The 56,856-nt window shown below is 38.7% G+C and overlaps 1 protein-coding gene and 1 pseudogene across 1 annotated transcript; both read right to left on the bottom strand.

The window, feature by feature from the left end:
- Positions 1-11,232: 11,232 nt before the first annotated feature.
- LOC140604161 (UDP-glucuronosyltransferase 2B31-like) lies at positions 11,233-25,243 on the bottom strand. Its single transcript, XM_072775254.1, has 6 exons — positions 24,376-25,243; positions 19,424-19,572; positions 17,524-17,655; positions 15,525-15,612; positions 14,456-14,675; positions 11,233-11,906 (listed from the first exon to the last, which is right to left on the bottom strand). The coding sequence occupies exons 1-6, from the start codon at positions 25,145-25,147 to the stop codon at positions 11,627-11,629; spliced, it is 1,641 nt and encodes a 546-aa protein (XP_072631355.1). The 5' UTR covers positions 25,148-25,243; the 3' UTR covers positions 11,233-11,626.
- Positions 25,244-31,227: 5,984 nt separating this feature from the next.
- Positions 31,228-43,826, bottom strand: LOC140604166 (UDP-glucuronosyltransferase 2B31-like; annotated as a pseudogene).
- Positions 43,827-56,856: the final 13,030 nt, after the last annotated feature.

The raw sequence follows: 56,856 nt of genomic DNA, 5'->3' as shown, positions 1-56,856 counted from the left end.
CATTCTTTTGCATGTGGCTGTCCAATATTCTCAAAACCACTTGTTGAAGAGACTGTTACCATTGGATATCCTTTCCTGCTCTGTCAAAGATTAGTTAACCATAGAGTCAAGGGTCCATTTCTGGGTTCTCTATTCTGTTCTTTTGATCTCTGTGTCTGATCACCATATTGTCTTGATGATTACAGCTCTGTAACAGAGCTTAAAGTCTGAAATTGTGATGGCCCCAGCTTTGGTTTTCCTTTTCAAGAGTCGTTTGGCTATTTGGGGTCTTTGCTGGTTCCGTCCAAATTTTAGGATTATTGGTCCCAGCTCTGTGAAAAAAGTGGATGGTATTTTGATAGGGACTGCATGGAATGTATAGATTACTCTAGGTAGCATAGACATTTTAACAATATTTGTTCTTCCAGCCTATGAGCGTGGAACCTTTTTCCATTTCTCTGTCTTCCTCAGTTTCTTTCATGGGAGTTCTCTAGTCCTCTGAGTACAGGTCTTTTGCCTCTTTGGCTAGGTTTATTCCGAGGCATCTCATGATTTCGAGCGCAATTACAAATGGGATTGACTCCTTAAATCCTCTTTTCCTCTTTTTTGCTGTCTCATTGTTAGTGTCTAAAAATGCAACTGATTTCTGTGCATTGGTATTATATCCTGCCACTTTGCCCAATTCCTGTATGAGTTCTAGCAATGTTGGGGTGGGGTCTTTTGGGCTTTCCACATAGAGTATCATGTTGTCTGCAAAGACTGAAACTTTGACATTTTCCTTGCTGATTTAGATGCCTTATATTTCTTTTTGTTGTCTGATTGCTGAGGCTAGGACTTCTAGTAGTATGTTGAACAGCAGTGGTGATAGCGGGCATCCCTGCCGTGTTCCTGACCTTAGGGAAAAAGCTCTCGGTTCTTCCCCATGGAGAATGATGGTTGCCTTTGGGTTTTATGCATGGCTTTTATAATACTGAGGTCTGTTCCCTCTATCCCTACACTGTGAACAGTGTAATCAGAAGGAAGACTGTACTTTGTCAAATGCTTTTTCTGCATCTATTGAGAGGATCATATGATTCTTGTTCTTTCTTTTATTAATGTGGTGTATCACTTTGATTGATTTGCAGATGTTGAGCCATCCCTGTAGGCGAGGAATAAATCGCACTTGGTCGTGGGGAATAATCCTTTTAATGTACTATTGGATCCTAGTATCTTGGTGAGAATTTTGGCATCCATGTTCCATCAGGATATTGTTCTAGAATTCTCCTTTTTAGTGTGGTCTTTGTCTGGTTTTGGGATCCCTCATAGAAAGAGTTTAGAAGTTTTCCTTCCATTTCTATTTTTGGAAATAGCTTCAGAAGAATAGATATTAATTTTTCTTTAAATGTTTGGTAGAATTCCTCTGGGAAGCCATCTGGCCCTGGACTCTTGATTGTTGGGGGGTTTTTTATTTCCTTTGTGGTTATGGCTCTTCAGTTTTTCTATTTCTTCCTTTTTCAGTTTTGGTCGTTTATACTTCTCGAGGGATGCATCCATTTCTTTCAGATTGCCCAATTTGTTGGCATATAGTTCCTCATAATATGCTGTTATAATTGTGTGTGTTTCTTTGGTGTTGGTTGTGATCCCTCCGCTTTCATTCTTGATTTTTTTTTTTTTTCATATGGGTCCATTCTCTTTTCTTTTGGATAAGTCTGGCCAGGGGTTTATTGATCTGATTAGTTCATTCGAAGTACCAGCTTGGTTTTGTTGATCTGTTCTACTGTTCTTAGGTTTCTAGTACATTGATTTCTGCTCTAATCTTTGTTATTCTTCTTCTGCTGGGTTTAGGTTTGATTTGTGTTATTTCCCTTTTCAGGGTAAGATTCGGTTGTGTATTTGAAACTTCTAGTTTCTTGAGAAAGGCTTGTATTGCTCTATACTTCCCTCTAAGAGCCGCCCTTTGCCACATCTCACAGGCTTTGAACAGTTGTGTTTTCTTTTGCGTTTATTTCCATGGAGTTTTTTTTAATCTCTAATTTCCTGATTGGCCCAATCGTTATTTTAGTAGGATGCTCTTTAGCCTTCACGTATTTGAGTTCAAGTTTCCTCTTGTGACTGAGGTCCAGTTTCAAAGCATTGTTTTGTGAAAATATCCAGGGAATGATCCCAATCTTTTGGTACTGGTTGAGACCTCATTTGTGACCCTTTATGTGATCTATTTTGGAGAATGTTTCATGTGCACTTGAGAAGAATGTATTCTGTTCCTTTAGGATGAAATGTTCTAAATAGATCTGTTAAGTCCATCTGGTCCAACGTGTCATTTAAAGCCCTTGTTTCCTTGTTGGTCTTCTGCTTAGATGATCCATCTGTCTGTTGCAGTGAGGGGGGTGTTAAAGTCCTCTACTATTATTGTGATTATAGGTGTTGTGTTTCCTTAACTTTGCTATTAATTGGCTTGTGCAACTGGCTGCTGCCGTGTTAGGGATATCAATATTACAGTTGTTAGATCTTATTGCATAGACTTTTTAATCATGATGTGGTATAAAAAATTAGGATATTACTGTCCTTTCTCATCTCCTATTAACATCTTTGGTTTAAAATCTAATTTGTCAGCTATAAAGATTGCTACCTCGTTTTTCTTTTGATGTCCATTAGCATGATAAATAGTTCTCCACCCCCTCATTTTCAATCCGGAGGTATTTTTAGGTCTAAAATGAGGCTCTTGTTGACAGCATATCAATGAGGCTTGCTCTTTTGTCCAGTCTGATACCTGTTTCTTTTGATTGGGGCATTTAGTCCCTTCACATTCAGGGCAACTGTTGAAAGATATGAAATTAGTGCCATAGTGTTACTTGTAACGTTACTGTTTCTGTATATGGTTTCTGTTCCCTTTTGGCCTACGTGACTTTGGGGCTTGTTCTTTGCTTAAAGGATCTTTTAAAATACTTCTTGTAGGGCAAGTTTGGTGATCACAAAAGCTTTTAGTTTCTGGAAACTTTTTCTCTCTCCTTTTATTTTGATCGAGATCTTAGCTGCTGCATATTTTTCTCATCTCACACCTTGAATATATCATGCCAGTTCTTTCTGGCCTCACAGGTCTCTGTGCATAGGTCTGTTGCCAGTCTAATGTTTCTACCCTTGCAGGTTACAGACCTCTTGTCCTGAGCTGCTTTCAGGGTTTTCTCTTGGTCTCTGAGATTTGTAAGTTTCTCTATTATAGGTCAGGCTGTTGACCTATTTTTATTGATTTTGAGGGGATTCTCTATGACTCTTGAACTTAGATACCTCATTCTTTCTCCACATTAGGGAGGTTCTCTGCTATAATTTTCTCCAATATACCTTTTGCCCCTCTCTCTTTCCGGCTCTTCTGGGATTCCAGTGTTTCTAATACTGTTTTGCTTTGTGGCATCACTTATCTCTCGAACTCTCCCCTGCTGATCCAGTACTTGTTTATCTCTCTTTTCCTCAGGGACTCTATTCTCCATCATTTTATCTCCTAGATCAGTATTTCTCTCTTCTGCCTCATTTATCCTAGCAGTTGAAGACTCCATTTTTTATTGCATCTCATTAATAGCCTTTTTAATTTCGACTTGATTGGATCTCAGTTCTTTTATTTCTCCAGAAAGGGGTTCTGTAGTGTCTTGCATGCTTTTGCAAGCCCCACTAGTATCTTTATAAACATCATTCTGAACTTTAGGTCCAATATCTTACTTATGTTCATATTGATTAGGGCCTGACAGTCAGTGCTGCTTCTTATTCTCTTTTTTCTTCCTCTTCCTTTTTTTTTTTTAAGAGATTTTATGTATTTACTTGAGAGAGAGAGAGAGAAAGAGAGAGAGACAGAGATAGTGACAGAGAGCATGAGCAGTGGGGAGAAGTTGAAGCAGGCTCTCTACTGAGCAGGGAGCCTGACACAGGTCTCGATCCTTGGACTCTGGGATCATGACCTGGGCCAAAAGCAGATGCTAAACCAACTGAGCCACCCAGGTGCCCCTCTTGTTCTCTTTTTTGAGGTGAGTTTTTCCATGTTGTTGTTCTACCCAGAGAAGAATAGATACATGAGGGTTAAAATACTAAAATGGCAAGAACAACCTCAGAGAAATAGACACAAAACAAATCAGAAGAGACCCTGAACCGAGAGAGAGAGAGAGAGAGAGAGAGAGAGAAAATAATCACAGAGGTGAACAGAATAGAAAAAAGCACTAGATCCTCTGTGTATATTGGTCCATTTGTTAGAAAACTAGATCCCAGACTTCTAAGGAAAGGAAAACATATCACGAAAAGAATTAAATACAATGAAAGGATAGAATGTAACTATAAAAATTAAAAGACAAAGAAAGGGAAGGAATAAACAGAAAGGTGAACAGAAAGGAGCAATGCAGGGTATCCTGACTATATTTTGGTTGGGTTTTGTATCTCAAAATTGCAAGGGAATGAAAAATAAAGTTAATCCCTTGAACATGTAAGTGTAAAAATGAAACTTAAGGAAGACTTTAACAAAACAGGAAAAATAAAATAAAAGAATAACGAAACAAAACAAAAAGAGTGAATATGATCAGACAGGTGAAGAGAATACAGCCATACACTAGAGTCTGGGTGTATTTCTGTCTATTAGAAGAAAGTGCATCCCAAAATTTCAAAGAAAGGAAAAAAAATCCTGTATATATATATATATATATATATATATATATACACACACACAAACACACAAAGGATATATATGTATACGTATATATGTGTGTGTGTATATATATATATATATATATATATATATATATATACAGGATAAAATTAAATACAATGAAAGGGTAGAATGGAACTAACCGTAAAAATGAAAATTAAAAAAAGATTTTTAAAAAGTTGATAAAATAACAAATTGGTTGAGAAAAATAGAGGAAAAATAAAATTGAAAGACTAAATAATAGTAGGGGGGAGATAAAAATACAACCGTGCATTCTATATGCTGTATTCCCCTAGTGCCTGCGTTTTGCAGGTCTCAATGTTTGGTAGACTTGATCTCGGCTGGATGTTCCTGCTGAACTTCTGGGGGGAGGGGCTCGTTGCACTGATTCTCAGGTGTCTTTGGCCCAGAACCCTTGCCAGGGGGCCAGGCTAAGTCATGTGCTCAGGATTGCTCTAGGTGGCTTTTGTTCCCTGAAGGCTCTCTGCACAGCTTCAGGGGATGGACGTGCAAATGGTGGCCTCCCAGTCTCCAGCCCTGGAGCCAAGAGCTCATGAGCCCACTGTTCAGTGCGCCCTCAGGGAAAAGCATACACTCACTCCTGTCTCCCTGGTCCCCATCCACACTCCGTGTTCACCCAGACTGTGACTGTTTCTATCTCAGGCACATGACCCCTGTTTTGAGTCTCCAAACCACGCAGACTCCCATGGCGCTCCCATACATGCTACTCCTCCTGGGGGAGGGAAGGGCATCTCACTGCTTCTGCTGCTTGTTGGGCCCCTGCTTGGAGATTGGGCATGCATTCTGTGCAGGGTTCGTGGTTTATGGCCACCCTGAGCTGCCGGCCCACTCCTGGACTTGCTGATTGTGCCCAGTTTCCCCCACACCTATGCCCCGGAACTCCTTCACACTAGGGCACCCCCAGTCTTCCTGTGACCCCCAAGGAGCCTATGACCCCACCTAGGATTCCGCCCCTGCTTCACCACCTGAGCAGCTCTCAGGCCAGGAGATCCCTCCCCAGAGCAGACTTCAAAAAGTTCTGATTTTGTGCTCTGCTACCCTACCACTTTTCAGCAGCTGGCTGCCAGAAGCTGCCTACCCCTGGGGTTTATCTTCTCATGTATCACCTCAGATTCACCTCTCTGCACCTTCGGCGTTGCAGAAAGTTGTCACTTTTGTAGAGTTGCAGCTATTTTCTTAGATCACCAGATGAGTTATCAGGTGTTCAGAATGATTTGATAGCTATCTAGCTGAATTCCTACGATCAGATGAAACAGGTCTTCTACTTACCTATGCAGATTTTCTTTTTCATCTTGAGTCTACTCAATAGTTCATATTTTCTGCACCTACTAGCATTGGAGTTTCTGTTGCAATGAGTTGAGTGGGTGACAAAAAAGTGGCTCATATTTCAAATGTTATAGGTTCTTGTTGATCTTTTTTCCTATCTAAGTTTTTATTGAAATTCCAGTTAGGTAACATACAGTGTAATATTAGTTTCAGGTATAGAATTTAGTGATTCCACAGTTCCATAGAACATCTGGTGCTCATCACATCAGGAGGCCATTTAACAGCTCCCATTTAACCTATTCCTCAGCCACTTCCCCTCTGGTAACCATCAGTTGGTTCTCTATGGTTATGAGTGTGTTTCTTGGCGGGGGGTGGGCGGGTGGGGGATACCTGCGTAGCTCAGATATTTAAGCATCCACCTTCTGATTTCAGCTCAGGTCATGATCTCAGACTCTTGAGATCAAGCCCTGTGTCGGGCTTGAAGCTAGCATGGAGCCTGCTCAAGGTTCTCTCTCTCTTTTCCTTTCTCTGCCCCTCCCCCCTCCCCCACCCCTTTCTCTCTTTTTTTTTTTTTAAGTGTCTGTTTCTTGGTTTTCAGCTCTTTGAATCCCATTCTCACTGTTTTATTACCATGTATTAGCAAATAGTATAAATATTTCTTTATTTGCTGTAGGTTCTTACAAGAATTCCTAGAGACTTTACTTTTTATGGTAAAATTCATTTAAAAATGTTAAATTCCGGTATAATTAATGTATATGAGCTTCAGGTGTGCTATATAGGGATTCAATAATTCTTTTTCTTTTCTTTTCTAGTTTTATTTAAATCCTAGTTAACATACATTGTGATATTATTTTTAGGTGTACGATTTAGTGATTCAGTTCTTAAACACAACACCCAGAGACCGTCACAGCAAGTGCTCTCTTCATACCCATCACTTATTTACCCATTCCTCTCCCACCCAGTATGTGATCTATTCTGGAGAAGGTCCCATGTGCACTTGCAAAGAATGTGTACTCTGCTGCTTTAGGGTGAAACGATCTGAGGATATTTGTGAAGTCCATCTCGGCCAGTGTGTCATTCGAGGCCATTATTTCCTTGTTGATGTTCTGTGTTAGGTGATCTGTCCATTGCTCGGAATGTGATGTTAAAGTCCCCTATTGTTATTGCTTTGTTATCACTGAGTTCCTTTATGGTTGTTATTAATTGTTTTATATATTTGGGTGCTCCCAAGTTGGGGGCATAAATATATACAATTGTTAGATCTTCATGTTGGGTAGTCTCCTTTATTATGATATACTGCCCTTCTTTATCTCTTTTTACAGTCTTTAAGATCTCGTTTGTCTGATGGAAGTATTGCTACTCTGGCTTTTATTTTTTGAAATATTCATTTGCATGTTAAATGTTCCTCCAACCCCTCACTTTCAATCTTCAGGTGATGTTAAGCCTAAAATGAGTCTCTTGTAGTCAGTCTACAGTTGGGTCTTTTTTTTTTTTTTTTACAATTTAGTTCATTTACATTCAGAGTAATTATTCATAGATATGTACTTAGTGCTATTTTTTTTGCTTGTTTTTTTTTTCACTGATTCCTGAGATTCTATCTGTTTGTTGCTAGTCTTTGACAGTTTTAGAATTTTTTTCCCACTGAAAAGAGTCCCATTTAATATTTATTGTGGGACTGGTTTAGTGGTCATGAACTCCTCTAGGTTTTTTGTTTGTTTGTTTTGTTTTTTTGTCCTGGAAACTTTTCATTTCTTCTTCTATTCTGAATGGAGGCTTTGCTGGATAGAGTATTCTTGGCTACATATTTTTCTCATTCAGCACGTTGAATATACCATGCCACTCTCCTCTGACCTGCGAAATTTCTGTAGAGAAATCGGTTGCTAACCAGTTTCCTCTTCTGTTAGAGGTTAGGGATTTCTTTTCCCTTGGTGCTTTCAAGATTCTTTCTTTATTTTTGTGTTTTGCAAATTGTATTACAATATGCCTTAGTGTTTCCCTGCTTTTGCTGATTTAGATGGGAGTTCTCTGTGTCTCCTGGATTTGGGTGTCTGCATCTTTTCCCATATTAGGGGAGTTTTCAGCTATAATTTGCTCAGATAAACCTCTGCCTCTTTTTCTATCTCTTTTTTCTGGGACTCCTACATTATGCACATTATTACACTTTATGGAGTCACTGAGTTCCCTAAGTCTACCTTCCTGACCCAATATTTTTCTTCCCCTCTTCTTTTCAGCTTCATTATTTTCCATTATTTTATCTTCTGTATCACTTATTCATTTTTTCTGCTTCTTCCATCCTTGTGGTCAAGCCCATGCAGTGGGTTTTGCATCTCGTTTATAGCATTTTTCACTTCAGCTTGACTAGTTTTTAGGTCTTTTATCTCTGTGGTAAGGGACTTTCTGGTATCTTCTAAGTTTTTCCCAAGGCCAGCTCATCTCTTTGTGATTGTTGGTTTAAAATCTTGCCCAGGCATATTACTTATATCTCTGTTTGTTAGATCCCTGGCTGTGATGTCGTCTTGTTTTTTCTTTTGGGATGAATCTCTCCATCTTGGCATTTTGTCTAGGTCTCCATCTTTGTGTTAGGAAAGCCCATTTTGTTTCCTACTCCTGAGAATAATGACTGTATTAAGAAGAGGTCACATACTGTCCAGGGCCCGGTGCTTTGGGGAACGTTTCAGGTGTATGCTGTGTGCATTCCTAAGTTCCAGTTATTTTCAAAATGTAACATTTGTAAGTTCCCAGTTTTTAGTCTATTTCTTAATTGTAATTTTGTTACTAATGTATAATTTTTAGAAAGTGTAGAAATGTCATTTCAGAGTTCTTTCACTGCATAACAAACTGCCTTCACGTATAGAGGCCTACAACATCAATAATCTTTTAATTATTATCTCTCATAATTCTGGGTGTCAGCTGGCCTCAGCCAGTAGGTGGTTCTTCGGGTTGGTTCTTGGGTTTCTCAGATGGTTACAGGCATAGGGTAGATGAGGTGTAATCACTGGAGGATGTTCATTCACACCTCTAGTGATACTTTGGGAATAGTCAAATTGCTGTGGAGCTGGAGCAACAGAGTTTCTAAGGCACAACTTTGTAATGTCTCCACCACTTAGCCTTCATCATGGGTTCTTGGGGTTTGGCACAGGGTTCTAAAGTGAGTGGACTGAGAGAGAGAGGAGGGGGGATGGAGGGAAAAAGCGTGAATGAGAAAGTGAGAGGTAAAGAATGTATTGCCTTTTTTATGAGAGCCTGGGAAGTTAAGCTGTATCACTACACTGCATTCTTTTTGTTGAGACTACTGCGAGGCCTGCCGAAGGTCAAGGGGAGGAGACACGATGGGAGCATTGTCATGGTATTGGTAGTCATATTTCAAAATCACCATGAATATAATCTTTTGAAGCCAGCCAACAGAGGTTACTAAGCTACTATAAAATTCATGAAATACTGACGTGAAAAACACGGTAAAACAGTTAAGAATTGTTGAACTTAGATCTTCACATGTATTGAAACTTTTAATAAATACTCTCATATATTTATCACTAGTTATTTTAGAGGAAAGATTTCTTAAACAGGAAAGAAGGAAGAAGGGCCCGAATTTGTAATAGAAGATGGTCCATCAGATTTTGGTCAATTAAATATTCTGAATGACACTACTGAGCCGATAGCACAATATCAAAGTGCTGGAACTTGACATCTTGCATCAATATGTTTATTTTGTTAACAAATTTATTATTCCATATAATAGGCATATGAAAATCATGTTGTGAAATGTCAAGAAATGAAGACATACGTAAATATTTAAATTATCATAATATGAAATCCTGTCTGTTTTGTGTATATAGAAACTTACATACATTTTATTTTATTTCCAAAAGAGAGTATCGTGCTTGTATAGTTTTCCTGGAACTTGTTCATGTAGCAATGTGACATGGAGATCATGCAAAAATGCTGCCTGTCACCATATCTTCGCCGTAATTACTGTATACATTACATCTCTCATCGAATGTGTTTTTGGTAAATATTTAGGTACTTAAGGGAATATGCTGTACATCAATGTGTATGTGTGCATTTCTAGATGGCTGATTCCTAGATGTGGAATTGCAGGGTTAAATAGCGTGTTTAAATCTTATCGGAAAGCATCATACTACATTGTACTTCATAAAAATAGTGTTCTCAGATTCTTTCTCCCCCTCTTTTAGCAGAAGGAAATTTCTTAATTTGCTAAAGCGTATTTATCTATCGTGAGGCAATAACAGGCAATATTGGTGAAATAGTCAAAGTTTTTCACCTGAGATTGGGAAGGAGACAAGAGTGGTGACAATTGCACTTCAGCTCAAAATTGCATGTGGGGTTCTGAGCATACAGGGAAGCCAAAATAAAGGCCACAGATTGTGTTAGGAGAACAGGTCCCTGGGAGGCAGAAGGTCGGGACTTGGACTGGAAACTTGCAAAGCAAGCCAAACCTAGTGGAAAGTTTAGAAAATGCTGCATGTGTACAACATACAGTGGACCCTGAAGCTAACTTGAAGGAAAACAATCAGCCGTTTATAGAGAAGCTACAGAATGTTGACGCGGTTCCCTTTTCTCTCTTTGGCATTAATTCAAAATATTCACTAGAAGGACCACTTCCCGGAGAACTGAAACAATTCCCATTCTAAGTGCTTACTTCTGTAGGACTTCGTCTACCACTTGAAGCAGAAAGAAAAGCCAAAGAATGTCTTCGTGGAGCGAAGCCGCTGCCCTTCAGCGTCTGTCACTGCTCCAGGCCAGGAGCCAGGGGAGGCTCCCAGGGCCACGGGCCGGCCCGGCCGCTCCCTGGAGAGAGGCCCAGGCCCCGGGGTCCCCGGTACTTGGACAGTCTTCAGAGGCTGAGGACCCCAGGGGACCCCAGCACCCGACATCCATCTGCAGGCTGGTCACCATCCCGGTGGGAGGGGACCAGGGAAGAGGAAGCTGTGGCAGGCCTGCCAGAGGCGTGCTGGGCTTGATCCCACAACTCTGAGACCATGACCTCTGCTCAAACGGAGAGTGAGTAGCTTAATGGACTGAGATGCCCAATAGCTCAGTTTTATAATAGGAAACAGCTGCTATATTTCTAAATTCACTGACATTGCACAGGATACTGACAAGGTGGTTGAAGGCCATCAACTTGCCATGTCCTAGGGTAAGGAGTGATGCTCAGGCTGGGTACACCATAAAAGCCCAGGAGAATTAGTGGTCACCCAAAACAAAATGGATGGAAAAGTCATTTTATACAACTTTAACTATCTGTAGTTTCTCTAGCAAAGGAAGAAACGACAAATTTTGCACCAAAATGAAGTGAAAATATTCTGAGTATTTATTTGCACAGTAACAGTGATATTGTGAATAGCCTACTTAATGTTCTTATATTCATGCCCAATGTTGGAAACACAGGTAAGCTCAGTAATTTCTGGAGGGGGATGACTTTTCATTTAGAATAAGAAGTTTCTGTAAATTCCCGTAGAGTTTTATTTAAATTTAATTTTAATTTGCCAGTTTTTCTCTTGGCATGACATATTTCTGACTCTTAAACAGGCAATAAATCCCTTGAGAGCAGATGTTGATCTCAGAAGCTAAGTTGAGGAGTTGTTTCTTCACAGGGAGGGGAACTTTGCATCATAACTCCTTGCTGGCAGAAACCGGAGGAGCCCGTCTAGGAGGCAGACCAGCTGGAGGCCTCAGATACGACTACTCCTTTTTTATCTTCTTCCCAGTTTTTGCGACCTTCCGACAACAAAACAGACAACATTGTGTGGTGACAAATATAGCAGTTGCCACACAGGCCAGCAGAAACCCAATCACATCCAAGGAGTGGTACTGGAACCAGGTGAGGTCATGGGAGGCTGGCCGCAGGTGCTTGGCTCCTTGGTGGCGCATGACATACTCGATCCAGAAGACTGCCCGGTCCAGGGGCTTTATAGGCTGATCGTGGTGAATTCCTGATAACTTCATAGCATTCTCTTTGTACCTAAGGGAGAAACGTAAAGATGCCGACATTGAAAGGAAGTTAATTTGCCAAACCAAAGAATTCCCATGAGAGGAATAGTCTTCACGGAATACCCATACATTCAAAATCAGCTAGAATATTATTGTGAAGTGGATGTAATAATGTACCTACTACTAAGATGTTGGTATGGGGTGTCACAAGCTACCCAGAAGCACCCCGTCTGCCCTGATCCTTTTAGTCATCATACATTAGTTTTTATTATTTATGTGTTAGAATATGAAGTGAGCACTCATTTCCTTTTGTCTTTTGTGTCAGAGTTGTTGGTTACTTCTCGCACTGTATGGTATTCCATTGTTTGGCAATACCGCAGGTGATTTCATCATTTAACGGTCAATAGCCATTTGTGTTACTAACCGTTTGGCCATTACTACCAATGCTGCCATAAAAATCTTGTATCTTTTGGTTTACATGTTTGTACATGTGTTTGTATATATGTAGAAGTGGAATTGCTGAGAAGAGGTGTATTTATGAGTAGGATTTCTTTATTGGCTGAGTTATGTAGAAGTATATTGCTGAATTTCCAAAATGTAGAGAGGTTTCAGTTGTCTTTCATTTTGATGATTCTAAGTGAATCCCAGTAGAGCTGAACAGTGTGCTCTTGATGATTTATATTTTTCAAAATTCCTTTTGGTTTATGGTCCACGTATGGTTAATTCCAGTATCTATTCCATTCTTGAAAAATGGGTATTCTCTGTTGATATATACATATATATATATTCAATGGGTTGCATTTTTAAATTGTGTCCTTCAAGACACTTAGGTATTTCTCCCTTCCATTATCTTGTTATCGTTTTTCCCTTGTTTTGATCTTATTTTTCTTTGTTACTGAGAGAGATGTTTAAAAATTCAATATTATGACTGTAAATTTGAATGTTTGTTCTTTGGCCCCCTTCTACTGCATTTTGATGCTTTTTGTAGTAGGCGCCACTAATTGGTAATTTGTACTGTTTTGAAAGATCAATCTATTCGTCATTATGAAATACTTCTTTTTATTTTTGTTGGTGACTCTGGACTAGTGTGTCTGATATTAGCATGGGTCCAACATCTTTCTGCGGTTACTGCTAGAATAGATCATTTCCTACCTTCTCGTACTTACAATCTTTTGCGCATTTCTATTTGAACATGTCTTATAACTGGCGTATAGTATAAAAAATGTGTTCTGACAATCTTTGTCTTTAAATTATTTAGTCTGTTTAGATTTAATGTCTTGGCATATTTATATTTTCGTCTACTGTCTTAGTCTGTTTTCTTTTCTATTTGGCCAACCTGCCTTATATTTCTTTACCTTTCTCTCTTGTTTTAAGGTATTTTTATTATGCAATTACTCTACCATTTTCTCCCCATAATACATTTTTCAGTATTTCTGATATGTGAATGACAATAAGTACATGAAAAGATGTTTAGTAACTTTGGCTGTAAGAGAAATGAAAATGAAGACCACAAGGAGAGACCCACTAGGATGGCTGTAATAAAAAAGATGATAGCAAGTGTTGAAAATGATGTGGAGAACTTGAATCTCCCATACTTAGCTGGTGGAAATGTAAAATAGTGCAACTTATTTGGACATCAATTTGGCAGCTCCTCATAGAGATAATCTGTGGCCTAGAAGTCTACCCAAAATTCTACTCCTAGATGTCTACCCAAAAGCAGTGAAAAATTTTGTTCACACAATAAATGTGTAGCAATATTTATAATACCTAAATGTGGAAATAACCCAAATGTTCACGAACTGATACATGGATAGATTGTAGCATATCCATACCATAGGATATTTATCATTCAGCAATACAAAACTATCACACGAATGAAACTCAAAAACATGCCAAATGAAAGAAGCCACATGCAAAGCCCATACGTGGTATGATCCCACTTGTATGAAACACCCAGAATACAGCAATTTGTAGAGACAGAAGTAGATTAATGTTTACTTGAGGCAAGAGAAATGGGCAAAGACTTCTAAGTCAGTCGTATGTGATTTCTTCTTGGGCTAATGAAAATGTCCCAAACTTAGATTATGGTGATGGTTTCATAATTCCATAATACACTACACGTATTTGAGTTTTATACTTTTAGTTTTATGGTACACAAATTACATATTATAAAATATATTAACAATAAGAACCAAAATCAACGTTTAAGCAAAAAGAGATTTATAGCTTTGGAAATTTTGGTGCTGAATTGAGTCACTTTACATGACTTCAAGTTCTTCATTCTTTCATTCTATGGTTTCTATCATAGGAACTTTGAAATGTTCTTACAGTTACTATATAATAGTTTGCATTTGTGTATGTAGAAAAATGTTGCAGTAATTGGTTGCCCATTAAGTGAAAGGGATTTAAATGCAACTGTGAAATAAATGTCTGGTTGAAAATAAAAGTAGATTTAAGATCCGTTCTATCACTTGGCTTCTTTCCAAATTAGCCTCTTAAGAATGGGAGGAAACTCGCAGCCACCGTTGACTGAAGAATCTATCGATAAATTCCATCTATTAAAAAAAAAGTAATACTCACGAAGGGTCATTAATGACCATCCTCAATGCATTGAGCAAGTCTGCACTAGACATTGTGCTGAAGTCCAGTCTGATAGCTGCTCCCTTAGCTTTCATGTGAACAATGTTATCAGCTTGATCGGCAAACAAGGGAATGCCCACCATGGGGATCCCGTGGTAGATCGCCTCATAGATGCCGTTGGTTCCACCATGGGTTATAAAGGCTTTGGTTTTCGGATGACCTAGGATTGGATGAATCTCAGCACATTATTAACTGTAAGTCTTAGAAATCAAATGAGAATTGGGCAACATAAGACATATGTTATTATATAAACATGAAACAGCATTCAAATGTCTTTTGGCTCTCAGCGCAAGAAGCACAGAAATGTGCTGGAGAGGTAAATGAAGATTGGTGTGGTACTTGTAACTTGAAAAATGAATACAAGATTGCTGGACAGACAAATTGAACGATAACATTCTGGTTATCACCAAAAAAAGGGAAAGGGTGCAAAAAAAAGAAAGGCAGGTGGCATGTTAGAACATATTCTCTTAAAGGCACAGTAAAGTCACTGAGTTTCACATGTAGGGTGTCAAGGCAGCAGGAAGTGTGATGCTGGTGGCTCAAATCAGGGGAAGGAAAGATAGCACTTTATCATGAAATGTGTTGTGACTTCATGGAAAAGATTATGGTATTTTTCTAGAGAAAATGTAGAGTCACTGGTAATAAAAGAGAGGCTATTATTTTTCATTGGCACTGAATCCCCATGCAGAAGGAGAAAGGATAGGAATAAGGTGGGAAAATTCGGAGACAGAGCGATGTTCTAGGTAGTTAGTAACAAATTATGTGGGAGCAGTAATTACAGCTGAAATACAGGTACTTTGATTCTGGCCCTAAGGAATGGGACTGTGTATAACAACATGCCAACTGTTGTAGCTTATCTTTTTCCCTCTAGGTCTGCAAAATATATGTAAGAAAGTTAAGTTTTAGTTTTGAGTTTTTGAGTAGTAAATGCTCAGTCAGATTGCTTTTTGGTGAACTGTTATCATTTTGTTTAGAGTTCCTTTCAGTTCAATATTTTCCAGATTCTTACCAAGAAGGTCATTCTGGGGAATCCACTTATACAGCCGAGTATTTGGCCCTAAGGTGTCTGGTTTCTTGCCATCAAATCTCCATAGAACCTTAGAAAGAAAAATACCTTATCTCATGAGTTGAACTTTGAAGTTATAGCTTGTGAACATTTTAAAGAAATTAAGAGATGATCTAGTTAGACTCCTTTCATTGACTGATAAATAACAAGGCAAAAGATATTAAAAATGAGACTACTAAAACCCTAGTATAGTAAGAATACCCCCATTTTGTTACTTATTTTTATATTCAAGCAAGTATGAATGTAATCATAATATTTCACGCATGAGTATTAAACAGATGAGATTATCAAGGACAAAAGAAGCATTTAAGAAATTTTTAGGCAGTTACTATAATTCTAGTGCAAACGAGTAGGAAATTACTAAGATCCACACCTTTGTCTGTTATCATTGCTTTCATCTTCCAATGTAATACCAACCTATTTACATCTTTTTAAGTGATACAGAAGGACGTTCCCTTATATCCACATGTTCATAGCCACTTGTTCCATAAGTTCTTTTATTTGAGTTTTACATGTTTTGATACACAAAAAAGCTAAATGTGCAATCTGCTGCTTGTGAGAAACAAGTAATTATGCTTATTAGTAATTCATTAATATCAATAATTTCTCCTTAGTACGTTTAACTTCTTCCACATTACTAATGATTAGGCACTACTTCCAAGAAAAAGGTAATTTTTTTACATGAATGCAGAATATTATTAGTATTTCTTGGTTTGGCAGTTCTTTACATGTGGGAAGAAAAGCCTGTTGGCACTTCAGAAATAACAGTATACGTGTCAAAAAAACTCCAAAAGTGTAGTGGTGCTAAGTTTTATTGAACTGGTTGTTGACATTTCAGTGATGCACTACAAAGCACTGACAGCATTGATTGATATGAAATCTATGCCCAAGCAATTTCCATTGCCAGTACTAAATAGATTCTGATTTTAGAATTTCCCAGCAATCCTCATAACTGGATTATAGTTTACACTGGGTAGCATATATTTGCTATATGCATGTTAAAGTAACTTGCGATGGTAAGCAAAAATTAGCATAAGGAGAAACTATTACAGTGACCGAAAAGTAGTTCACAAATACCCAAATATGCCAGGTGCATTCTATGTATTGGAAAAGAATTTACTACTGTAGTTTATGTAGAAAGAGGCATATGAAACTTTCCCATGCTAGGCTTTCTTTCCGGTTGACTCCTTAATATGTTTCTTTTTCCTTCCTTAATCGGGAGCAGTTATTATTCTGATAAGTTAGAGTCCTTTGGAACCAGATATTAATAAGCACTTGGTCACCTTGAGGAGTGGACCCATCTTCTCCCTTTTCATTGATCTTACTCTTTCACTCGTAATAGGGCCCATTCCATCAGTCATGTCAATTTTTCTCTTTCTCTAAGTCATCTTGGCTGGAGGAAAGCCTAGACATAGTTTGGTGATTGTTTTTCTGAACAGCACACTGAGGAGGCTTATCTCAAAATTTAGGGGAAGGAAGAGAAACCTGGATTATCTGATAAGGGTAAACTGCAGGGTGCTTTTCAGACTTTTATCAGTTCCTCTTTAACATAACTGTTGAAATTTAACTCCTTTCTGAGAACAGCTATGAGGTAGGCAGTGCCCTTGGAAATCTTGAAAGGAATGCAGATCTTGTAAGGAAAAGGAAAGAATGACAGACAGAATTTGGTGACTGCTATACCTGCCCAGGACACATTACAATACCAAGCTTTACTCTGCACGTCCTAAATATATTTCTTTCCAATCTCAATGTTAATGCCAAAGTTATTGTCAAAACAGCTTCTGTAGTACTTAGCATCTGCCATTTATATTTTCCTCATGTTTGAGGTAAATTGGAGCTATCATAATGATGTTCATGTCATGAAGGAAAGGGTAATCCGGCCCTTTACAGAGTTTAACAGCCTCATTAAGTAGTTGTATACAATTAAGATACTCTATCTAACCTTTTGTGGAATCTGGGCAAGGGCTGATGCGATCACATTGGCTCTTTCCTCTGTCATGTTATTGACCATTGACCCTAGAGAAAACACCACAATACCGTTTTCTCCAGAGCTCTGGACAAACTCTTCCATTTCCTGTGAAGAAAAAGTTAACTCCATCAAAAAGGAGAAACAGCATAGCAAACACCACTGAATGAATTTCTATGAGGTTGCGTTGGAGGCTCAGTCGTTTCAGCATCTGACTCTTGATTTGGGCTCAGGTTATGATTTCGGGATTGTGAGATTGAGCCCTGGGTCTAGCTCTGTGCCTAGAGGGGACTTTCCTGGGTGTTCTCTCTCTCCTTCTGCTCCCTTCCCCCACCCGATGTGCAGTCTCTCTCTCTCTCTCTCTCTCTCTCATAAATAAATAAATAAATAAATAGATAAATCTTTAAAAATTTTTCTTCAATTAAAGATAGATATCAAATATCATCAAGAATTATTAGAGTAATGCCTATATTGATTCTTATTGTGATAAACTACACATAAAAATTATCATTTTAACTATATCTGAGTATGCAGTTCAATAGTGTGTATATTTTATACTGTTGGTCAACTAATCACCAGAACTTTTTCACCTTGTTAAACTGGATCTCAGTACCCATTATATAACAATTACCGATTTCTCATAGACCATCTTTATTTTTTTTTATTTTTTAAAAAGATTTTATCTTTTTATTCATGAGAAACAGAGATAGAGAGGCAGAGACACAGGCAGAGGGAGAAGCAGGCTCCATGCAGGGAGTCCGATTTGGGACTCGATCCCGGGTCCCCAGGATCATGTTCTCGGCCAAAGGCAGGCGCTAAATCGCTGAGCCACCCACTGATCCCCCCTCCTTGACCATCTTTATCAACCATCATTATACTTTGTATTTCTGTGAATTTGAGTGATCTGGATACCTTATATCAGGGAATCATACAGTATTTGTCTCTTAATGATCGCCCACTTTCACTTTGCATAATATCCCAAAGCTTTGCCACTTTGTAGTAGGTGTTAGAATTTTCTTCTATTTTAGGCCAAATATTCCGTTGTGTGTAAATACATTTTGTTTATGGATTTATCTGTTGATGGACACTTGTGTTAGACTGAATAGAACTTTTGCTAGTTTTACATCAGGATTTAGACCTTGAGAGAGTTACCATATACACCTAAATATTTTGCAATCAAAATCGATATTATGTTAACCATTGAATAAGATCTTAGTTTTAGGGTAATCAGACCCTTTGCAGAGTTTAACAGACTCATTAGGTAGTTATATATGATTAAGGTTATTTATCTAACCTTTTGTGGAATCTGGGCAATGGTAGATGTAATCACAGTGGCTCATTCCTCTAGTAGACATCCAGCATGATGAAGAGACCATCAAGTAATTCAGTAAGAGATGCTTATTTTTCAATTATGTCTTGAAGGTTCAATATCAACCTAAAACTTATTACATCATTGCTTTTTTCATGAAGATTTTCACCTTATATGCTAAGAGTGTACTTTTGCAATATTATACTATGGATTTTTTCAGATATAAGTGGTAGAAGTTATTTGGTCTTTATTAAATATGCAGAATTCATGGTCCTCATTATATACACAGTGTAGCTTTCTCTGTGCTCAGGTTTACTGAGATTTTGTCTGGCCTTGGTGTGTGGCGGAAAACATATGTTCTCATATATTAATTAAACCTGTTAATGCTCTAAGTCGTCAAACCTTGGAATCTCAAATGAGGAATTGTGTAAAGTTGGAATGACAGCAAGGAAACATTAGATTTGCCTGCAGATATTGTTGGGGCACACACCATTGTTGAGAAATGATCTTTTTAAGCTACAAAAATGGCCTAGAGGAAACAAAGCAAAAGAAACAAGAATCAGGTACCGTAGGCAGGGATTTGGCGGGTTTGCAGTGGAGGCCTCCAACAAAGTCAAAATGTGGTAAGAGTGGGTGAGGATATTCAAAATCCCAGTAGGTTCGAATGAGCCATATATCAGCTTTCCTCATTAACTCATATAGTGTAGTGGGTCTTCCTGAAGGCAAAAAAACAAACAGATCACATCAATAAGAGAAAGGATGGGTATCCCTGGGTGGCTCAGCAGTATGGCGCCTCCCTTTGGCTCAGGGCGTGATCCTGGAGTCCCGAGATCGATTCCTGCCTCGGACTCCTGGCATGGAGCCTGCTTCTCCCTCTGCCTGTGTCTCTGCCTCTCTCTCTCTTTCTGTGTCTATCATCAATCAATCAATCAATCTTTAGAAAGCTAAAAAAAAATAAGAGAAAGGATAAAAAGTATATGATCATTTCCACATATGCAGAAAAGGCATTTGACAAAGTAGAACAGCCATTGAAGATAAAACCCCTCAGCAACATTGGTTTCGAGGGAACATACCTCAACAAAATAAAGGCTAAAATGGAAAACCCACAGTGAACATCATACTCAAAGGGAAACAACTGAGAGCTTCTCCTCTAAGGTCAGGCAGAAGACAAGGATGTCCACCCTTACCACTTTTATTCAACATAGGACTAGAAGTCCTGGCTACAGCAATGAGACAATGAAAAGAAATAAAACCATCCAAATTGGTCAGGAAGAAATAAAACTGTCACTATTTGCAGTTGACATGATACTCTATATAGAAAACCCTGAGGACTTAAACAGAAAAGTCCTAGAACTGATAAACTAATTCAGTAAAGTCACAGGATACAAATCAGTGTACAGAAATCTGTTATATTTCTATGTACTAATAATGCAGCAGAAGAGAGACATTAAGAAAACTATCCTGTTTGCCATTGCACCGAAAATAATAAAACTTTACCAAAGAGGTGAAAGACCTGTACTCTGAAAACTATAAAATACTGATGAAAGAAATTGAGGATAAAAGGCATTCCATGCACAAAACTTGGAAGAATAGTATTGAACTGTCTATAATACCCAAGGCAAACTTTAGATTTAGTGTGATCCCTATCAAAATACCAACAGCATTTTTCACAGAACTGGAGCAAACGATCTTAAGATTTGTTGGAACGACAAAAGATTTCAAATGACCAGAGCTATCTTGAAAAAGAAAAACAACCAAACTGGACGTATCACAATACAAGAGTTCAAGTTATGCTACAAAGTTATAATGATCAAAACAGTATGGTCGTGACACAAAAATAGACACATAGATCAATGGAAGAGCATAGAAAACCCAGAAATGAACCCACAATTATATGGGCAATTAATCTTTGACAAAGCAGGAAAGAATATCCAATGGGAAAATGACAGTTTCTTGGTGTCAGGAATATTGGACAGCAACATGGAAAAGAATGAAACTGGACCACATTTTTTTTTAGTCTTCTTTTATTTTTTTTATTCTTTTAAAAAAATTTTTATTTATTTATGATAGTCACACAGAGAGAGAGAGGCAGAGACATAGGCAGAGGGAGAAGCAGGCTCCATGCACTGGAAGCCCGACGTGGGATTTGATCCCGGGTCTCCAGGATCGTGCCCTGGGCCGAAGGCAGGCACCAAACTGCTGCGCCACCCAGGGATCCCTTTTTTATTGTATTTTTATTTTTAGTCTTTTATTTTATTTTATTATATTTTATTTTATTTATTTTATTTTATTTTATTTTATTTTGTTTTATTTTATTTTTTTATTCATGAGAGACATAGAGAGAGAGAGAGAGAGGCAGAGACACAGGCAGAGGGAGAAGCAGGCTCCATGCAGGGAGTCCAAGGTGGGAGGGTCTCCAGGATCATGCCCTGGGCTGAAGGAGGCGCTTAACCGCTGAGCCACCCGGGGTGACTTGACCACTTTCTTATAGTATACACAAAAATAAATTCAAGGTGGAATGAAAGACCTAAGCGTGAGACAGGAAAACCATCAAAATCCAGGAGAAGAAAACACGCAGTGACCTCTTTGGCCTCAGCAAGAGCAATTTCTTACTAGATATATTGATGGTAGTAAGGAAACAAAAACAAAAATGAACTATTGGCACTTCATCAAGATAAAAATCTTCTGTACAGCCAAGGAAATAATCAGCAAACCTGACAGGCAACCTACAGAATGGGAGAAGGTATTTGCAAATGACATTTTCAGTAAAGAGATGGTATCCAACATCTATAAGGAGCTTATCAAACTCAACAACGACACCCAGGGAACAAATAACACATTTAAAAAATGGGCAGGAGACATGCATAGGCATTTGTTTTAAAAGATTTTAGTAACTTATTCATAAGAGACACAGAGAGAGCGAGCGAGGCAGAGACACAGGCAGAGGGAGAAGCAGGCTCCATGCAGGGAGCCTGAGGTGGGACTCGATCCTGGGTCTCCAGGATCACACCCTGGCTGAAGGCAGCGCTAAACTGCTGAGCCACCCGGGCTGCCCATATGTCAAATTTAATGAACCAACCAAACAAGCAAAATACAAAAAGAGAGAGAGAAACCAAGAAATAGATTTTAACTGTAGGGAAAAAAACTGATGGTTATCAGAGGGGAGGGGAATGTGGGGGATGGGTAACATAGGTGATGGGGATTAAGAAGTGAACTCATGATGAGCACTGAGTGATGTATGGAAGTGTTGAATCACTATATTGTACACCTGAAAGTAATATAACACTCTGTTAACTATCCTGGAATGAAAATTAAAACGTGGTAGAAAACTAAGAGTAAATAAAGAAGCAAAAAAATCTCATAACAAGCAACAGGTAGAAAAAATGAGAGTAATGGAATATTAATATACTATGGAACCTTCTGAAAAGAGTTTTGACTAGTTAGCAAAAAGGCTTAAAAGTATTTGTAGTTTCCTAACAGAACACATATATGATACAAACATGTATTGATGCAAATATATACATTTGCATATATATATGTTGATCATATGTATATATGAAAGACAAAGTGTAAGAGACTCATTTCTCACATCACAGTAGTACGTTCACAACCAATTTGTTAACCTAAGCCACTATGAAAATAAACCATGCATTTATTTATTCTTGAATTCTGCAAAAGCAACAGATGCAAATGTATACTATTGAGCCCCCCCATCAATTAACCAATGGAAACACCTTTCCCGCGTGTACTCAGTGTAATTTCTACAATTTAGCAAGTTATTCCCTTGATCCGAGATTTTCCAAGAAAACTGTGAGTTTTGGGGGGTATGGCTTGTACCGACCATTGTAATTAGTTAATATTTGGAGCTTAACAATATTTATGTAATAAATAATATTTGCAAGTCACAGCTGGAATATTTTCCACAAGTACGGAAATAGAACGTGCACTCTTAATGGTGGCGCATTACGTCTTTAGGGCAGCCTGCTTCTCCCTCTGCCTGTGTCTCTGCCTCTCTCTCTCTGTCTGTGTCTCTCATAAATAAATAAATAAATAAATAAATAAATAAATAAATATCTTTAAAAAATAAAAAAAACCCAGGATTTATAAGCCCTGGTGAAACAATATGTAATCATTAGAAACTTCATACTATAGATTCCTGAGTCTAACATAGCCATTGTATCTCATAGCCTTCTAATTGGCTGGGGTGAAGGAATTATGAAGGAGGTATTCACAGTCATAAAACATTATTAAACCTAAGCCACTGTCAAATTAAACATGCATTTGTTTATTCTGAAATGCTGCGAAAGTGACAGATGCAAATGTAAACAATTATTTGAGCTCCCCTGTCAATTAACCAATGGAAACACTTTTCCCTAGAATACTCAGTCTAATTTCTACAATTCAGCAAGTTATTCCCTTGATCCTAAAATTTCTTTCAGGTAATATGTAAACACTTTAGTTCTTTTTTAAAAAAAGATTTTATTTATTCATGAGAGACAGAGAGCGAGGCAGAGACACAGGCTTAGGGTGAAGCAGGCTCCATGCAGGGAGCCTGATGTGGGACTCTGTCCCGGGACCCCAGGATCACACCCTGAGCCAAAGGCAGACGCTTAACCGCTGAGCCACCAGGCATCCCAACACTTTAATTCTTAACTAAGGAAACTGAAGAAACAAGTGGGAATAATATCCTCAACACTATAGACAGTTGTACTAGAAATATATGACTCCTCAGTTGACATGTCTGCTTTCATCAAGATAGTGAAATTTCTAATGCCGTTTTTTTTAACATGGAAAAAGTGGAATAAAATGGATATATAGAAAATAAGTATAGTAGAGAAGAATTTAAAGCAGCGAAACTACTCTAATAGTGGTAGATGCATATCATTATAAATTTTTAAAACTCATAAAATGTACCAAGCTGAGAGTAAACTCTTACGTAAACTATGAACTTTGGATGATAATAATGTGTCAGTGTAGGTTCATGACTTGCAACAAATGTACCACTTTGATGGGGGATGTTGATAATGGAGAAACTTATGCCTGTGGGGGGGTGAGGGTTATATAGGAAATCGTGATTCAAAATGCTGTGACTTAAAATTCTTCTAAAAAGTAACGAAGCATAAGTAATATTTTCACTTTGATTTGTATTTGATAAACAACAAGGAAGGATAAAATACCGAGAAAAAATTAAAAAGCAACCCAAAGAAACCCCTTTTTAAAGCTATTACAATCAAACACATGGAATGGATATGTCATTGGTTCAAGAATTCCTCAGTGCTCTAATGTCAGTTATTGACTCCCTAGAGTGTGATGTACCCATAATGGACAGTGGGATTCTAACTGGCCCTGTCATATAAGTCTTTGCATGTGTTTGTGAGATTGAGAGATCATTTTATACTTTCATGTCATCATTTTACTTCTAAAAGACAAATTTCCTCCCTCTTAGTACTTCTACAAACTCTCCTCCCCAGCACTAGGAGAATTAGGACTTCATGTTACTAATGAAAAGCATGACTTACCTAGTACTTCGCTGTAAAACTGATCCCAACTCTTCTCATTTATTGTTTGGAACCAAAAGTCAAAATAAAGCACATACAGCATATTTTTTACTCTCTCCATGAATGTCATTTGATCAGTTAATTCTGACAGAATAACAGGTACGTAGGATGGAGGGAGAGGAAGTCCTCCACTGTGTTTCTCAAATGCGTAGCCTGGAGAGAAACGGAGACTGTACACTAAAGGTATTTTAAGGAGCTCAGCCAGCAGCTCACCGCAGGGTATGATAGTATCTGCAAGGACGAGATCAAATTTTGATTCTTGTAGTTTTGTCATGAGTTTCTTGTTCAAAACTACATCTTTACAGAGCTTCTGAGCACATTCATAAAATTCCCAAAAAAATTCTTGCATTAATGAAAAATATGTCCAAAATGAATCTTTTGGCATATCATATATCAAAATGTTGAGCAGTTTTATGAAGAAAGCCTCAAAATCACCTCTAGATAAATGTGCAGAATAAATCTCAAATTTAATAGCAGATAATTTGTTCGGATCAACAAGAATGGAAGCTGACGATGTCAGAACAGTCACTTCATGACCCCTCTGGACAAGTTCATCCAGGATTGTCTTTACATTGATCCAGTGGCTGTATTCCGTGGGCCACACCAGCACCTTCCCGCAACTCCCAGAGCTAAAGTAACAGCTCAGCTGTAGCAGCAGAAGCACTGAAATCCATTTCATAGACATCCTGGGGGATGCGCTGCTTCTTCTGAAATCCCTGCCTTCTTCTGCCATTGCTTGCACTTATATCCGAGGAGCATCAATCAGGAAGTTAAACTATAACTCCTACCTTTCAAAGTAAATACATTATATGAACTGTCCGAGCATTTGGATGGCAAGTGGAAAAAGCCAAAGTAGACGACTTTGTTTGTATGCAAATGTGTGTAATGTCTGTTTGATGATTTTAGTCCTATCGTCTAGCTAAGAGTCAAGGTGCAAGTCATGTGTCTTACGTAATATATTTTGGAAGAGTGTCGAGGACGCTGCTGCGAGGTGACTGCAGTCCTCTTGACACAAGAATGAAAGTTATTATACAGGAAAATTATCTTTCTGGTTATGATGACCCGAGAGATGTTTTTGTTTTGTTCCCAAAAATTTGGTTGACATGTACTTCCATACCGTACAAGTGCCAGATTTAAAGTGTACAGTTCAGGGGTTCATAGTATATTCACAGAATTGTGCAACCGCTCCGGTGATCAATTTTAGAGCACTTTCATCACCCCAAATGGAAACCTTCACTCTGTAATGGAACTCTTCATTTTCTGCATTTCCCAGCCTTAGTCAGCATTTTGTCTGCTTTTTTTGTCATATATATTCCTGTTTTGAGCATTTCGTATAAATGAAGTGTCTTTTGTGACTGGTTATTTTAATTAGCATACTATTTTATTTTAAAAAATTTTTTTACTTTATTGAGAGATCCTTGATATAACATTGTGCAGTGGTCAGGTGTACAACATGATGACTTGATTCGCTTTATATATTGTGACGAGATTACACCATTCTCATCCATCACCTCACACACTTATCTTTTTTTCTGGTGAGAACTTTATAAAAATCATTTTTATTACTTTTTTATTGAAGTACAGTTGACACACAATGTTAATTAGTTTCCGGTTACAACACAGTGATTCCACAAGTCTATCCGCTAGGGTGTGCTCACAGGCGTAAATTCCATTTGTCACTACACAATGTCACTACAATTACTGACTATGTTCCCTGCGTTTTAGGTTTTATTCTCCTGACATTTATTGCATTTATTTCATACCTGGAAGCCCGTATCTCCCACTCGCTTTCACTCATTTTGCCTTCCCTCTCCCCCTTTTTTCTAGAAGCTATCATTTCTCTATATTTGTGAGTCTTTCCGCTCTGTTTGTTTATTCGTTTGGTTTAGATTCCACATAAGAGTGAAATCATATGACATTTGTCTTTCTCCTTCTGACATACTTCACTTAGCATAATACCCTCTCGGTTTGTCCATGTTATCACCAATGGCAAGATATCATTCTTTGTTTGTGGTGGAATAAGATTGCATTGTCTCCATATAGTACGTCATCTTTATCCATTCATCTATTGATGGACCCTTGGTATTTCCATCAGCTGTTCTTTCAAATAATGCTGCAGTAAACATAGGGTGTGTATATCTTTTTGAATTAGTGTTTCGTTTTCTTTGGGTAAATACCCAATCATGGAATTACTGGAGCATATGGTATTTCTATTTTTAGTTTCTTGAGAAACCTCCATACTGCTTTCTCTAGTGGCTGCACCACCTACAGTAGACAAGGGTTCCTTTTCCTCCATCTTTGCCAATACTTGTATTTCTTGTTTTTTTGATTCTAGCCATTCTGACAGGTGTAAGATGAGATCTCCTTGTGGTTTTGATGTGTATTACCCTGATGATTAGGGACGTTGAGCATATTTTCATGTATCTGTAGGCCATCTATCGGTCATCATTATCTTCTCCTCCTCCTCCCCCTCCTCCTCCTTCTCCTTCTCTTCTTCTTCTTCTTCTTCTTCTTCTTCTTCTTCTTCTTCTTCTTCAGAAGGCTCCATGTTCAAAGTGGTGGTTGAACTCTTGACCCTGAGATCAAGAGTCATATACTTTACCAATTGAGCCAGGCAAGTGCCCCTTCATTGCTGGTCTTCTTTGGGAAAAGTCTATTCAGGTTGTCTGCCCATATTTTAATTGGATTATTTCACTTTTTTGGTGTTGGATTGTATATGTTCTTCATATATTTTGGATATTAATCCCCTACTGGATATACCATTTGGAAATGTCTTCTCCTCTTCTGTAAGTTGCCTTTTTGTTTTGTTGATGGCTTCCTACATTGTGCAAAAACTTACTTTGGTGTAGTTCCCTTTTTTTTTTTTTTTCTTTGGTGTAGTTCCAATGGTTTATTTTAGTTTTGGTTTCCCTTGCCTGAGGAGGGATATCTAGAAAAATGTTGCTGCAAACAATGTCAAGGAGATTGCTGCCTATGTTTTCTTATAACTTTTTGATTTCATGCCTCACATTTGGTCTTTAATCCATTTTGAGCTTATTTTTGCATATGGTGCAAGAAAGTGGTTCAGTTTTATTCTTTGATGTGTAGTGGTCCAGCTTTTCCAGCACCGTTAATTGAAGGGGCTGTCTGTCCCCCATCATATATTCCTACCTCTTTTGTCCTAGATTAATTGGCCATAGAAGTGTAGGTTTATGCCTGGGCTCTCTCTTCTGTTCCACTTCTCAGTATATTTGTTTTTGTGTCAGCACCGTGCTGTTTTGATTACTATAGCTTTGTAGTGTATGTTAAAATGTGAGATTGTGATGCCTCCAGCTTTGTTCTTCCTTCCTGAGATTGTTTTGGCTATTTGGGGTCATTTTTGATTCCATACAGGTTTTAGTATTATTTGTTTTGATAATGTGAAAAATGCTATTGGTATTTTGATAGAGATTGCTTTGAATCTATAAATGGCTTTGGGTAGTATGGGCATTTTAACAATATTACTTCTTGTAGTTAGTGAGCATAGTCTATTTTTCCATCTGATTGTGTCATTTTAAATGATTTTCATCAATGTTTCATAGTTTTGAGTAGATGTTTCAGCTCTTAAGTTTATCCAAGGTTTTTTTGTTTGTTTGTTTTTGTTTTGTTTTGTTTTGTTTTTCTGGGAAATTCTTTTATCTCTCTTTCCATTCTGAATGATCTCCTGCCGAGGTAAAGTATTTTGGATTATAGGCTTCTTCCTTTCAGCACTGTGAATATGCCATGTGCTCCATGAGAGGGAGGTATATGCAAAATGACTTCCAAAGGCTGGAAGTACTGGAAGACAGAATAAAAAGGCTGACAAGTCCAGCTTGAAGACAAATGGTTTACTAAAGGGACTTAGGGACAGAAGCATTTCTTGGGCGGCTGAAAGTAGATCTTTGTAAATGCACCTCCTATTAGACCTACATTTTTAGCTCTAGTGACTGAGGAGTGTATGTTGATAGACCACTGAGGAGGAGATGTTAGTGTTATAGTCATATCTCTAATAAGATCAGGGACATTATGCCCTCCAAGGGTTTGCTTTAGGTTGGTTAAACCCAAACTGTGACCAGCTAATATAGTTTACTTATTAAAATACAGCTTTCTCAGCAAGACAGGTTTCAACATCTTACTTTGCTATGTCCAGCAATCCAAAGTTATGTCCTAAACTTTGCCCAGTCCCAACCACTTCCATGTGGTCTAAAGTTTTTCTTGAGTTCTCCAACCCAAGTACCAACAACTTAGGATAATCTTCCCATGATTTCCTTCATCTCAAATCATAGTAAAACTCTGTCAAGGTGGTCTTCTCCCTTCTTGTTATGTCAAATTAACCTAAGTTTGCTTGATCAACTTTTTATTTTTTTGTATGCTTTTGGAAGAGTTAGCAGTTGACTTGTGTATTCAGAAAGATTGCCCTCCTCACAGAAATCCTTGAATAAAGTGAAAGAGAATGTGAAACTAGGCTTCATGCATTTGTATGTCACTCTGTGTCCAACATAGTTATTATTGAATTGACTCATATTTCCTCTTGGTGATTTTTTCATAAAGTCTCTTTTGATATGTAGGCTTTCCAGATTGTGAAGGCTACATATGACAATACATCCTAATTATGAGATTACATACAATCACTTTGGGAAAAGAAGGAAAGTGCTCTTGTTAAATAATTTATATGCACATAAGGAAAAGCCCTAAATTTATTAACTACAACCTTTTCTAGTTTTTAAATTCCTACTGTCAACAGGCTCTCTAAATTGAAACTTTGTCTAAGATTTATCTATTGATCTTTTTTTCAGGTGTTATTGTATTAATTGACTGAACAAGACCAAGATTTACAAATAATTCACCATTTCTCAAGTGTTTTTTTTTTTTTTTAAAGAATTTATTTATTCATGAGAGACACAGACAGAGAAGCAGAACTTCTGCAGGGAGCCTGATGCGAGACTCGATCCCAGGATCCCGGGATCACGACCTGAGCCAAAGGCAGACACTGAGTCACCCATGTGCCTTTTCTTAAAGTTTTATATATATATATATATATATATTTTTTTTTTTTTCTCTCATGCTCTTGCAATATCTGGCATGGTATATTAATCTTATCTCACATTAAGGAAATAACTTTTCACAACTTTGTGTACTTTGTTTCTTCCTATTTTTACTCAGAGTTCTAAAGAAATCGCAACGATGTGTATTAACATTATTTTTGTATAAAATGATTAAATCTTGGATGTAAATTTGATTCTATTTCTGATCCTGGCCCAGATAATTTGAGGGAACTAATGCCATGATTATAATGAATGTGACAGATTTTGCTCATAAACTCTTTATGTTGAATGGATTTTACTCCCTTGAGTGTGTGATTTAACAGACAAGACATCTGATTAATATATATGTAAACTAACTGGAGTCCATGACATAAAGTTATTGAAAACTTTGGATATTTCTAACTCTGTGGCCTGTTGTGTAGGTTAATATTAAACTGGATATTTTGTCCTTGATATCTTACTTCTTGTATTTGTTCTCAAGCCTCGCTAGTGATAGGAGGCATGTTAATTGAATCAAATAAAATTATCGAATTTATCCACCATTGAATGAGTTTTAATGCACCAGAACAAATAATTCCTGTGAGAGAGCTGTTTATTCTGTTTATCTTGTGAGGCTCAGTGGGGGGTTGTTTATCCTGTGAGGCCCCAGGAGGAACAACAGCGGTGTCAGCGGCCAGCTCTCCAGCCCTGGAGTCAGCTCCCGCAGTAACTACCACAGCTCCCAGTCTGCAGGGGCCTGGATGCTCCGGGGCAGGGGGCGCTGACCTGCACAGCCCGGGCTGCCCGGGCAGGAGCTCCTTGCTGTCCTCGGGCCTCCTGGCCTCCGCCTGTCCCGGGCGAGCGCTGGATCCTGGGCTGTGTCCCCGGCCTCTGGGATCCCGGCCTGCGCCGCTGGCATCGCGCTCCCGCCCCCGAGCCCCTCCGAGCTGCTCTGGCCCCGCCGTGCGCGCTGCAGCCCTTAGGGAGCTCAGCCGCGGGGTGTGGGGCTCTCCCCGGGGCGCAGGTGTCTGTTAGTGTCCCCGGGAGCCCGAGGGCATCCCCGCCCTCCTGGGTCCTGCTCCCCCTCCCTGCAGCCCCTTTCCCCCGGGAAGGTCGGTGCAGCTCCTGCGTCTCCGGGACGGGGCTCTCCTGTCCTGGGGACACTCGCCCCGGCCTCAGCCCGGCTCCTCGCGGGGCCCCTCCCCTTGGATGCTTTTTTCTTTCTTTCTTTCTTTTCTTTTTTTCGTCTTCCTACCTTGATCAGAGCGCAAACTTCTCACTATAGCATTCCAGCTGTTCTCTCTTTAAATCTCAGGCCAAATTCGTAAGTTTTCATGATGATTTGAAGTTATGTAGGTAATTTGGTGGGGACAGGTGACCCGCAGACCCTACTCTTCTGCCTTCTGGCCCCGCCTCCAGTAAAAAAGTTTTATAATTTCAGAAATTCTAGATTCTGAATTGATATAATCTATGGTATTTCTTCCAATTCATCATTCTCACTTTCTGTGGGTTCTATCATATTTTTAAAGAAGTGTCGTTTTTACAATTACTTGTACTATTTTACGCTTTGGGAGTAGTTGCCTATTAAACCAATGAGGTTAAAGTACAGCTTTGAAATAAATGGTTGAAAATAAAAGTAAAAAAAAAAAAAGAAAAGAAAAGTAGATTTAAGATCAGTTATTTCACTTTACTAATTTCAAAATTAGCCCCTTAAGAATGGGATGAAACTCCTAGTCACTATTGACAGAAGAACCTATCTATAAATTCTATCTATTGAAAAAAATTACAATACTCAGGAAAGGTCACTAATGACCATCCTGAATGCATTGGGCAATTCTGCACTAGACATTGTGTTGAAGTCCAGTCTGACAGCTGCTCCCTTAACCCCCCTGTGAACAATGTTATCAGGTTGAATCAGCAAACAAAGGCTGCCCACCATGGGCATCCCGGGGCAGATGCCTCATGGATGCTGTTGGTTCCACCATGAGTTATAAAGGCTTTGGTTTTTGGATGACCTAGGATTGGGTGAATTTCAGCAAATTGTTGATTATAAGTCTTAGAAATACAACCAGAGTAGGACAATCTAAGGCTTTGAAAGAGGCAGTGTATTTATACAACAGATTTGTATACACTTCAAACTGCCTTAGAATGTCTTTCAGACATTCTTTAAAAGAACAGGTACTAACTCGGCTGGAAAGGTAAGTGAAGGCTCCAGAGAAGACCGGTGCATTTCTTGTGACTTGAAAAATATACAAGAGTGTGTATTAATCTGGAGGCATGTTGGAATATATTCTCTTAATTAAGTAGTGAAGCCGCTGAATCTGACCAGTACTGCGTCAAGGCAGCAGGAAGTATGATGGTAGTGGCATAGGAATCAGAGGAAGGAAAGGCTGTCCTTTATCATGAAATATGTTATCACTTTATGGAAGACTGGGTTTTTTTTTTTTTCCTATAGAAAAGAGTCACTGGTAATAAAAAAGGAGATGCTAATTTTCAGTGGCCCCTGACACACCCCCACAGTGGGGAAAAGAGTTGGTATAAGCAGAGAATTAGGAGACAGAGACACCACCCAGAAAGGTGTTGGAAAATGCTCTGTAAGAGGAAGCTTCCTTCTTTACACAGGAATGTGACTGTGTATAATAAAATGCTAACAATTATATAAAATACCACTGTTATATCTTATCCTTTCTCCCAAGGACTGGGAAATATATATAAGGCTGTTAAATTTTTTTTTTTTTTTTAATTTTTGAAGCTTTTGATGAGAAAGGAAATGTTCAGTGTCTTTCTTTCCTGGGGAACTATCATTGTCTGGTTGGTTGTTACTTATTTCAACATTTTTCTTCCAGAGTCTTACCAAGAAGGTCATTCAGCGGGATTCACTTGCACAGTCAAGTATTTGGCCCTAAGGTATCTGGTTTCTTACCATCAAATCACCATAGAACCTATAAGGTAAAGAAAATACCTTATTTCATGAGTCAAACTTTGAAGTGATAGCATGTTAGAATCTAAATAGATGGAGAGACATCTAGTAAAAAGGCCTGACATATGACAGATAACGAAACGAGGACAAGAGATGTTATATAAGGAAAACCAATGAAATACTCATGTAATAGGAAGAGGCATACTACATGTACTTATTTTTATATTCAATCAAGTATAAATGCAATCATAATGTTTCATACTCAAGGGTTAGGCAAATGAGACTATCAATGACGACTTAAAGAATATAAAACATTTTAGTCCTTATAATTCTAGTCAGAAAAGGTAGCAAACTACTAATGATGTGTCATTTAACTATTATACTAGTTCTCTCCTATTTAATTCTTTTTTGAATGATGGGGGAAGTAGCTTATTTATATCTACTTGGTCCACAAATTATTTTATTAGAGTTTTACATCTTTTGATTTACCAAATCAGCACGGTTATTTGTTAGAATGAAAACTGATATTTAACAATTTATTACTAATACATTTCTGCTTCATAAGTATGCTTAGCTTCTTTTAGATTACTAATTATTAGTGACCACTTCCAAGAAAAATTTCAAGCAGTAATTTTGAAAATGGATCCAGTGTCACCAAAATGGCTGGATTTGAAGATTCTTTAAATGTAGAAATGAAGAGCATTTTGTCACTTTATAAATAGCCGTCTAGCTGTTGAAATGGATGCTTTTCTTTAACTGACTCCTAATGTTTCAAGGATATGTTACAGTGTTTTGACAGCATTGATTAATGTGTTTTCCTATAGCCAAGTGCTTTCCAAGTACAGTGCCATAAATTAGGTATAGATTTTGGAATTCTCAGCAATCCTCATCAGCTGGATTCTAATTTATAAGTGGTTAACATATTAAAGTAACTACAGGTTCTCAGCAAATTAGGGTGATAAGGAGAAAACTATCCCAGTAAGAAAACTAAAAATTAGTTCACAAAAACCAGAAACTCCATGTGTATTCTCTATATATTAGACACAACTTATAATTTTATCTTATAGGGAAGAGGCATCTGAAACTTTCCCATGCTAGGCTTGCTTCTGGTTGATTCCTTTTTATATGCTCTTCTTCTTCAATCTGGGGAAGATAATATTCTTATGGACTAGAAGCAGATTCCTTTTTTTAAACAAGATTTTATTTGTTTATTCATGAGAGACACACAGAGAGGGGCAGAGACACAGGTAGAGGGAGAAGCAGACTCCTTGTGGGGAGCCTGAATGGGACTCTATCCCAGGACCCCGGGATCATGCCCTGAGCCAAGGCAGAAGCTCAACCACTGAGCCACCCGGGCGTCCCTAGAAGCAGAGTCCTTCAAGAGACTTCATGACTGCAGGATTTAGATCTAATCAGGCAGAAATTAAAAATCAATTAAATGAGATGCCATCCCAACTAGAGGTCCTAACAATGAGGGTTAAGAGGTAGAAGAACGAGTGAGTGACATAGAAGACAAGTTGATGGCAAGGAGGGAAACTGAGGAAAAAAGAGACAAACAATTAAAAGATCATGAGGATAGGTTAAGGGAAATAAATGACAGCCTCAGAAAGAAAAATCTATGTTTAATTGGGGTTCCCGAGGGCACCGAAAGGGCCAGAGGGCCAGAATATGTATTTGAACAAATCATAGCTGAAAACTTTCCTAATCTGGGAAGGGAAACAGGCATTCAGATCCAGGAAATAGAGAGATCCCCCCCTAAAATCAATAAAAACCGCTCAACACCTCGACATTTAATAGTAAAGCTTGCAAATTCCAAAGAAAAAGAGAAGATCCTTAAAGCAGGTAGAGACAACTTTTATGGGGAGAAATATTAGGTTAACAGCAGACCTCTCCACAGAGACCTGGCAGGCCAGAAAGGGCTGGCAGGATATATTCAGGGTCCTAAATGAGATGCAGCCAAGAATACTGTATCCAGCAAGGCTCTCATTCAGAATAGAAGGAGAGATAAAGAGCTTCCAAGACAGGCAGGAACTGAAAGAATATGGGACCTAGAAGCAGAGTCCTCCTGATGGATTAAAGCACAGGGTCTCTCTAAGGGCTCCCCCCCACCTCTTCAGGCCTTAGCAGGGCCCAGTACCTAAGGCCGTTTTTCCTCTTTTTTCTAAATCATCCTGGCTGGATGCATACCTAGACATAGTTTGGTGAGCCATGGCCATCCTTTCTCTGAACAGCACCCTGAAAAACACACTGAATAGGCCTATTCCAAAATTTAGGGGAAGTAAGAGAGACCTGGATTACTTGGGAAGCCCAAACTGCATGACCGATGCCTTTCAGATTTCATGATTTCCTGCTTAACACTACTATTAAAATTACCTTCCTTCTGAGAACATGGGTGGTGTATACAGAGCCCTCAGAAATCCTGTAAGGAAAATGGACGAATGACAGAACAAAATTTCATGATTTCTGTACTTGCCAATGATACTATTATAATACCAAAATTCACACTGTACCTCTTAGACACTATTTCTTTTGATTACAATATTAATGCCAAAATTATTGTCAATCAATCACCCACTTTAGCACCTGCTTTATCTATTTTGGTTTTTAAACTGATACCTGAGATAAATTGGAGCTATCATAATAGTTTACCTTTCATTTTCATGCATGGAATTTGAATGATCAGAACCTTTACAGAGGTTTTTTTTTAAAAAAAATTTATTTATTTATTCATGAGAGACACAGACAGAGGGAGAAGCGGGCTCCTCACAGAGAGCGTGATGCGGGACTCGATCCCCAGACCCTGGGTCAGGCCCTGAGCCAAAGGCAGACGCCCAACCACTGAGCCACCCAGGCGCCCCGGAACCTTTACCGTGGTTGTCCACTATAAGGTACTTTATGTAACCTTTTGTGGACTCCGGGCAGGGCTGATGCAATCACATTGACCCTTTCTTCTGTCATGTTACTGACCACTGACCCCAGAGTAAACACCACAATCCCATTTTCTCCAGAACTCTGGCAAATTCTTCCATTTCCTGTGGGGAAAGATTTGCTCCATCATAAAAGAATAACAGCGTGGAAACTACTCTTGAAAAGATTGCTACGAACAACTGAATCATGTATTAGCAGGAGTTATTAAAGTAATGGATTTTTTTATTGTGGTAAAATAGGTATAACATAAAATTTACCATTTTAAGCATTCTTAAGTATATAGATCAGTAGTGTTAACTATGTTCACTTTGTAGAACTTTCTCTTCTGGCAAAACTGGAACTTTAAACCTATTATAGCATAATGCCCCATATCTCCCTTCACCATTCCCTGGCAACCATCATTCTCCTTTCTATTTTTATGAATCTGACCAGTCTAGATTCCTCTAGAACTGGTGTCATACAGTATTTGTCTTTTTGTAAATGGCCCCATTTCACCGTAACAATTGTGAGGGGACTTTACCTACTAGAATTGAAGCTCATGTCAGCCTGCTACCCTGTACCTTTTACCAAAAGAAAAAGATGTTTCAAAAAAATATTTTTTGGTGTAGACTGTTTAAAAATAAAAGTGGATTATATAATTTATTACATGAAATAAATTTTTAATAAATCATAAAAAAGTCCTAAGGTTCATTCGTGATGGCACATGTTAAAATTTTCTTCTGAGTATTATTCCATTGTGTGCATATACGGCATTTCATCGACTGATCCCTTCATCAGTGGACACTTGGGTTGTTTCTACCTTGTGGCTCTTGTGAATAGCAATGTCAGGAAGATGGGTGTCCTAATTTCAATTCTTTTTGGATATGGACCCATAAGTCTTATTGCTGGACCAAATGGTAATTCTATTTTTACCTTTTCAGGAGCCTCCATCCCCTTTTCGTCAGTGTTATTTATAATAGATCTAATCCCTCATTTCCTTTTGGAGTATACAATTGATATGAGATCGATTTCCTTTATCAGTATATTTGTACAACTGAGTGTGCATTTCTATGTGGATGTGTGTGTTTGTATGTACAAGCAAGAAACAAAGGAGAGCCGGTATGCACTATCAAGGAGGAAATGCTCTTAGATGTGTTGGATTATACCTGGATTCTTTATAATGTTATCATGACTAACACAGATTCCTGCAAGGAGGCCACACAGCAGGATATGAACTCACCTTTACTTCTTTATTATTATAGTCCTATTAAACTACTTGTGTTTAGTCTAGGCAGGTTTTCTGAAAAGTTGCTTTTCTTTAGTCATTGGTATTTTATTTCTTTGACTGTGAGCACTAAAAAAAATCATATTGTGATTGAGATGACGTTATATCCTTTTTCTCTTAGCTTCATCATCTATACCTAACCTTAAACTTTGCCAGCATTTCCCAAGCTCTCCTCTCAAAACGCTCTTTAAGGATTAGAGGGTAAGACGTGCTGTCATTCACGAATTGGGTTCTCTTTTTGGAATTTGCATAAAGTAGTCCTGTGATTCCTATTGACACTCCAGAGATATATAGTAACTTACTTCAATGACCATATTTTTGTCTTCCTTAAGTATGACATCTCTTGCCCTGAAATCATTTTGTGTAATTAGTGTCTCATTAGAATGTGCTATGCATTAGTGGCAGTGAGGGGAGGGGCCCTGGTCATCCCCACAGTGAGTGCCCAGGGTAGCACTTGCACCACAGTGGCAGAGGTACAGCAGGGCTTAGCAGAGATGTGGTCACCCTCCTGAGTAGCTCAATTCAGACTATATAAAGCTCTTGGTAAAGCCGTGTTCTACTGGAATTGTTTTGTAATTATTCTGGCTTGTAGTCCCGGATCCTTGCCAATTTAAGAATATTTACTACTTTGTATGCTAGAATAATTCCTCATTGCTCAATGCACTCTCCTACCAAAAAAAAAAAAAAAAAAAGGAAAGAAGAAATAAAGAAAGAAGAGAAACAAATGGAAAGGAGCCAAAATTTCCTGGATATCTTGTCAATACTACACTTACCTTTTTGGTTTCGTTTTGTTTCCTTTTGGTCTCTCTGTTTTAAATTCATTATTTCTTATTTTCTCTCTGGAAAATAATGATTAATCCTTCCAATACAAAGAGTATGCTTTCTCATTCTTTCTCATTGTTGTATAGCTTCTCTAAAAGCTTTTTTAAAAAAAATAGAATAAAAAAAAGTTTCAAACGTTGACCTTGTTCACTATATGGTGTCCAGAGACTTCTTCAAAGGTAGAATTCTACCCAGGGGTGCCTGGGTGGTTCAGTCATTTAAGTGTTCCAGTCCTGATTTCAGCACAGGTCATGATCTCAGTGTCGTGAGGTCACCCCCCCGCCCCATAGGATCCTGCCCTCAGCAGGAAGTCTGCTTGGGATTCTCTCTCTCCCTCTGTCTCTGCCCACCCCCTGCTTAAATACAAACATACATACATACATACATACGTACATACATACAATCTTTTAAAAAAGTATAATTCCACCCTAATGATATTAGTTTCACATATGGTCACTCTACTCTCCTATGACTAACATTTGGCATCCTCGTGATCTCTGGGAGTCAGTAACCTGTAGCAACATTGATAGTTACCTATGTTCAATGTTTTGTCTCATTAGCTCCCTGCTGATAGCCTTCTTCAACCATGCTGTAGAAGATGCTTCTCTATAGCTCCCTATAATCTTTCCTTCGGTTCATCACTGACTTAGACTAGTCGTTCTCATTCTATAACATTCTTCTAAAAATAAATAACATGGGTTTATTGAAAGAACATTTGGAAAAGCTTGAAAGAGAATAAAAAAGGAAGTAAGATTCACTCCCTAGTCTCCATCCACGTTTATCCTTGGGGTGAAAAATATATACATTTTTGCACATTTTGATTATTTTTCTCTGTATAGTTTTATATGTGCATATTATGAAGTCAAAATGTATAGACTTTTTTTTTTTGAGAGAGAGAGAGAGAGCAAGCATGCACATGAGTGGTGGGAGGTGGTGAGGGAGAGGGAGAGAGAGAATCCTAAGCAGGTTCCACACTCAGCACCTCATGATGCTGAGATCACAGACTGAGCCACAATCAAGAGGCGGTTGCTTAACTGACTGAGCCACCCAGGCACCCCAAAGTGCATAAGCACATTTAAAGATTCTTATAGGAATTTTCCAAATGTCTTATTTCTTAAATGGAGAGTATGGAAATATCCTGGGATCCTAATAATTAATGGAAAGCAAGTCGTTTGGAAGAAGAATTTATTTTATATATTAAAGAATATTAGACAGGCTTCACAATCATTGACTTGGAATCAGATCTTATTTTGCAACTTAATAACAGCAGCTATTGGTACTAATCTTTATGATTATACATCTATTCATCCTTCTCCTTGTCCTCTTCTTCTTCCTCTTTTCCACTCCTACTGATGTTGTCACCTTATCTTAGTGTGAAGGGGACATCTCTCAAGAATAGGTATAGATTGCATAGCACTTTCCCGAATCTTACCTCGGCCTTTACCCTTGTGAAAGTTTCCACAGGTGGCCTAAATAATTTGTAATCAAGAGAAATTGCATTAACCCTTGAACAAGATTTCAGTTTTATGTTGTTGCCAATCAAATGGTAGACAAAAAGGATCTCTTAATAGGTATTAAGAGTTGAGTAAAGGATGCTTATTTTCTATTAGTATCTTAAAGATATGCCATCAGTTTAAAACATATAGATTCTTTCTCTCATAAGGAATATCATTCTATGTACTAACAGCATCACTTTGTAATTTTAGTCTCTAGGGAGTTTTCAGAGAGAAGTGTAGAAATGTAACAAGTGTGCAGAATGTATAATCCTTATTATACACGCAATGCCCATTTTCTCTTTGATCATGCTGACTGACAGGAAGCTATGATATCTAGAACGGTGTTCCCTATGGGATCTTTACTGAAATTTCATACAGGTTTGGTATATGGTATACGGACTTACTCCAATAAAAGCTAATCCATTTTATGCTCTAAATGTCAAAGTCTGGGATCACAGATGAGGAATTATTTAAAGGCTGTAAAGAAGCCAAGTAATTTTGGGTTTGGCTGCCAATTTTCTTAGGGCACACGCAATATTATTGGGGAATGGTCTTCCCTGTAAGCTAGAATACTGGTTAAGAGCCTTAACTCTTACCGAATACTCTGAGCGTTTCAATGCCCTCATCTGGTTGCCAAACTACACATTTACTCTTAAGTACTGCACAGAATATCTATTCTCTATGGCTGTGCTAGAAAATGCCATCTTTATCTTTTGGAAACCAGTTCTTTTTTTTTTTTAATTTTTATTTATTTATGATAGTCACAGAGAGAGAGAGAGATACACACACACAGGCAGAGGGAGAAGCCGGCTCCATGCACCGGGAGCCCGACGTGGGATTCGATCCCGGGTCTCCAGGATCGGGCCCTGGGCCAAAGGCAGGCGCTAAACCGCTGCGCCACCCAGGGATCCCTGGAAACCAGTTCTTATTTAATGAGGAATCATATCAAATTAGTCTGACAGTTTGGGTTATTAATAACATAATAGTAACAAAATCATGACGGCACTTAATATTCCTTCTGTATCAATACGTGCCAGAGAAATTTCAAAAATTTTGTAAATGTTAAGTAGTTATCTCATTGGATAGAAATATGAGGCTATCTGGCATTGTAAAGAGTAGGCATAGTCATATCTTTAATGTCCTGTTCTTCTGTCATGTCACCTGAACTCTTGCAACGACCTCCTAACTGGTTCTTTTTCACTCTTGCCCCTCTGCTGTCCAATCCAGTGATCGCGTCTTGAGAGCCTTTTGAAAAAGCAAATCTGATCGTATCTTTCCCTTTTCACACCCCTTTTCTCCTTTTCCTTAGCTCCCTAATGCCCTTAGTAGATACTTCAAAATCCTCGTAATTCTTTGCCTCTCACATACTTCTCTAGCATCATCTGCCTCTTTATTCAGCCTCTTTCTACCAGACAGAACTCAGACTTCTCAGCAAATGTCATTATTACTCTACCTGATTTTTTTTTTGTAGTCTTCCTCTCTCCCCATCTCTTCCTCTTACAACTGCACATCCTTCAGATCTCAGGTAGCAATGGTATGAGGTACTTTCTATGATCCCTGCTAGGTGTTCTTCAGTATTGTGGTTTCTCCTTATTATAACACTTCTCACATAGTTTTAATCACATGCTTAAATTCTTTCCAAGTAGAATGTCAGGTGCATATGGGTGGAAATTTGTGTCTACGCTGTTCTCTGAATATCCAGCACTTACGTCTGAACTATGCTAGTCACTTTAAGAATATTCTCTGAATGAATGATTGATACTTTCTTGTGTGTAGGATAATGAAGGCCTTAACTTAACCGAACCCTATTCCCAAGGTCTCCAGGTATAATGTTATTTTGCAATAATAATGAAATTCACATTATTGTAATGATATTGAAATATTTACATTTCTAATCATCAGGTCATTTTACCCAGCTTCCCATATCTTTCTCACTGTAATCAGACATTCTGAATAAAGGGTACAGAATCATTTCTACTGACAATGCAAAGTAAAAAGTAAACAAAGCAAAACAAACAGATACAGGTTACCGTCAGCAGGGGTTTGGGAGGTTTGCAGTGGAGGCCTCCGACAAATGTGGAGGAGTGGGCGAGGAAATTCCAAATCCCAGTATGTATCAGCTTTCCTCATTATCTCCGATATTGTAGTGGGTCTTCCTGATGGGAAAAAGAGCAAGCGAAAGGTAGAGGAAACAGGAATATTGTATGTGAATATACCAGGTAATTTTCTGAAAGGAGCTTGAAATGACTTAGCCAAAAGTGTTTAAAAGTGTCTGTGGTTTGAAAATAAAAATATGTAAATATGTATATTGTTTATAAACATATACACAAAGAAAAAGTGCAACAGACTCATTAAACCTAAGCCGCTAAAATATTTAACATGCATTTATGTATTCCGTGAAGCTGTTAAAGTAACAAATGCAAATGTAAAAACTGATTTCAACTCCTCAATCAATGAGCCCTACCCACACTCATGGAAACACTTTTCCCTCGAGTACTCTAGTCTACTGTCTATAATTTAGCAAGCTATTTGATTCTAGATTTTCCAAGTATATTGTGAGGTTTTGAGGGTATGGCCATTACTCTATTTGGTTCATGTTAAGAGCTTAATAATATTTGTGCATTAAATAAAAATATTTATCAAAGCAGCTGGGAACTCGAGGAGCCTGCTTCTCCCTCGGACTAGGTCCCTGCCTCTCTTTCTGTGTCTCTCATGAATAAATAAATAAAATCTTTTTTAAAAAGGTGGCTGGAAATTATCATAATGTCTGGAAATAGGCATGTTCACCCTTAATCTTAGCTCATTTTTTTTCTTTAATGGAAAGCCATAATTTTGGAAAAAAATATAGACTAATAACATGTGTGTCCATACTTGAACAAAATTTAAGTACTTACTTAAGGATATGTATGTAGTCATTAGAAACTTCAACTTATAGGCTCCTGAGTCTGGGAGTCCAGACTTTCAATTGTGGAGGAGTCCTTCAGATAATTTGGCAACTCAGTTTAATTTTTAAGTGAAACTAAAACAAGGAGGACACGATTTCCTTCAATGCTCCATAGACAGTTGTGCTAGAAATATGTACATCCTAAGTCTACAGGTCTTCTTTGATAACGGTAGTTCATGAAATCCCTAATGCTTTCTATTGAAGATGAAAAAAGGATAATAGAATTTATATGTAGAATGACTAGGAAGGGCACAGAGAATGTTTAGGGCACTGAAACTAGTCTGTAAAATAGAGTGGTGGATACATAATATTACAACTATTTCCAGACTCATCAAATGTACAACCCCAAGAATGAACCTTCACATGAACTATGGACTTTGGAGCATAATGATCTGTCGATACGGTTTCCTCAGTTGTAACACACTCTGTATTCCTCTGCTGTGGGATGCGGATAATACAGGAGGCAATGCACGTGAGGCGCCAGGGCATATAAGGTGAAGCTCTACTTAATATTGCTGTGGACCTAAAACTCCTCCTTACAGAGCAGCCTGTCACACACAAAGAAACAAGAATGCATGTGCGATTGCTCAAAGACTCCTCAGTGCTTCTGTTTGTAGGTTATACTTCTTGGGAGCGTTCTGTATTAGCGACGGACCACAGGATTCTACCTGACCTTATAATTTAAGCATTCCATAGTATTTGTGAGCTTGAGAGATCACTTCATATTTTCATTCCATCATTTGACTTTTAAAAGACAATTTCCGTTGAGGTTGTACAAAGTCACCTTCCTAGGCACTAGGAGAATTAAGATTTCATGCTACCAATTAAAGACATGACTGAGGAGAGCCTGGGTGGCTCAATGGGTTAAGCGTCTGCCTTTGGCTCAGGTCATAATCCCAGGCTCCTGGGATTGAGTCCAGCATCGGGCTCCTTGCTCAGCAGGGAGCCTGCTTCTCCCTCTCCCTTGGCCTGCTGCTCCCCATGCTTGGGCTCTCTCTCTCTCTCTCTCTCTCTCTCTCTCTCAAATAAATAAGTAAAATATTTAAATAGAAAAAGAATAAAAACCATGACTTCCCTAAGACTTCACTGTCTTAGGTTGATCCCAACTCCTCTCATTAAATGTTTGGAAACAAAAGTCAAAATAAAGCACGTAGAGCACGTATTTTCACTCTCTCCATGAATGTCATTTGATCAGTTAATTCTGACCGAATAAGAGCTACTAGGAGGGAGGGAGAGGAAGTCCTCCACGGTGTTTCTCAAACGCGTAGCCTGCAGAGAACCGGAGCCTGTACACTAGAGGTATTCTCAGGAGCTCAGCCACAGCTCACGCAGGGTCCGACAGCGTCGGCAGGAATGACCTTGAACTCTGATCCTTGTCGTTTTGTCATGAGGTTCTCGTTTAAAGACGCATCTGTACAGTTTATCAAGACAACCAGCACATTTCCAAAGGGTTTCTGGCATTAGTGCAAAAGGGGGCCAAAATGTATGTTTGGGGAGATCACGTGTCCATCTATTGGCCAGTTGCGTCATAGTAACCTCAGTATCCTTTGTCGCCAAAGATGTAGGGTATGTCTCCAACTTACTAGCAGGTTGTTTGTCGGGACCAAGAAGAATGGAAGCTGAAGATGTCAGCACAGTCACTTCACGACCCCTCTGGACAAGTTCATCCAGGAAGGCCTTTATACTGATCCCGTGGCTGTATTCCGTGGCCACAGCAGCACCTTTCCGGGACGACTCCCGGAGCTGAAGGAACAGCTCAGCTGGAGCAGCAGCAAAACTGAAACCCGTTTCACAGACGTTTTGCTTCTTTTCAAATTGCTGTTCCCTGTTGTCATTACTTGTGCCTTCCTTCTTCATTTAGATGTTTGGTCCATTTTGAGTAGTTTTTGCATATGGCTTGAGAGATTAAAAAGAGTGTTCATTTCCTTGTCAAAAATGAATCAGGGATCCCTGGGTGGCACAGTGGTTTGGCGCCTGCCTTTGGCCCAGGGCGCGATCCTGGAGACCCGGGATCGCATCCCACATCGGGCTCCCGGTGCATGGAGCCTGCTTCTCCCTCTGCCTGTGTCTCTGCCTCTCTCTCTCTCTCTCTCTCTCTCTCTGTGACTATCATAAATAAATAAAAAATTAAAAAAAAATGAATCAGCCATCAGTGTGTGAGAATATTCCTGGGTTCTACAATCTATTCTGTGGCTCCATATGCTTATCTCTGTGCCTGTGTCACGCTCTCGTGATTACTGTAATTTATCATTAGTTTTCCTCTTCCGACTTTTTATTTAAATTCCAGTTAGTCAACATACAGTGTAATATTAGTTTCACGTGTAGGACGTAGTGACTCATCACTTATAGACAACACCCGGTGCAGTGTAGTTATTTTTAAAATCAATCAGTGTAATTCCTCCATTTTTATTCAAAGTTATATAAAGGTTGTTGGACTACTTTTAGGTCCCTTGAAATATCTATACAAATTTGAGACTGGCTTGTCAATCCATTGTAAAAGGGTCCGCTGGGATTGTGATAGCGAAGGAGATGGTGTTGGACTGTGTATCAATTTGTGGAGAATTACTATTACAACAATGTTGTTTAGATCCATGAATATGAGGTGTCTTCCTTTTAGAAATTTTAAAGTATCTTCCTGCAATGTTTTGTAGTTTCCCTAGTACAGACTTTACCCTTTCCTTGTGAAATTGATGAGGCATTTTGTTCTTTTGATGGTGCTATAGTGGGGATTGTTTTCTTTAATTCATTCTGGATTGTTTATTGCACTTGTGTATTGTATATTTTCTAGTGAATTCCCAGGGTTTTTCTCTACATAGGATCCTGTCACCTCTCCATTGAAATAGTGCGATGTCTTCCTTTCCAACGTGGACTTCTTTATCTTATTTTCTTGGCTAGTCATTTGGTTTGAACCTCCAGTACAACTGTTGAAGAGACGCGTTGAGGGTGCATGTCCTAATCGATGTCCTATTCTCCTTTGTTGTCTTACAAAGAAAGCATTTAGTCTTAACCATAAAGTATGCTGTCAGCAGTGGGGTTTTTGCAGATGCCTTTTATCCATTTGAGGAGGTTCATTTCTATTAGTAGTTTACTGAGTATTTTTATCACAAGGGTATTGGACTTTGTAATGATTTTCTGCATTTATTGAGATAATCATGCAGTCTTTGTTTTTCAAACTCTTGGTATAGGGTGTAGTAATAATTGGTTTTGAACTGTTAAAGCACCTTTTGCATTCCTGGGATAAATCCCAGTTTTCCTTGGTGTATGATTTCTTTTGCATACACCTTGCATTTGGCTTGGCTTCCTTGCATTTTGTTGAGGACTTTTGTTTTTTTTTTTAAGATTTTATTTATTCATGAGAGACACAGAGAGGGGACAGAGAGAGGCAGAGACACAGGCAGAGGGAGAAACAGGCTCCATGAAGGGAACCAGATGTGGGACTTGATCCCAGGTCTCCAGGATCACGCCCTGGGCTAGGCGGCACTAAACCGCTCAACACCCGGGCTGCCCAAGAACTTTTGTTTTTGATGTTAATTTTATCTAAGTCCAATTAATTAACATCTAATGTATTATTGGTTTCAGAGGAAGAAGTCTGTGATTCATCAGTCTCACACAATACCCAGTGCTCATTATACCACATGCCCTCCTCAATGTCCATCACCCAGGCACCCCATTCCCCCACACACTTCCCCTCCAGTGACCTGCAGTTTGTTTCCTATGATGAAAAGTCTCATGGCTTTTCTCCCTCTCTGATTTTGTCTTGTTTAATAATTTTTTTTCCGCTCTTCTCCTATGTTCCTCTGTTTTGTTTCTTAAATAACACATATGAGTGAGGTCATAAGATAATTACCTTTCTCTGATGGACATATTTCACTTAGTATAATATCCTCTAGTTCTATCCACATCATTGCAAATGGCAAGATTGCATTTTTCTGATGGCTGAGTGGTATAGTCCATTGTATATATACACCACATCTTTGTCCATCCATCTTGGTGAACGTCTCAGCTCTTTCTATAGTTTGGCTATTGTGGCCATCACTGCTATAAATATCCGAGTACAAGTGTCCCTTTATTCACTACATTTGTAACTTTTGGGTAAATACCCAGTATTGCAATTGCTGGGTCATAGAGTGGCTCTATTTTCACCTTTTTGAGGAACCTCCAACCGTTTTCGAGAGTGGCTGCACTGGCTTGCATTCCCACCACAAGAGGAGGGTTCTCCTTCTTCTGCATCCTCGCCAACATGTGTTGTTTCTTGACTTTTAATTAGGCCTTCTGACCCGTGTGAAGTGGTATCTCATTGTGATTTTGACGTGAATCTCCCTGATGGCTGGTGATGTGGAGCATTTGTCATGTGTCCGTTGGCCATTTGTATGTCTTCTTTGGAGAAATGTCTGTTCCTGTCTTCTGCCCATTTCTTGATTGGATTCTTTATTCTTTGGGCCTTGAGTTTGATACATTCTTTATAGATTTTGGATACTAGCCCTTTATCTGATAAGACATTTGCAAATATCTTGTCCCATCCTGTAGGCTGTCTTTTGGGTTTTGTCCACGGAGTCCTTTGCTGTGCAAAAGTTTTGTTTGTTTGTTTCTATCTTGATGAAGTCCCAATAGTTCATTTTTGCCTTTGTTTCCCTTGCCCTTGGAGAGCGGTCAGGCCAGAGCTGCAGCCACGGTCAAAGAGATTTCTGCATGCATTTTTCCTCCAGGATTTTGATGGTTTCCTGTCTCGCATTTAGGTCTTTCTATTTGTGTGTGTGGTGTAAGAAAATGGCCCAGTTTCATTCTTTTGCATGTGGCTGTCCAATATTCTCAAAACCACTTGTTGAAGAGACTGTTACCATTGGATATCCTTTCCTGCTCTGTCAAAGATTAGTTAACCATAGAGTCGAGGGTCCATTTCTGGGTTCTCTATTCTGTTCTTTTGATCTCTGTGTCTGATCACCATATTGTCTTGATGATTACAGCTCTGTAACAGAGCTTAAAGTCTGAAATTGTGATGGCCCCAGCTTTGGTTTTCCTTTTCAAGAGTCGTTTGGCTATTTGGGGTCTTTGCTGGTTCCGTCCAAATTTTAGGATTATTGGTCCCAGCTCTGTGAAAAAAGTGGATGGTATTTTGATAGGGACTGCATGGAATGTATAGATTACTCTAGGTAGCATAGACATTTTAACAATATTTGTTCTTCCAGCCTATGAGCGTGGAACCTTTTTCCATTTCTCTGTCTTCCTCAGTTTCTTTCATGGGAGTTCTCTAGTCCTCTGAGTACAGGTCTTTTGCCTCTTTGGCTAGGTTTATTCCGAGGCATCTCATGATTTCGAGCGCAATTACAAATGGGATTGACTCCTTAAATCCTCTTTTCCTCTTTTTTGCTGTCTCATTGTTAGTGTCTAAAAATGCAACTGATTTCTGTGCATTGGTATTATATCCTGCCACTTTGCCCAATTCCTGTATGAGTTCTAGCAATGTTGGGGTGGGGTCTTTTGGGCTTTCCACATAGAGTATCATGTTGTCTGCAAAGACTGAAACTTTGACATTTTCCTTGCTGATTTAGATGCCTTATATTTCTTTTTGTTGTCTGATTGCTGAGGCTAGGACTTCTAGTAGTATGTTGAACAGCAGTGGTGATAGCGGGCATCCCTGCCGTGTTCCTGACCTTAGGGAAAAAGCTCTCGGTTCTTCCCCATGGAGAATGATGGTTGCCTTTGGGTTTTATGCATGGCTTTTATAATACTGAGGTCTGTTCCCTCTATCCCTACACTGTGAACAGTGTAATCAGAAGTAAGACTGTACTTTGTCAAATGCTTTTTCTGCATCTATTGAGAGGATCATATGATTCTTGTTCTTTCTTTTATTAATGTGGTGTATCACTTTGATTGATTTGCAGATGTTGAGCCATCCCTGTAGGCGAGGAATAAATCGCACTTGGTCGTGGGGAATAATCCTTTTAATGTACTATTGGATCCTAGTATCTTGGTGAGAATTTTGGCATCCATGTTCCATCAGGATATTGTTCTAGAATTCTCCTTTTTAGTGTGGTCTTTGTCTGGTTTTGGGATCCCTCATAGAAAGAGTTTAGAAGTTTTCCTTCCATTTCTATTTTTGGAAATAGCTTCAGAAGAATAGATATTAATTTTTCTTTAAATGTTTGGTAGAATTCCTCTGGGAAGCCATCTGGCCCTGGACTCTTGATTGTTGGGGGGTTTTTTATTTCCTTTGTGGTTATGGCTCTTCAGTTTTTCTATTTCTTCCTTTTTCAGTTTTGGTCGTTTATACTTCTCGAGGGATGCATCCATTTCTTTCAGATTGCCCAATTTGTTGGCATATAGTTCCTCATAATATGCTGTTATAATTGTGTGTGTTTCTTTGGTGTTGGTTGTGATCCCTCCGCTTTCATTCTTGATTTTTTTTTTTTTCATATGGGTCCATTCTCTTTTCTTTTGGATAAGTCTGGCCAGGGGTTTATTGATCTGATTAGTTCATTCGAAGTACCAGCTTGGTTTTGTTGATCTGTTCTACTGTTCTTAGGTTTCTAGTACATTGATTTCTGCTCTAATCTTTGTTATTCTTCTTCTGCTGGGTTTAGGTTTGATTTGTGTTATTTCCCTTTTCAGGGTAAGATTCGGTTGTGTATTTGAAACTTCTAGTTTCTTGAGAAAGGCTTGTATTGCTCTATACTTCCCTCTAAGAGCCGCCCTTTGCCACATCTCACAGGCTTTGAACAGTTGTGTTTTCTTTTGCGTTTATTTCCACGGAGTTTTTTTTAATCTCTAATTTCCTGATTGGCCCAATCGTTATTTTAGTAGGATGCTCTTTAGCCTTCACGTATTTGAGTTCAAGTTTCCTCTTGTGACTGAGGTCCAGTTTCAAAGCATTGTTTTGTGAAAATATCCAGGGAATGATCCCAATCTTTTGGTACTGGTTGAGACCTCATTTGTGACCCTTTATGTGATCTATTTTGGAGAATGTTTCATGTGCACTTGAGAAGAATGTATTCTGTTCCTTTAGGATGAAATGTTCTAAATAGATCTGTTAAGTCCATCTGGTCCAACGTGTCATTTAAAGCCCTTGTTTCCTTGTTGGTCTTCTGCTTAGATGATCCATCTGTCTGTTGCAGTGAGGGGGGTGTTAAAGTCCTCTACTATTATTGTGATTATAGGTGTTGTGTTTCCTTAACTTTGCTATTAATTGGCTTGTGCAACTGGCTGCTGCCGTGTTAGGGATATCAATATTACAGTTGTTAGAATTTATTGCATAGACTTTTTAATCATGATGTGGTATAAAAAATTAGGATATTACTGTCCTTTCTCATCTCCTATTAACATCTTTGGTTTAAAATCTAATTTGTCAGCTATAAAGATTGCTACCTCGTTTTTCTTTTGATGTCCATTAGCATGATAAATAGTTCTCCACCCCCTCATTTTCAATCCGGAGGTATTTTTAGGTCTAAAATGAGGCTCTTGTTGACAGCATATCAATGAGGCTTGCTCTTTTGTCCAGTCTGATACCTGTTTCTTTTGATTGGGGCATTTAGTCCCTTCACATTCAGGGCAACTGTTGAAAGATATGAAATTAGTGCCATAGTGTTACTTGTAACGTTACTGTTTCTGTATATGGTTTCTGTTCCCTTTTGGCCTACGTGACTTTGGGGCTTGTTCTTTGCTTAAAGGATCTTTTAAAATACTTCTTGTAGGGCAAGTTTGGTGATCACAAAAGCTTTTAGTTTCTGGAAACTTTTTCTCTCTCCTTTTATTTTGATCGAGATCTTAGCTGCTGCATATTTTTCTCATCTCACACCTTGAATATATCATGCCAGTTCTTTCTGGCCTCACAGGTCTCTGTGCATAGGTCTGTTGCCAGTCTAATGTTTCTACCCTTGCAGGTTACAGACCTCTTGTCCTGAGCTGCTTTCAGGGTTTTCTCTTGGTCTCTGAGATTTGTAAGTTTCTCTATTATAGGTCAGGCTGTTGACCTATTTTTATTGATTTTGAGGGGATTCTCTATGACTCTTGAACTTAGATACCTCATTCTTTCTCCACATTAGGGAGGTTCTCTGCTATAATTTTCTCCAATATACCTTTTGCCCCTCTCTCTTTCCGGCTCTTCTGGGATTCCAGTGTTTCTAATACTGTTTTGCTTTGTGGCATCACTTATCTCTCGAACTCTCCCCTGCTGATCCAGTACTTGTTTATCTCTCTTTTCCTCAGGGACTCTATTCTCCATCATTTTATCTCCTAGATCAGTATTTCTCTCTTCTGCCTCATTTATCCTAGCAGTTGAAGACTCCATTTTTTATTGCATCTCATTAATAGCCTTTTTAATTTCGACTTGATTGGATCTCAGTTCTTTTATTTCTCCAGAAAGGGGTTCTGTAGTGTCTTGCATGCTTTTGCAAGCCCCACTAGTATCTTTATAAACATCATTCTGAACTTTAGGTCCAATATCTTACTTATGTTCATATTGATTAGGGCCTGACAGTCAGTGCTGCTTCTTATTCTCTTTTTTCTTCCTCTTCCTTTTTTTTTTTAAAGAGATTTTATGTATTTACTTGAGAGAGAGAGAGAGACAGAGAGAGAGACAGAGATAGTGACAGAGAGCATGAGCAGTGGGGAGAAGTTGAAGCAGGCTCTCTACTGAGCAGGGAGCCTGACACAGGTCTCGATCCTTGGACTCTGGGATCATGACCTGGGCCAAAAGCAGATGCTAAACCAACTGAGCCACCCAGGTGCCCCTCTTGTTCTCTTTTTTGAGGTGAGTTTTTCCATGTTGTTGTTCTACCCAGAGAAGAATATATACATGAGGGTTAAAATACTAAAATGGCAAGAACAACCTCAGAGAAATAGACACAAAACAAATCAGAAGAGACCCTGAACCGAGAGAGAGAGAGAGAGAGAGAGAGAGAGAGAGAAAATAATCACAGAGGTGAACAGAATAGAAAAAAGCACTAGATCCTCTGTGTATATTGGTCCATTTGTTAGAAAACTAGATCCCAGACTTCTAAGGAAAGGAAAACATATCACGAAAAGAATTAAATACAATGAAAGGATAGAATGTAACTATAAAAATTAAAAGACAAAGAAAGGGAAGGAATAAACAGAAAGGTGAACAGAAAGGAGCAATGCAGGGTATCCTGACTATATTTTGGTTGGGTTTTGTATCTCAAAATTGCAAGGGAATGAAAAATAAAGTTAATCCCTTGAACATGTAAGTGTAAAAATGAAACTTAAGGAAGACTTTAACAAAACAGGAAAAATAAAATAAAAGAATAACGAAACAAAACAAAAAGAGTGAATATGATCAGACAGGTGAAGAGAATACAGCCATACACTAGAGTCTGGGTGTATTTCTGTCTATTAGAAGAAAGTGCATCCCAAAATTTTAAAGAAAGGAAAAAAAATCCTGTATATATATATATATATATATATATATATATATACACACACACAAACACACAAAGGATATATATGTATACGTATATATGTGTGTGTGTATATATATATATATATATATATATATATATATATATATATATACAGGATAAAATTAAATACAATGAAAGGGTAGAATGGAACTAACCGTAAAAATGAAAATTAAAAAAAGATTTTTAAAAAGTTGATAAAATAACAAATTGGTTGAGAAAAATAGAGGAAAAATAAAATTGAAAGACTAAATAATAGTAGGGGGGAGATAAAAATACAACCGTGCATTCTATATGCTGTATTCCCCTAGTGCCTGCGTTTTGCAGGTCTCAGTGTTTGGTAGACTTGATCTCGGCTGGATGTTCCTGCTGAACTTCTGGGGGGAGGGGCTCGTTGCACTGATTCTCAGGTGTCTTTGGCCCAGAACCCTTGCCAGGGGGCCAGGCTAAGTCATGTGCTCAGGATTGCTCTAGGTGGCTTTTGTTCCCTGAAGGCTCTCTGCACAGCTTCAGGGGATGGACGTGCAAATGGTGGCCTCCCAGTCTCCAGCCCTGGAGCCAAGAGCTCATGAGCCCACTGTTCAGTGCGCCCTCAGGGAAAAGCATACACTCACTCCTGTCTCCCTGGTCCCCGTCCACACTCCGTGTTCACCCAGACTGTGACTGTTTCTATCTCAGGCACATGACCCCTGTTTTGAGTCTCCAAACCACGCAGACTCCCATGGCGCTCCCATACATGCTACTCCTCCTGGGGGAGGGAAGGGCATCTCACTGCTTCTGCTGCTTGTTGGGCCCCTGCTTGGAGATTGGGCATGCATTCTGTGCAGGGTTCGTGGTTTATGGCCAACCTGAGCTGCCGGCCCACTCCTGGACTTGCTGATTGTGCCCAGTTTCCCCCACACCTATGCCCCGGAACTCCTTCACACTAGGGCACCCCCAGTCTTCCTGTGACCCCCAAGGAGCCTATGACCCCACCTAGGATTCCGCCCCTGCTTCACCACCTGAGCAGCTCTCAGGCCAGGAGATCCCTCCCCAGAGCAGACTTCAAAAAGTTCTGATTTTGTGCTCTGCTACCCTACCACTTTTCAGCAGCTGGCTGCCAGAAGCTGCCTACCCCTGGGGTTTATCTTCTCATGTATCACCTCAGATTCACCTCTCTGCACCTTCGGCGTTGCAGAAAGTTGTCACTTTTGTAGAGTTGCAGCTATTTTCTTAGATCACCAGATGAGTTATCAGGTGTTCAGAATGATTTGATAGCTATCTAGCTGAATTCCTACGATCAGATGAAACAGGTCTTCTACTTACCTATGCAGATTTTCTTTTTCATCTTGAGTCTACTCAATAGTTCATATTTTCTGCACCTACTAGCATTGGAGTTTCTGTTGCAATGAGTTGAGTGGGTGACAAAAAAGTGGCTCATATTTCAAATGTTATAGGTTCTTGTTGATCTTTTTTCCTATCTAAGTTTTTATTGAAATTCCAGTTAGGTAACATACAGTGTAATATTAGTTTCAGGTATAGAATTTAGTGATTCCACAGTTCCATAGAACATCTGGTGCTCATCACATCAGGAGGCCATTTAACAGCTCCCATTTAACCTATTCCTCAGCCACTTCCCCTCTGGTAACCATCAGTTGGTTCTCTATGGTTATGAGTGTGTTTCTTGGCGGGGGGTGGGCGGGTGGGGGATACCTGCGTAGCTCAGATATTTAAGCATCCACCTTCTGATTTCAGCTCAGGTCATGATCTCAGACTCTTGAGATCAAGCCCTGTGTCGGGCTTGAAGCTAGCATGGAGCCTGCTCAAGGTTCTCTCTCTCTTTTCCTTTCTCTGCCCCTCCCCCCTCCCCCACCCCTTTCTCTCTTTTTTTTTTTTTAAGTGTCTGTTTCTTGGTTTTCAGCTCTTTGAATCCCATTCTCACTGTTTTATTACCATGTATTAGCAAATAGTATAAATATTTCTTTATTTGCTGTAGGTTCTTACAAGAATTCCTAGAGACTTTACTTTTTATGGTAAAATTCATTTAAAAATGTTAAATTCCGGTATAATTAATGTATATGAGCTTCAGGTGTGCTATATAGGGATTCAATAATTCTTTTTCTTTTCTTTTCTAGTTTTATTTAAATCCTAGTTAACATACATTGTGATATTATTTTTAGGTGTACGATTTAGTGATTCAGTTCTTAAACACAACACCCAGAGACCGTCACAGCAAGTGCTCTCTTCATACCCATCACTTATTTACCCATTCCTCTCCCACCCAGTATGTGATCTATTCTGGAGAAGGTCCCATGTGCACTTGCAAAAAATGTGTACTCTGCTGCTTTAGGGTGAAACGATCTGAGGATATTTGTGAAGTCCATCTCGGCCAGTGTGTCATTCGAGGCCATTATTTCCTTGTTGATGTTCTGTGTTAGGTGATCTGTCCATTGCTCGGAATGTGATGTTAAAGTCCCCTATTGTTATTGCTTTGTTATCACTGAGTTCCTTTATGGTTGTTATTAATTGTTTTATATATTTGGGTGCTCCCAAGTTGGGGGCATAAATATATACAATTGTTAGATCTTCATGTTGGGTAGTCTCCTTTATTATGATATACTGCCCTTCTTTATCTCTTTTTACAGTCTTTAAGATCTCGTTTGTCTGATGGAAGTATTGCTACTCTGGCTTTTATTTTTTGAAATATTCATTTGCATGTTAAATGTTCCTCCAACCCCTCACTTTCAATCTTCAGGTGATGTTAAGCCTAAAATGAGTCTCTTGTAGTCAGTCTACAGTTGGGTCTTTTTTTTTTTTTTTTTACAATTTAGTTCATTTACATTCAGAGTAATTATTCATAGATATGTACTTAGTGCTATTTTTTTTGCTTGTTTTTTTTTTCACTGATTCCTGAGATTCTATCTGTTTGTTGCTAGTCTTTGACAGTTTTAGAATTTTTTTCCCACTGAAAAGAGTCCCATTTAATATTTATTGTGGGACTGGTTTAGTGGTCATGAACTCCTCTAGGTTTTTTGTTTGTTTGTTTTGTTTTTTTGTCCTGGAAACTTTTCATTTCTTCTTCTATTCTGAATGGAGGCTTTGCTGGATAGAGTATTCTTGGCTACATATTTTTCTCATTCAGCACGTTGAATATACCATGCCACTCTCCTCTGACCTGCTAAATTTCTGTAGAGAAATCGGTTGCTAACCAGTTTCCTCTTCTGTTAGAGGTTAGGGATTTCTTTTCCCTTGGTGCTTTCAAGATTCTTTCTTTATTTTTGTGTTTTGCAAATTGTATTACAATATGCCTTAGTGTTTCCCTGCTTTTGCTGATTTAGATGGGAGTTCTCTGTGTCTCCTGGATTTGGGTGTCTGCATCTTTTCCCATATTAGGGGAGTTTTCAGCTATAATTTGCTCAGATAAACCTCTGCCTCTTTTTCTATCTCTTTTTTCTGGGACTCCTACATTATGCACATTATTACACTTTATGGAGTCACTGAGTTCCCTAAGTCTACCTTCCTGACCCAATATTTTTCTTCCCCTCTTCTTTTCAGCTTCATTATTTTCCATTATTTTATCTTCTGTATCACTTATTCATTTTTTCTGCTTCTTCCATCCTTGTGGTCAAGCCCATGCAGTGGGTTTTGCATCTCGTTTATAGCATTTTTCACTTCAGCTTGACTAGTTTTTAGGTCTTTTATCTCTGTGGTAAGGGACTTTCTGGTATCTTCTAAGTTTTTCCCAAGGCCAGCTCATCTCTTTGTGATTGTTGGTTTAAAATCTTGCCCAGGCATATTACTTATATCTCTGTTTGTTAGATCCCTGGCTGTGATGTCGTCTTGTTTTTTCTTTTGGGATGAATCTCTCCATCTTGGCATTTTGTCTAGGTCTCCATCTTTGTGTTAGGAAAGCCCATTTTGTTTCCTACTCCTGAGAATAATGACTGTATTAAGAAGAGGTCACATACTGTCCAGGGCCCGGTGCTTTGGGGAACGTTTCAGGTGTATGCTGTGTGCATTCCTAAGTTCCAGTTATTTTCAAAATGTAACATTTGTAAGTTCCCAGTTTTTAGTCTATTTCTTAATTGTAATTTTGTTACTAATGTATAATTTTTAGAAAGTGTAGAAATGTCATTTCAGAGTTCTTTCACTGCATAACAAACTGCCTTCACGTATAGAGGCCTACAACATCAATAATCTTTTAATTATTATCTCTCATAATTCTGGGTGTCAGCTGGCCTCAGCCAGTAGGTGGTTCTTCGGGTTGGTTCTTGGGTTTCTCAGATGGTTACAGGCATAGGGTAGATGAGGTGTAATCACTGGAGGATGTTCATTCACACCTCTAGTGATACTTTGGGAATAGTCAAATTGCTGTGGAGCTGGAGCAACAGAGTTTCTAAGGCACAACTTTGTAATGTCTCCACCACTTAGCCTTCATCATGGGTTCTTGGGGTTTGGCACAGGGTTCTAAAGTGAGTGGACTGAGAGAGAGAGGAGGGGGGATGGAGGGAAAAAGCGTGAATGAGAAAGTGAGAGGTAAAGAATGTATTGCCTTTTTTATGAGAGCCTGGGAAGTTAAGCTGTATCACTACACTGCATTCTTTTTGTTGAGACTACTGCGAGGCCTGCCGAAGGTCAAGGGGAGGAGACACGATGGGAGCATTGTCATGGTATTGGTAGTCATATTTCAAAATCACCATGAATATAATCTTTTGAAGCCAGCCAACAGAGGTTACTAAGCTACTATAAAATTCATGAAATACTGACGTGAAAAACACGGTAAAACAGTTAAGAATTGTTGAACTTAGATCTTCACATGTATTGAAACTTTTAATAAATACTCTCATATATTTATCACTAGTTATTTTAGAGGAAAGATTTCTTAAACAGGAAAGAAGGAAGAAGGGCCCGAATTTGTAATAGAAGATGGTCCATCAGATTTTGGTCAATTAAATATTCTGAATGACACTACTGAGCCGATAGCACAATATCAAAGTGCTGGAACTTGACATCTTGCATCAATATGTTTATTTTGTTAACAAATTTATTATTCCATATAATAGGCATATGAAAATCATGTTGTGAAATGTCAAGAAATGAAGACATACGTAAATATTTAAATTATCATAATATGAAATCCTGTCTGTTTTGTGTATATAGAAACTTACATACATTTTATTTTATTTCCAAAAGAGAGTATCGTGCTTGTATAGTTTTCCTGGAACTTGTTCATGTAGCAATGTGACATGGAGATCATGCAAAAATGCTGCCTGTCACCATATCTTCGCCGTAATTACTGTATACATTACATCTCTCATCGAATGTGTTTTTGGTATATATTTAGGTACTTTAGGGAATATGCTGTACATCAATGTGTATGTGTGCATTTCTAGATGGCTGATTCCTAGATGTGGAATTGCAAGGTTAAATAGCGTGATTAAATCTTATCGCAAAGCATCATACTACATTGTACTTCATAAAAATAGTGTTCTCAGATTCTTTCTCCCCCTCTTTTAGCAGAAGGAAATTTCTTAATTTGCTAAAGCGTATTTATCTATCGTGAGGCAATAACAGGCAATATTGGTGAAATAGTCAAAGTTTTTCACCTGAGATTGGGAAGGAGACAAGAGTGGTGACAATTGCACTTCAGCTCAA

Source organism: Canis lupus, chromosome 14 (assembly GCF_048164855.1).
Source record: "Canis lupus baileyi chromosome 14, mCanLup2.hap1, whole genome shotgun sequence".
NCBI lineage: Eukaryota > Metazoa > Chordata > Mammalia > Carnivora > Canidae > Canis > Canis lupus.
The sequence above is the reverse complement of the archived record's forward strand: the minus strand, read 5'-3'. Positions and strand labels throughout refer to the sequence as shown.

Excerpts from the sequence above, each read along its gene's own strand:
- LOC140604161 (XM_072775254.1), bottom strand. The coding sequence starts at position 25,147 with ATGGCAGAAGAAGGCAGGGATTTCAGAAGAAGCAGCGCATCCCCCAGG. Across the intron at positions 19,573-24,375 it reads GTTTTACAGCGAAGTACTAG|GAAGACCCACTACACTATAT; the intron begins GTAAGTCATGCT and ends TTTTGCCTTCAG. Across the intron at positions 14,676-15,524 it reads TCCCCAGAATGACCTTCTTG|GTCATCCGAAAACCAAAGCC; the intron begins GTAAGAATCTGG and ends ATCCAATCCTAG.